The 71,118-nt window shown below is 48.1% G+C and overlaps 4 protein-coding genes across 7 annotated transcripts in view; all 4 read left to right on the top strand.

Annotated features, from left to right (window-relative positions):
- The first annotated feature begins 7,179 nt into the window (after positions 1-7,179).
- On the top strand, positions 7,180-28,499 carry clasrp (CLK4-associating serine/arginine rich protein). Of its 4 annotated transcripts, none has more exons than XM_084445996.1 (21): positions 7,180-7,281; positions 8,472-8,611; positions 8,745-8,842; positions 8,937-9,038; positions 11,637-11,716; positions 11,901-11,985; positions 15,904-16,043; positions 16,157-16,253; positions 18,848-18,926; positions 19,019-19,092; positions 19,452-19,493; positions 19,647-19,844; positions 20,549-20,923; positions 21,061-21,249; positions 21,657-21,696; positions 24,524-24,584; positions 26,194-26,252; positions 26,420-26,466; positions 26,546-26,631; positions 26,914-26,938; positions 27,735-28,499. In XM_084445996.1, exons 2-21 carry the CDS (start codon positions 8,513-8,515, stop codon positions 27,775-27,777), a joined length of 2,019 nt encoding a protein of 672 aa, XP_084302122.1. In that variant the 5' UTR covers positions 7,180-7,281; positions 8,472-8,512; the 3' UTR covers positions 27,778-28,499. The 4 variants fall into 4 exon arrangements, 3 of the variants coding, with proteins under 3 accessions (XP_084302122.1, XP_084302124.1, XP_084302123.1); XM_084445998.1 differs by having other exon boundaries at positions 20,552-20,923; XM_084445997.1 differs by lacking the exon at positions 7,180-7,281 and adding an exon at positions 7,501-7,623.
- Positions 28,500-29,553: 1,054 nt separating this feature from the next.
- Positions 29,554-37,574, top strand: znf296 (zinc finger protein 296; the record flags this gene model as incomplete). Its single annotated transcript, XM_084446846.1, has 3 exons — positions 29,554-29,605; positions 31,215-31,565; positions 35,782-37,574. The coding sequence occupies 3 exons, from the start codon at positions 29,554-29,556 to the stop codon at positions 37,572-37,574; spliced, it is 2,196 nt and encodes a 731-aa protein (XP_084302972.1).
- Positions 37,575-46,379: 8,805 nt separating this feature from the next.
- On the top strand, positions 46,380-59,942 carry capn12 (calpain 12; the record flags this gene model as incomplete). Its single annotated transcript, XM_084446968.1, has 22 exons — positions 46,380-46,577; positions 47,024-47,093; positions 48,196-48,314; positions 52,531-52,664; positions 52,821-52,992; positions 53,079-53,162; positions 53,862-53,947; positions 54,210-54,287; positions 54,678-54,835; positions 54,949-55,184; positions 55,299-55,310; positions 55,398-55,477; positions 55,745-55,867; positions 56,091-56,127; positions 56,266-56,340; positions 56,494-56,539; positions 56,810-56,871; positions 58,874-58,942; positions 59,072-59,150; positions 59,307-59,423; positions 59,556-59,608; positions 59,916-59,942. 22 exons carry the CDS (start codon positions 46,380-46,382, stop codon positions 59,940-59,942), a joined length of 2,115 nt encoding a protein of 704 aa, XP_084303094.1.
- An 11,062-nt stretch (positions 59,943-71,004) lies between these two features.
- fosb (FBJ murine osteosarcoma viral oncogene homolog B) overlaps positions 71,005-71,118 on the top strand; it is a gene marked incomplete at its 3' end in the record, with an annotated part of 3,478 nt that continues 3,364 nt past the window's right edge. The window contains exon 1 of the mRNA XM_084445901.1: positions 71,005-71,118. This exon is cut by the window's right edge and continues 27 nt beyond it. Within this exon, the coding sequence (XP_084302027.1) occupies positions 71,020-71,118 (99 nt within the window). The 5' untranslated portion in view covers positions 71,005-71,019.

Here is a 71,118-nt window from a genome sequence, read left to right on the forward strand (position 1 = left end):
GATAAAAAAAAAAGAATGAATTTGATGTTTCATCACTCCACAGTTACCATCTTCTGTCCTCTGACTTCTCGCTCCCCCGCTCCAGGTGGATCTGTGCAATCCCAACCCGTGCCAGCTGGGGGCGCTGTGTCGCCGCACCGAGGCGGGGCACATGTGTGCCTGCCCGGAGGGCTACTACGGTAACGAATGTATAAGCCTCAAGGATCCCTGCCATGGCCAGCATTGCCCAGGTAAGTCTGACGTGTAGCATGTCTTTATAAATACTGTATATTAAAGGAGTAGTAAAGGGAAAAATCATGTTTAGCCCTGTTTTAAGGTTACTTATGATCATATACAATGGTTCGAATCAAAAAGTTGACAAAACTAGCACTTTTGAGAAAGTTGATAATTGCTCTATACCGTTTAGGTCATACAATGGATGTGGGTGGGCACCTTGAATAATCATTCAAAAACATGTTAAACTCTCGATTTCAAAGACAAGAAGCTCACCGAGGGGGTAATTGGTGTCCGTTGGTGTTCTGACATCAAATTCGCCGCAAGTATCCTTATGAATCCTGTAGGGTTTTATTGATCATTTTATGAAATCCATTGACTTGTATTGACGCGACCGTTGTAGATGTGCAGATCAATCCGCAGAGGGGATTCAGGAAGTGGAACTACTTACGGTAGCTATTGTTATTGTTTATGTTGCTAGGCTACCTAGTTTGCGGAAGTTTACATACATATGTGCTGCGACTAAATAGTTCTATGCTAAATATTTAAAAAAGCCTTTCCAGATGAACTAGAATCTTACTTCATGGCGAATTATATGTCAGAACGCCAACTAACACCTCGGTGAGTTTCTTGTCTTTGAAATTGAGAGTTTAACATGTTTTTTGAATGATTTTTCACGGTGCACATCCACATCCATTGTATGACCAAAACGGTGGTAGAGCTATTATCAGACTTTCTCAAAAGTCCTAGTTTTGTCAACGTTTTGATCTAAACCATTGTATATGATCATAATTAACCTTAAAACAGGGCTAAACATGATTTTTCCCTTTACTACTCCTTTAAGAAACACAACGCACAATGCTGTACACACTACAATTGATACAGCATACTTTTCTACAGTATTCCTCTCTCCTTCTCTCCCATACACACACACACACACGCACACACACACGCACACACACACACACCACACACACACACACACAGGTGCCATGTCAGACCCCGCTCATGGAGGTTTCAGCCTCTACATGGCGTTGGTGGGCGTGTCGGCGCTGGTGACGGCGTGCGGCTGCGCGGCCTGCGCCCTCTTCCTCTCCCGTGTCCACCGGCGCCGGAAGAAGCAGCAAGACGGACCCCAGGAGGGGGGCATCAACAACCAGAGAGAGTTTGTCACTCTCATCCGAAACCTGGACCGCCCCGTACCCCCCCTCCTGCACCCTGTCGCCCCCACGCCGCGCCCTCACTGTGAGGAGATCGAGCTCACCCTGCCCCCGTCGCCGGCCCCCTCGCACTCCTCCCCGGCCCTCAAGCCTGCCCACGCCACCAAACTGGACATATCCAACCGTGAGAGAGAAAAACTCAACCGCTTCCACTACGCAGACAACCAGGAACTGGAGGTGTGACCTTTGAACCCCACAACTCCCCAGCAGACCCCTGAGGCGTTCTTTTGTTGCACACCCGCCTCTCTCGTAAGAAGGGGGTCGGGGCGGGCACAGACCTCGGCCCCCAGCGCCGTGCCATCGCTGCATCACCTTCTGCGGGGGTGACGTGACCCTACTCTGACCTCTCCCTGTGTTGACCCTTGACCCTTTGTGAGCTGAGATTGTCATTGGCTGACCCACTGCCAGGCAAGATTGTCATTGGCTGACCCTCTATGAGCGAAGCAGGATATAGGTCCTTGCTCTGTTGTTGGACTTGGACCTCTTTGGAACTAAACTGTGACCCCTAACCTCATCAGTAGTCTGGTGTGTGGAGGGCCTCAGTCTGGCCTGTATACGACCTGGCTCTGGCCTGTATACGACCTGGCTCTGTGCTCCCTGGGCTGGCCCTCAGTCTGGCCTGTATACGACCTGGCTCTGGCCTGTATACGACCTGGCTCTGTGCTCCCTGGGCTGGCCCTCAGTCTGGCCTGTATATGGCCTGGGGCTGGCCCTCAGTCTGGCCTGTATCAGCCTGGGGCTGGCCCTCGGTCTGATCTGTATACGGCCTGGGGCTGGCCCTCGGTCTGATCTGTATACGGCCTGGGGCTGGCCATCGGTCTGATCTGTATACGGCCTGGCTGTGTGCTCCCTGGGCTGGCCCTCAGTCTGGCCTGTATACGGCCTGGCTCTGTGCTCCCTGGGAATCCCTGACTCCTGGGAGAGAGCTCTTGGGAGCACCAGAATCCAATCCCTGATGTGGGTGGACCACTGTGGGCCACAGAGTCCTGGTGGTCCATACGGTCTGGACTGTGTCTGCACTCAGGGGGAGCAACAGAGGGAGGGAGGTGGGGGGGTGACGTTGTTCCACATCTGATTGAAGGATAAACTCACTGGCTTAAATGTAAGTGTGTGTGTGTGTGTGTGTGTGTGTGTAAGTAAGACCTTCATGCCTGTCACCAGGGGGGAGAGAGAAATTGGGGGAACTTGGGATAAAAGTATCACAACATTTACCTACTCAATAAATTAATCACGGTGCCCTTTATAAAAAAACTAAAAGAGAACAAAATTCAAAAAAGGGCCTGACCAGAATGCATTCAAACCATGAGAGTGAACTTAATTAACACTGTTGCCTGTGTGGTCTCTGTAACTGCAATTGTCAAAGATGTATGATTTTTTTTATACCTTTATGTAAATTAGCTATGTTGTATATGTTGTACATATTGATATTGCTCTTCTCTGTACTGTGGTTTGCCCTCAAAATGTTTTACTTTGTGCTGTTTGTCCTCTCTCCCATTCCATATTTCTGGAGCTGCCAGATGATGTGGATTGTAATTAAAGTTCATTTACCAACCAAACCTGCGTGTGTCCTACAGCACATGCTATATGTGTGTGTGTGTGTACAGTTGTATGTCCAGTACACCATTCCCATTGCTCAGCCTGGAGAGGCTCCTGTCAGGATATCCATCATGGAGAGCATGGCTATCAGCCACTGTGGCTGCGTTCCGAATCGCATACTTCTACTTCTTACTACCAGTACCTACTACAGCTGCCCTTAGAAAGTACGTACTTTGCAAGCAGTAGGCATCCAATTGGGACATACTACCTTGTCATAACATTGCGCCTTGAAATTAGCCCACATCCGTCGCTGTCCATAACGCGACATTCGTCTACAGCTGTCAACTCGCGCATGTGACGCACATTACCGCTGCGCAAAGGATTGTGGGTCAGAATAGCCAGAAAAGCCTGCTGGCGTGCATACTGCAAAATACGACCGGATGTAGTAGGTCATCCTGGTACTTTTGCCATACTGCATGTGGCATACTATGTATTGGGACATACTACATTCTGTTTTGGCATACTATATAGTAGGGTAGTAGGCGATTCGGAACGCAGCCTGAGTCTGTCAATCGTCAGTGTGCTCACATACCCAACACTCCAGCAATCATTCAAATCAAACAACCTCTCGCTTTCTCTCTCTCTCTCTATACCTGTCTCTCTCTCTATACAATACCTCTATCTCTCTCTCAAACACACATACACACACAAATCTGGACTGTGCCAGGAAAAATGGGAAAACCGCCTGACTGGCCTCGATGTTCCAAATGCTGTAAGTTCCTGTGAGGTATTCTGTATTGCTGGTGTGTGTTTGTGCATATGTGTGTGTTGCTGTGATGTGTGTGAGACGGGGAAAGTGAGTGAGAGGTCACGGCAGTGAGAGTGAGCGGGGCCCATGGCGATGACCAATGTGACCGGTGACCTGCTCAGACAGGGTAGAAGCTGGAAATGACCATGGACTTCCCGTCCCCGCCCTGGCCAGGAGGAAATGTAGGAAATAGAGTGCTCTAACCAACTCTCTCACACACAAACACTGTATTGTAGAAGCCCCTCCACACCTGCTGTGCACCTCAGGAAGTAGGACCACAACCCACCCACTGTTTACATCCAGCAGGGTACTCCCTTAGTCTTGAATTTGCTCACAATTTATATCAAACATCAATTTGGGCATCACTCCACTTGCATCTTTGGCCCTGTACTCTTCCATTTTATAATTGAAATTCAAGTGAAGTGCAAACTGACATTTTTGCCATCAATATTCGGTGATGTTACAGCCATTTTTGTACATAGTCCATCCATTTTAGGGTGTCTTCATCTGTTTTTATTTATTATTTTCAATAGTAATTTTTATTATATATTATTATATTAATATACATTATTTTATTATACTTCAGACTCTGAAGTTCAGAGGCTACACAACAAGACACAAACCACTTGTAAGACCCTAGAACAGAATTGCCTTTGTAAAGTTGACTAAAATGTACTTACAGTAAAAGAGCCTGCTGACTATGGAGAGTGTATAGGAGACAAAATAAACCTGTAATAGAGTGATAGAAAATCTGGATGTGCCCATGATCTGAAGCATACCTCGTCATCTATGAAACATGGTAGGTTGGTGTTATCGTTTGGTATGGTTGCCAGTGGATCTCTTGTCTTCAGAGATGATATAATTGATGATAGCTGCAGAGCAAACACTTTTGACACCCATAAATGGGGGGACTATGTACAAAAAGGGCTATAATGTCTCCGTTCACCCTACAATACCCTCAAATTAAAGCTGACAGCCTGCAATTAACCCCATAATCATTGTTTTATATTAAACGCAAAGTGGAGTATAGAGCAAAAATAATGGTTTACTGTATTTTGTATCACTGTTTAAAATGTTAGAAATTCTGTTTCTGGTTCAATATGTTTTATGATAGTTTTTGGAAACAGCTTTTGTCAAGGAAAGTTACTGTAGGCTTTCAGAAGAAAACTGATGAAGCCCACACATTTGATCTTATCTTATACTGCACCTCAAATCCATCACATGCCTACCAAGCCAAAAGGTCAGTGGATGACGCGGTAAACATACACTGCATTCTCCAGCACCTGGACTCTGCAGGTTCCTACACCAGGATCCTGTTTGTGGGCTTCAGCTCTGCTTTCAACACCATCCTCCCACCCACCTTGGAGGGCATGCTCTCCCAGCTGTGTGTGCCTGACTCCACCTGCAGGTGGATCACATATTTCCTGTTTGACAGGAAGCAGCACGTGAAGCTGGGCAAGCATGTCTCTGACTCCAGGGCCATCAACACAGGTTCCCCCCAAGGCTGCGTCCTTTCCCCTCTACTCTTCTCCCTGTACACAAACAGCTGCTCCTCCAGCCACCAGTCTGTCAAGCTCCTGAAGTTTGTGGATGACGCCACCCTCATCGGATTCATCTCTGAGGGAGACGAGTCCACCTACAGGTGGGAGATTGACCAGCTGCTGTCCTGGTGCGGCCTAAACAACCTGGAACTCAATGTTCTCAAGACAGTGGAGATGGTTGTAGACTTCAGAAAGAACCCAGCCCCCCGCCCCATCACTCTGAATGACTCCTCAGTGGACTCTGTTGACTCCTTCCGCTTCCTGGGCACCATCATCTCCAGGGACCTCAAGTGGAAACTAAACATCAGCTCCCTCACCAAAAAGGCACAGCAGAGGATATACTTCCTGAGGCAGCTGAGGGAATTCAACCTGCCAAAGTCAATGATGGTACACTTCTACACCTCCATCATCGAGTCCATCCTCACCTCCTCACCACCTGCTTCTCTGCTGCCACAGAGAAAGACAAGGCCAGACTGCAGCGCATCATCCGCTCCGCTGAGAGGGTGCTCGGTTGTAAGCTGCCATCCCTCCAGGACCTGCACACATCCAGGGCCCTGAAACGGGCCAGAAAGATTGTGGCCGACCCCTCCCACCCCAGTCACAATCTCTTTGAATCACTGCGCCTCGTGCCTATGACTGCAGCACAACCCGTGGTATATTGGCCATATACCACAACCCTCGAGTGAGTTATTGCTTTTATACAACGGATACATAATTGGGAAACATTTATGGGATTAATACCGACTATTCAGTGTCTTAATATCTATTTTACTGAACTCCGCCAAGAAAGGTAGTTCATAAAACTATCATGTTGCTATGGAGTTTCAAAGCGACGAACAATGAGCCCTAGAAACTAAACTAATACTCCTGACCTACCTAGCTAGCCATGAACAAAGTGTAGCCTTCCTTTGCTGTGTAACTGTGTTGCAAAAGTTGATCCAAAAGTCCATCCGTTTTGAATTCAAACCATCGTGTAATCCGTTCTGGTTTGGGGACCTATATTTCTGTCGCACTTTGTTGACATTGACATGACATTGCGCTGACATTAGCTGTGTTCGGAATCGCTCCCTTGTTCCCTCACTCCGTATTCCCAATATAGGGTTCACCATGTAGTGAACTACCTAGGGAACGGAGAAAATGTAGGGTACATGCACTGTTCCCTGCAAATCAAGGTGAATTGTGGGTAATAAATAGTGGACTATATAGGGAACGAAAATTCCGTGGAGAATTCAGACACTACAAACAAAATGGCTGACGCCCTATATAGTGCATTTTATAGTGAATAGGGAGCGATTCCGAACACAGCTATTGACATGACATTGCGCTGGCTCCAGGCTGGCTCTAGACTGATCGAACTTAGTGTAAGTCTGCCTGCCGACTCACAAACAGATAAGTTCCACCAACCAGAATGGATTACACGATAGTTTGAATTCAAAACGGATGGTAAATAGACACAAAAGAATCCCCGAGAGACTTTACTCATATTTAATTTGTTTTTGGGTGTGCTTTGGGTGTTTTGGGGTGTTTTTTGGATAGGCTAACATGACTTCATTGTGTTGCACTAGCATTAGCCACCAGTGAAAATTGTAACACCCAAAACTATCTACAGCATGGAATTAACTGAAAAGTATCTCTGTCAGTCAAAAACATCATAGGTAAGTCGAAAATGAGGCCCTAGTTCAAAAATTCCAGAATATCCCTTTAAGATGCAACACAGTAGTCTACAACAAATCACTGGACTGGGAAATATTGATTACACATTTGAGAAAATGAAAAAAGACATGCCATCTACTGCCATCTCATGGAATTTTAGAGGCAGTGCAGGAAACTTCCGAGAATAAACGTGGAGAACTTCCGCCGAGACGGAACAGGAGGTGTGACTCGACTCGGCTGGCAGTGCCAACGCTGAGCCGAATAACCTGGATCAAAAACCCAAGTGTGTGTTGGTGGTTCACATAAACAGGTATTCGACTCATTACAACGCCGTGTAAAGTATATTTGTTCGTGCATTCAAACATAGAATATAGCTAGCTAGATACATGCGCAGTTTTCACCGACCTACTGTAGCTCGCTAGCTATGGCGGCCTGGCGCGGAGCGGCATATCCCCTTCGCTAACGTGATCTCGCTAGCTAGCATTAGCTAGTAGTGCCAGCTTCATTTGTATCCCAGCCCAAGCAAGACCTGCAGCATTGCAGGTTGTTCCTACTATTGTTAGCCAACTAGTTTTAGCTAAGTGACCAGATAATAGACTTTCAACATTTCTAATCTCAGGTCAGAGTATTGCACATTCAATACGACGGAGAGGTGCGTGTCCCCTTACCACTCAGAAACAGCTGTCTGGCTTTTGCTAGCGAAGTTTGCTAGCTACCATGTTATGCTAGTTTGCTAGCTACCATGTTGTTATGCTAGCTCAGTTAACCTGCCAGTTTGCTATTATTAACGCTAGCTAGCTAACGTTAGCACACAAGCAACTTTGACTAAACCGGTCAGAGGCTAACGTTAGCGTCAAACTGAGGCAATGGGTTAAAAACCTTTGACTGAACCAATAGGATTGATTGATTGGTTTTATTTCCGTGTCACGCACCAATTGGCGCCCAGCCCGTATGGGCTTATGAGGCACGCCTGTACTGGCAAACCAAAATAGTTTAACATTAAACATAATTTTCGATGCATTTAACAATTATTAACATCATCACCAGACACTGCACAAACACACTTGCTCTTCTCCCCCATGCTTTGAATATAAATTGGGCGTTATACAAAACTCCTTTTTTATAGAATAAACATAGAAATAAGCTATATCAGTGTTAAACTGAGTGACATGATCCTGATGGACCGGTAAGAGTGCATTCATGAGATTCTATGAAATGTCAGTGGTGCAGCATGCATCATGAGGGAAATGAAGCTTGTGCAGCTGTTAGAAACTCATTCTCTGTAAGTCTTGATTACATTCTCCCTATACACACACCAACGGGTTATATTGAACGCTTGGAAACTCAAAAAGATCCGGATTGTAGAACAGAGCCCTCACTTCAGATTAGCATGTAGCCTTACAAGGCTTTCTCTAATTTCCCTCCTCCTGTTTTTTGCATCCCAAACCCTCTCCATCCTTCCTGCCTCTCTCTCCGCCTGCCCCTCTCAACCCCCCACAGCAACCGTGCCACGCCGCGCCCCCACCCCGAGCGGTGCCGTCATGTGGCAAGAGGCCCGCAAGCATGAGCGGAAGCTACGCGGCATGATGGTGGACTACAAACGCCGCGGCGAGCGCAGGCGGGAGTACTACGAGAAGATCGTAAGAGCCCCTCTATCCATGGCTACCCAAAGCCTTTCAGTTATGTTTTACCTTCCCAAGGGAGTGCGGCGTATAGATTAGCAGATTACATGACTGTTCATGATGGTCCCTCCCCCTTTCCTCTCCACTGTAGAAAAAGGATCCGGCCCAGTTCCTCCAGGTTCACGGCCGGGCCTACAAGATCCATCTAGACTCCGCTGTCGCGCTCGCCGCAGAGAGCCCCATCAACATGTGAGGAGAGGAAACACACACACACGCACGCAGCACCACACCACTCACCCTGTCCTTCACCCGGGACGTATGTCTCCTGTGTCTCTGTCTCTAGGATGCCCTGGCTGGGAGATGCCAACAATATGATTGACAGGTTTGACGTGAGAGCTCACTTGGACTACATACCCACCTACACGCCTCCGCTACTCAGCACAGTGTAAGTCTTCCTCAGGTCTCTCCCCATGGCATATCGTCTCATAGAATAGGCCTAGTGAGATTTTGTTTGTGTATGTTTTTTAAAGAACGCTGGCTCTTACAATGAGGATGTAGATGGATATCAGCTTTATTTATTTGCTGTTTAAGCAAACAATATTGGCCAGGTTTCCCGATAAAGAACCTTCTTAAGGAACCCTTAAGCAACCCTTTGTATGGGAGTTAAGAAGTACTTTGGAGTTAAAGGAGTAGTAAAGGGAAAATGCATGTTTAGCCCTGTTTTAAGGTTACTTATGATCATATACAATGGTTCAGATCAAAACGTTGACAAAGCTAGCATTTTCGAGAAAGTTGTTAATTGCTCTACCACCGTTTTGGTCATACAATGGATGTGGATGGGCATCTTGAAAAATCATTCAAAAACATGTTAAACTCTCGATTTCAAAGACAAGAAGCTCACCGAGGGTGTAATTGGGTGTCCGTTGGTGTTCTGACATAAAATTTGCCGCAAAGTATGAATCCTGTAGGGTTTTATAGATCATTTTATGAAATCCATTGACTTGTATTGAAGCGACCGTTGTAGATGTGTAGATCAATCCGCAGAGGGGATTCAGGAAGCGGAACTACTTACGGTAGCTATTGTTATTGCTTATGTTGCTAGGCTACCTAGTTTGCGGAAGTTTACACACGTATGTGCTGCGACTAAATAGTTCTATGCTAAATATTTAAAAAAGCCTTTCCAGATGAACTATAATCTTACTTTATGGTGAATTATATGTCAGAACGCCAACTAACACCTAGGTTCAGCATTTGGAAAAATTACATTTTCTTAGCCTGGATCCTGTGGTATTACAATATTTTTTTTAAAGCCTCTGGAAACTTGGCTTGAAATAGTAAAAATACATATATGATATAAAATGTTAGTGTCTCTTTAAGCATCCACAAAAATCTCAGTTAAAATAAACGTTCCGAAAAAAGTGTTCAAAAATGTCTCATTTTGCTCTCTGGACCATTTCTCAGGAATGTGTGGGCGCGTCAGATTAGGATTTGATTGACATTTTGATCCGCCAATGACAAACAATCTCATCAAAACTAGCAACGCACTATGCACAGCAACTAAAAGTCCAGCCGTATATGTTTGAGCCGTCAGATACTCAATTCTCAGAGGATGCAGAAATACAGTAGAAGCCCTGCCATCTCCAAATAATTCATTTTAATCAATCACTGAATGGTGAGTTATAAAATGCTTTTCTATCCATTAGTAGAATTAGTTAGCCACAGCTAGTTCTAACCATACTAGCTAGCGCTAACATTATTAGGCTGCTAAGCAGCTACAAAGCACTGAGATGGCAAGCTAACAATGTTAGATTTCTTTAGAAAAAGGTGAGGTTAACAATAAACGTGGAACATTTACTTAAACTTTATCATTAGCAAGTAACTTACATAATCGATCTCTAGGCTCTGGGCATCGGGGAGAGGCTGAAGTGGAGGGAGAGAGGGTACTGCTCCAGCTACCAGACATAGCCGTTGTGCAAAACCCATTGCTTTCTGGCAGAATTTAATGAATGAGCGCAGCATATGAAGGTATGTTTCTGGACTGCTCCACCACGGCTCACCAAAAACGCGGTCCACTGTTTCTCTAAATCCAACACAGTTGGAAAACTAAAGAATGACTTGTCATCTCACCGATGAGCACCCAGGGACAGCACAAACAATCATGATGGTGTACAGGGTGGGGAGATAGAGGATAGATAAAAATAGATACCGGAAGATGGATAGATAAAAATAGACAAAGATACTAGGCTGGATCAAATATGTTAGCTAACTGCAAATTTGCTGTTGACGAGGCAGATTTAGCGGGAAAGTAGGACTTACTAACGTGCATTTTTTAATGATTGGATCTCGGATATAATGACGTCACATTAAACGAATTAAACAACGCCCATTTCAAACCCACTGTCAAGAATGTTACAAAAACTTAAATGAGAATATTTCACATTTTGATAGAAAGTAATTGCTAATACTTTTACATGTTGTTTATTATGTACATAATACACTAAATTACATAGTTAGAAGACTTTTGTGGATTTGAGTTTCCAGAGGCTTTAAGATTGTTGGCTCCTCATTACAATGAGTCAAGTCATTTTTATATAGATAGATATCAACTTTATTTATTTACTGTTTAAGCAAACAATATTAACTTATCTTTCTATGCATTTAAATCAAAATAGTATCTGATTCTCATTCAATATTTGGAAAAATTACATTTTCTTTGCCTGGATCCTGTGGTAAGCTATTACATTTAAACTGAGGTGTGACTTAAACCATTTCAACTGAGTTATACCAAGAAAATGCATTAATGCGCGGAGGCCTGTGCTCTCTGAGGACCCTTTCTAGTTTTTCTTGTGGTTCATGCATGTGGCCATGTGCCCGAAAAAAGTCACTGACTGAAACGTATACCATTAAACAGATTCCATTGAGCAAGTAAAGACAGTGGCGGGTGCTTCTGTTTCCTTTATAATGCATGTGGCCAATTTTTGGACTATGTATGTGAACCCAATTTCATTTCATATAGTGATTGGTTTTTCGGTGTTGGTTACAGCACCCCAGAACAGGAATCAGAGGAGAGGAAATGCAACTATGAGCGTTACAGAGGCCTGGTACAGAATGACTTTGCCAGCAGTGAGTATCCTCTGTCCCACCTTCCTTTCTCCATCCCACACCCACAGCTCCTTCTGTCCCTGCTCAGACGCTGCGCGTTTGGTAGACAGTTAGTAATGGTCTATCTCCTGTGCCTTGCACCCTGTGGGTATATTTTTGTTGCTGTTCTGTCCTCGGTCTCTAAAGCCCCTCTGTCCTTCTACAGTCTCCGAGGAGCAGTGTTTGTACCAGATCTACATGGACGAGCTCTACGGTGGCCTGCAGAGACCAAACGAGGACGAGAAGAAAAAGTAAGACACGCTTGTAATCTTTCTGCTGCAACATGGCAATTCCCCCTCGGGGATCAATTGAGTACCTACCTACAGTACCTACCTAGCTATGTACCTACTTACAGTACCTACCTACCTATCTACTGTACCTACCTACCTATCTACTTCCCTACCTACAGTACCTACCTACCTATCTACTGTACCTACCTACCTATCTACTTCCCTACCTACAGTACCTACCTACCTATCTACTCTATCTACCTCCCTACCTACCTCCCTACCTACAGTACCTACCTAGCTATGTACCTACTTACAGTACCTACCTACCTATCTACTCTACCTACCTACCTATCTACCTCCCTACCTACCTCCCTACCTACAGTACCTACCTACCTACATACCTATCTACTCTACATACCTATCTACCTCCCTACCTATAGTACCTACCTACCTGTCTACTCTACCTACCTATCTATCTACCTCCCTACCTACAGTACCTACCTACCTACAGTACCTACATACCTATCTACTTACAGTACCTATCTACCTCCCTACCTACCTACCTACCTATCTACTCTACCTACCTATCTACCTCCCTACCTACAGTACCTACCTACCTACAGTACCTACCTATCTACCTACCTACCTACCTACCTACCTACCTATCTACCTACCTATCTACCTACCTACCTACCTACCTACCTATCTACCTACCTACCTACCTACCTACCTACAGTACCTACCTATCTACCTACCTATCTACAGTACCTACCTATCTACCTACCTACCTGCAGTACCTACCTACCTACAGTACCTACCTACCTATCTACTGTTCCTACCTATCTACTGTACCAACCTACCTACCAACCAACCAACCAACCAACCAGAGTTGGGTGTAACGCGCTACAAAAGTAGCCCTTTACAGTAACATATTGCTTTTGGCAGTAACTATGTAATATAACGCAATACCGATAGGATTTCGACAATGTTATTACAGTTACTATGTCACATAAAGTCATGCGTTACTACATTACCGAAACACAGACCGCCACGCTGTGGCTTGAAGCACGGGGAGAAGAAAGCTTGTGTGTTGATTGCTGGCATCTGGTACTGCGGGGGAGGGGGAGGGGGAGGATGACGGTTGGTAAAGAGGTTCAGAGGGGGTGGGGACAGGGCAGTAGAGGCTCAGAGGGGGTGGGGACAGGGCAGTAGAGGCTCAGAGGGGGTGGGGACAGGGCAGTAGAGGCTCAGAGGGGGTGGGGACAGGGCAGTAGAGGCTCAGAGGGGGTGGGGACAGGGCAGTAGAGGCTCAGAGGGGGTGGGGACAGGGCAGTAGAGGCTCAGAGGGGGTGGGGACAGGGCAGTAGAGGCTCAGAGGGGGTGGGGACAGGGCAGTAGAGGCTCAGAGGGGGTGGGGACAGGGCAGTAGAGGCTCAGAGGGGGTGGGGACAGGGCAGTAGAGGCTCAGAGGGGGTGGGGACAGGGCAGTAGAGGCTCAGAGGGGGTGGGGACAGGGCAGTAGAGGCTCAGAGGGGGTGGGGACAGGGCAGTAGAGGCTCAGAGGGGGTGGGGACAGGGCAGTAGAGGCTCAGAGGGGGTGGGGACAGGGCAGTAGAGGTTCAGAGGGGGTGGGGACAGGGCAGTAGAGGCTCAGAGGGGGTGGGGACAGGGCAGTAGAGGCTCAGAGGGGGTGGGGACAGGGCAGTAGAGGCTCAGAGGGGGTGGGGACAGGGCAGTAGAGGCTCAGAGGGGGTGGGGACAGGGCAGTAGAGGCTGAGGGGGTGGGGACAGGGCAGTAGAGGCTCAGAGGGGGTGGGGACAGGGCAGTAGAGGTTCAGAGGGGGTGGGGACAGGGCAGTAGAGGCTGCGCCTTTGGCCTGTGACCATAGCTCACCTGGGATCTGTTAGTTTAACTATACCGCAACACACATCCTGCGAAGAGAACATTACAATGGCAACAGGCGCTACATTTTTGGAATGGATAGCCTACTCCCATTGCTTTGAGTTGATCAAAGAAAAGGGCAACAACGTCATAGTGAAGTGCAATCTGTATAGGGCAGACGAGGGAACTGTCTACAGCGAAAAAGCAACAGATTGGCTATTGGATTTCGCTGGATCTCCATATACCGGGTTTGAACCCCGAGACATAAGATTTGTGGCAGAGCATGTTGTTGAAGATATCTGACCTCTGTCAATAGTAGAATCACCAACTTTTCAAGCTTGAAAAGAATCAAGCTTGTCGCTTTTTTCCTTGCAAAACCAACAAGTAAGCTAGCTACTAACGTCTCCAATATATGAATGGGGGTCTTTCAAACCCCAGCAACCAAATCAAACCAAATGCTTGTTTCAGTTGATATTATTTGGATTAAATGCTTAAAGGGGTAGTGTGCTATTTTGGACATTGAGCCCTATTTGTGGTCTGTCTACCATGAACGTGAAACATAGAGACCATAATTTCACTGATCATTCCAGTATTGAGCTAGCTGCAGTTTTTATGCAGGCTCTCACTGGGTTACAATGGAAGTCAATTGGGCATATGTAAATGCATTGGAAAAACTATGATAAATGTGCTTTTCCGAGATGGGAAGCACAGGGTGTCATCTTACCAGTCTCAGTATGCTCTCCTGTGGAATGTATCGCAATTCAAATATTTTCAGGTGTTTGGCATGACTTGCATATAGTCCTCCATGGGAGCAGTGAAAACAAGCGCCCGGGGAATGCTTATGTCCAAGTCATGCCAAGCACATAAAAATATTTGGATTGCGATACATTTCACAGGAGAGCATACTGAGACTGGTAAGATTATTATATGAGATCTATGTTTCAGGTTCATGGTAGACAGACCACAAATAGGGCTAAATGTCCAATAGCACACTACCCCTTTAAATTCTGTGTGTAGGCCTTTTGACGTCACAGGACAAGTTTGCCTTTTGTAATTTTGCCACCGTTTTGCATGTTATCTGCATACTGTAAAGCCCTGGGAGAATGTTGAATGGCCTGTTGACTCCACTTAACTTGAATTAACTGGAATTACAAACACAGGATTACTGTACCAGATTTGAACACTACAGCGGTTAAAAACAATCTAAGCCTGGTAATCGTGTTTGTAATTCCGAAGGTGTAGTCCTATTCTGGCCTGTTATTCTGACACTTTTTGGCTCTTGAAGGAAAACGACTACAATGACGGCGATTTTAAAAAAGGCCTACACACAGAATTTAAGCATTAATTTTGTGTCAATACTGAATCGATTTGATGCTGCTTTGAAGGCACAAAAATGGCATTGAATTAATGACAGGCAAGAAAACCTGTTTGTCTGCCTAGCCTACTGTACACTGATATAGGCTGGGCAGAAATTAGGTTCAACCATGGATTGGTTGAATTCAGTTTAACGGTTTGTTTTTAAATGTAAAAGATTGATGTAAGCTGATGTAGGCCTAGCTCGTCAAATTTTGGATGCTGTGTGTATACTTTTATTTTCATTGTCACATACTGTATGTCTAAGATTGTTCTTCTATTAATAGAAATGGCATAGAAAATTGCCTTGATTTTGTGACCTGTCATATCATATGCTACATGGGTCTAGGCCTTGTGTTGTACACTCTTCCAGTTTATAATGCCTATGCTTGTACTTCTGTGGTGATTTTGGTGAAAGTAACTCAAATAAGTAACAAGTTACTCTACAAAGACAGTAATATTGTAATAGTAGCATGTTACACTCAAATGAACCCAACTAGTAATGTGCAACAAGTTACATTTTGAAAGTAACTTACCCAACACTGCTGCCTAGCTACCTACCTACCTACCTACCTACCTACTTGCCTATCTGACCTTTGAAATCCATGCATTCTCCACTCCATACAATCATGTTTTATTGCACTTGTAGAAAAGATGCCCTGGTTAGTAAGCCCTTATTTAAGCCCCTCTCCCCCCTTGTGCAGGTTGGCTGAGAAGAAGGCTACCATTGGCTACACTTACGAGGACAGCACTGTGACAGAGCCCGACCCCCAATCAGACAAGGGAGAAGAGGAGGACTCGGAGAACAGCGAATCTGAGGAGGACGAGGGCATCCCCGATATCGGTAAGTAATCGGAAGCGAGTTGTTAGCTTGAATCCAACCCGTACGCCCACCAGGATCTTGCCGCATGTCTATTTTTTTCTTTTTTCAAACTGTGGCTGTCTTGCGCGTTTCAGATGTGGAGGTGGACGTTGATGAATTGAACCAGGAGCAGGTGTTGGACCTCAACAAGATTGCCACTCCATACGGGATGACCGAGGGAGACTTTGTCAGGTTAGACCGTCATCCTCGCCTTATAGCTGCACTTCAGACCATTGCCTCGTGAAGGGCATAAAACTGAAACCAAAAGGGAAATGGCGTCATCACGTTGTTGTGCTGAATGGCACTGTAGCTGGCGACTGTGTTTGAATGACGTGCGTGCAAGAAGGCGCCTGTGTTGGCAAGCCGTCCGCCTCGGCTGCTCAGCATACTGTTTGCTGTTGCTCTATTTCTCTGTGTTCGTTGCTGTCGGACTGTCTCTGCTCTCCTATTTTATGATCGCCAAGCTCTCCTAAACATCAGAGCTGCTGGTGAGACGTTGTTGCTATCAAAGCACTGTTTGGGTGAACCTGCAAGTCTCCCTCCAGTGCTTTCGGACGTCCCCGCACACCCGCGGCGCGTCCCCTGCGCTTTTTCCCGGAAAAAACGCTTTAGAAGACGGGGAAAGCGGGGTGGCGTGCTTGTAAGGGTCAAGGCTGACCTGCAGGCTTCCTCGTGCGTGGATGATCGTGGCCTCCTCTGTGAGGGACGCTACTTCCCAGTCCGACGCTCATTGTGCTCCAGCGGGCCGATCCTATCAACCCCGAGCCGCTGCCGCAGGTGACGGGGTCGGCTCTTCCTGTTACCGGCCAGCTGTCACCGTCCTGCCTGTGTTCCGCAGCGCTGATGGTTCCCACTACTCCCTCACCTCTCCTCCCGGCCCGAGGACAGCGTCTGATCTGCCTGCGACAGACGCGCCACCGCACCTCACTTCACCTGCCCTCCCGGGCCTGGTGACGGGGCTCTGGCACCGACGCTGCCTGCTGCCGGCCCGCAGAGACTGTGCTGGACATGCCTTCCTTCGGCCGCTGAGACACGCCGTCACTGGCAAACAAAACATTATTGCTCAATGACTTTTTCACCTTTCGTGAACTGGATATTTCGCTTCTGAAGGAGACGGGCTGGTGATTCGGGCTGGTGAGTGTGCACCGTTTTCCGAACCTCTTCCTCCTGACTTCGTTCTTCAGCTCCCCTCGGACCACTGGCAGAGGTGGGGGTATAGCCTCTGTGTTCAAATCTACCTTCCAGTGCATTTGAGCTTTGAGCTGCAACTGTTTGAACTGAACCTGTCCTCTCCTGTCCTTTTTGCGGTTGTATATCGTCCTCCGAAAATTAATAGTGTGTTCCCGCTGCTTTTAAACACGGCGTACTGCAGCTGCAATCATTTCTTGTTGCCCATGGTATTCATGAAATGTTCCAGTCTGGTTTTAGACAACGCCACGGCACTGAAACAGCCCTTTTGAAAGTGTACAATGATCTCATGTTAACTGTTGATTCAGGTAACTGTGCTGTTCTGGTGCTCCTTGACCTAACTGCTGCTTTCTATGCTGTGGACCACAGAATTTTATTATCACGTCTAGAACCCTGTGTAGGCATCTCAGGTACCGCCCTTTTATGGTTCCAGTCCTACAGTACCTGACGGAGCTTCTCTGTCCACCTGGGAGAGTTCTCCTCATCCACAGCTCCTCTCACCTCCGGCGTCCCTCAAGACTCCATTCTGGGCCCTACCCTTTTTTTGATTTACATGCTGCCGCTGGGGTCAATTCTTAGGAAACACAACAACTCTTTCCACTGCTTTGCGGATGATGTGCAGATCTATCTGCCCCTGAAATCAAAAGGCAAGGACTACGTACAACCACTGTCTATGAGATGTCAAATCCTGGATGGATGTGAACTTTTTAAATCTTAATGAAAATAAGACTGAGATCATCATGTTTGGTCATGACCCCTCAGACTGTACCACTGGTTTGTTGGGCCCCTTCTCCCCAAATATCCGTTCCTCAGTCAAAAATCTCGGGGTGACCTTTGACAGTTCTTTTAAATTTGACAAACAGGTCAGCTCTGTCATAAGAACCAGCTTTTCCCAACTCAGGCTTCTTGCCAAGGTAAAGGGCTTTCTCTCCCCCAAAGACTTAGAGAGAGTAATACATGCTTTCATCAACACTCGCCTTGATTATTGTAATTCTTTGTATGTCGGCATTGCCCAGTCACTGATGCGTCGCCTGCAGCTTGTGCAGAATGCAGCAGCTCATCTCCTTACTGGCAAGCGAAAACGCGACCACATCACCCAGTGCATTTTAGAATTGATTTCAATATTTTTATGTTTGTTTTTAAAGTTCTTAACGGACTGACTGGCACCTCAGTATCTTGCCGATCTCCTGCACTTTCATGCCCCAGCTAGAGAACTAAGATCCTCTAATCAGCTGCTGCCGGCTGTCCCAAAGACTCGTCTGAAGACCAGAGGTGACCGAGCCTTTGGGGCGGCGGCCCCCAGGCTCTGGAACAGTCTGCCCTGGCACATTAGGTCTGCCCAGACCATAGAGATTTTTAAGTCTTCTTTAAAGACTCACCTGTTCTCCCAGGCCTTCAACTCAGGTTAAGCGTGACACCCGATGGCCCCTGTATTATTGTACTGTATTTTATATTGCTTATTGTGTATGACGTATTGTAGTGTTCTGTTGCGTGCTGTGTGTTTTGCTGGTCTGGAGCTGTACAGCGCTTTGGTCAACCTTGGTTGTTTTAAATGTGCTTTATAAATAAAATCCACTAACGTCTGGACTGGTTGCTAGGATGCTGAGGAAGGACAAGGAGGAGGTGGAGGCCATCAAGCACGCAAAAGCCCTGGAGGCAGAGAAGGCCATGTACTCGGTAAGACCGGATCCTCTGGTTTGTGTGGGTGCGTCTGTCTGTCTGTCTGTGTACTGATGTCTCATTCACCATCGCTGTTGTCTGAATCTCAGGGCCGCCGCTCTCGCAGACAGAGGAGGGAGTTCAGGGAGAAGAGACTGAAGGGAAGACAGATCAGCCCGCCTAGGTAACGACCACAGCACACACCGACGGCAGGGAGGAGCATCTCGTATACGTTTATCCGCCGGCACTCTCACCTCTACTTCTGTTTTTCTTCTTATTTCTTATTCACATTTTTATTCACATTTTCAGAAGATCAGTATCTTCATTATTTTTTTTGTGATGTGTATGTCAAGTATGTGCTCCGATCACTCCCATCGCAGAAAAATAAGAGTTGTAGATTGGAAACTGAAAGACTGCCATGACATACATGTTTTTTTACAAGTGTATGTAAACCTTTGACTGCAACTGTATGTCACTAACTAATGCCGTGAATGATCGACAGGGCCGCAACTCACAATTTTATGTCTATAATCTCTGTTCCAGCTACGCCAGGAGAGACAGCCCAACATACGACCCCTACAAAAGGTGAGTGGGACAGCTGTAGCCAAGCCCTAGCTCAGACTGATCAAGTACCAAAGGTTTAGTTGAAGCTCAGCCCTTTGATCAACATTATTCTAACTAAAAAAAAAGACCAGTGCGAGACAGCAGCCAACATAGGTGATGACTGTGTCTCTACAGGCCAGAGTCCGAGTCCAGCTCTGAGTCGCGATCTCGCTCCCGTACGCCGGGCCCAGAGAAGATCACCTTCATCACCAGCTTCGGAGGCAGCGATGAGGAGGCCGCCGCAGCCGCCGCCGCCGCCAACCAAGCTCCTCCCCCTGTCCACGCCCCCGCCAACTCGCAGCACCACCCCGCAGGTCATAGCAGGGGCTCCCGGTCGGTAACTTTCCCCTTCCTGGCTTCTCATTGGTTGTGTTCTCCTGTCAGTCATTTTGTTGTCCGATCAAATGACCACTGTAGGGGTAGAGAGTTCGGAGCGGGTTATTCTGGTAGGTGGGCTGGAGCTCAGATTGTGAGGACGGTTTGTTGGACCATCCTAGAAAGTGTAACGATTGCAGAGAAACGTCGGCCTTTGTGCTACGCATGCCACTACCAGCAGCAAGCCGGACCCAGTCAATGACCTGTGTGTTGGGGAGAGGGAAAGAGTGCTTGAAGTCATTTTATTGATCGTCTTACACCGAGAACACACACACACACACACACACATGCAGTAGTGGTCACCGTGTGTGTGTGTGCGTACGTACGCGTGTGTGTGTGTTGCTGTATCTATCCACAGTGTCACACATACAACATTGACAGGCTTTCTGCATGACATTTGTTGTTCTGTGTTGTTTGCTAAACCTCTGGGATCACTTCTCCCAATGTTAATGATCAGCCAGCGTCAGCAGCGATGAATGTAACTTGTGTGTGTGCATCTATACAACACTAGCAGCTCAAAGTTCTGGGGACAATAGAAGGGAATGATAAGAATAATAACTAAGCAAGAAGGCCAAACTCCAGCGTCAGAACATCAGACAGGCAGGGGCCGGTCAGCCCGCGGGGCCCGACGCTGACGCCTGCGCGTCTCTCTCTCTCTCCAGCAGACGAAGGTCCTCCTCCAGCCGCTCCTCGTCCTCCTCCAGCTCCCGCTCGTCCTCTCGCCGCTCGTCCTCGCGCTCGTCCTCGCGCTCGCGCAGGGGCCGGCGGGGCCGCGGAGGCCGGGACGCCGGGCGCCGCTCGCGCTCCCGATCGAGAAGGCGCTCGGACTCGCGCTGCCGGGGGCGAGGCGGCAGCGGAGGGGGCGCGTCGTCCCGGCGGAGGTACGACCGGACGCTGTCCCGCTCCAACGACCGCGAGAGAGACCGGGAGAGAGACCGGGACCGCGAGAGGGACAAGGACAGGGAGAGGGACCGCGATCGCAACAGGGACCGGGAGCGAGACAGGGGACGACGGCACGCGGCGCGCAGACGCACGCGGTCAGACACGCCGGAAACATCCCGCATTGCATTCGATTCTGTTATTCATGTCTCTTATCAAGATCTCTCATCTTTTGCGCAAAACGCCGGGACCCACCAAAGTGACCTGAACCCTCTCTCTCACCCCGCCCCTCCAGGTCTCGGTCCGGCTCTCGACAGGGGGTCGGCGCCAGGCGGGGGGGGGTTGGAAGTTCCGGAGGCCAGAGGAGGGGGGGCAGCAGCAGCCCCAGCCCCTCCCAGTCCCCCAGTCACCCCAGCCACAGCCCCTCCCCCTCGCACCGAGGGGGCCTGCTCTCCGCCACCGCCCTCTGTGACAAGCTGAGAAAGTGAGTGACAGGGACACGCAGGGGCCGCGTAGACGCGCGGAACCCGACACTCCGCGCCCTCCGCCGGCACGCACACACGGCCGTAGTCCTGGCCGCACGTCAACATCCTGGACTCGAAGCGGCCGACTGTCCTGTAGGAGGAGCCGTTCGCTGAGAAAGCTGATAACGTTCTGCCCTTCGCTTCTGTTTCTCTCTCCCTCCCTCTCTCTCTCTCTCTCTCTCTCCCTCTCTCCCTCTCTCCCTCCCTCTCTCTCTCTCTCCCTCCCTCCCTCTCTCCCTCTCTCCCTCCCTCCCTCTCTCCCTCTCTCCCTCTCTCCCTCTCTCCCTCTCTCTACCTCTCTCTCCCTCTCTCCCTCCCTCTCTCCCTCCCTCTCTCCCTCTCTCCCTCTCTCTCTCTCTCTCTCCAGGCCTGATACTCCGGGTGGTAAAGAGACGGGAGCTGCCAAAGTCAGTAAGAATTTGAGCTCGCTGGGTTTGTTGCTAAAGTCTACGTCTCCCCCGCCCCTGACAGGCTGTCCTGATTGTCCATCGGGCAGTCACCCCCCCCCCCCCTCCCAGGCCACTGTCGCATACAGGGAATGAAATCCCCCTGAGATGTCTTTGACTGCCTCCTGTCTGTCTCTCTGGAGATGTTCTCTATTCACAGCTCCTAGCCTGTAGCCTCGCGGCGCGCTAGCGGTAGCTCCTCTCCCCTCGCTGTTGTTTACTGAGTCAGTGGATGCTGACAGTGACCTGCGGGGGATAGCAGCAGCAGTCCTGACCTCGCCTCTATATCTCTGTATGGACTGGCGTTTAGGCCGCCGTCACTGGCCTACGCTGATGTGACAGGTTTTTTGGGCCGCTTGATGTGAGTGAGTTGGTGAGTGGGTGGGTGCGTGAGTGAGTTTGTCTGCTCCAACTGACCCAGTGTTCACTGTTGTGTTTTTTAGATGTATCATTTTGCTGCGCATATACATGCTCAGCTCAGCTAGTAGAGTTAGTCTCTAGTCATCACAGCTAGTAGAGCTACTCTAGTCATTACAGCCAGTAGAGTTAGTTTTTAGTAAGCACAGCCAGTAGAGTTAGTCCCTAGTAAGCACAGCCAGTAGAGTTAGCCTCTAGTCATCACAGCCAGTAGAGTTAGTCCCTAGTAAGCACAGCCAGTAGAGTTGGTCTCTAGTAAGCACAGCCAGTAGAGTTAGTCCCTAGTAAGCACAGCTAGTAGAGTTAGTCTCTAGTAAGCACAGGCAGTAGAGTTAGTCCCTAGTAAGCACAGCCAGTAGAGTTGGTCTCTAGTAAGCACAGCCAGTAGAGTTAGTCCCTAGTAAGCACAGCCAGTAGAGTTAGTCCCTAGTAAGCACAGCCAGTAGAGTTAGTCCCTAGTAAGCACAGCTAGTAGAGTTAGTCCCTAGTAAGCACAGCTAGTAGAGTTAGTCCCTAGTAAGCACAGCCAGTAGAGTTAGTCCCTAGTAAGCACAGCCAGTAGAGTTAGTCCCTAGTAAGCACAGCCAGTAGAGTTAGTCCCTAGTAAGCACAGCTAGTAGAGGTTCCTAGTAAGCACAGCCAGAGATATTACCCAGTCTAAAGGGAAAGCACTGATGTTGTCAGAGGCTCTTAATGGCTTCCTTTTCCTGCCTCGTTTGTGATCTGTTAGTCTGGGTAAGTGACAGTTGAACGGTCAAAGGAAGCCATCAAAGAGCGCAGGGGCAACATTTTGTCTTTTGTTGTTTTTCTTTTTCTTTTTTTCCTTTCAGATGAAGCATTTGCGTAGCTTGCCTGTAGTGTCAGGTGGGTGGGGTAGGAACTATTGTGACTAGACCATTGGTTCCATTAGCCAGCCAAAGTCAATCAAGCACAAATAAGTATTTAAAATGATTTCAAATAGGCTTCTAATTCGACCCAGGCCTGTGAACAGGTAGGCTGTAAGCATACATCCATGGGTCCATCTCAATAGCTAGTAACATTTTTTCTTATTCATGTATCATATACATAGGGTATTCATGTATCATTAAGTCCTCGATGTGTTGAGCCAGTGGTTGCTAGAGCCCTAAACTGCCCTACCCGACCTCGTGGGTCCCCAGCAGGAGAGGAGTACAAACTCCATGGTGTAGACTACAGAGATCTATCTGTAGACCCACTGCAGCCTGAATCGTTATGTAGGGCCGCCGGTCAGATTCTCCGTAACCTTCCTCCTCCTGAGAAATTGCTTCTCTGAAATGGCTCGGGGTGAAACCAGCAGTGTAGAAAAGGACACGGTCACCAATCCAGGTTGGATCAGACTTGACCTCCAGGAGGGGAAGGGGGACAGCTGCGTTCCTCCAGACCACTGGAAGCGGGCCGTGGACTAGCAGCAGCAGCCTGTGTTCTCAGACAGGGCCTCTAGCGCTGAGAGCCGGTCTGGACAGCAGCAGCAGCAGGCAAGCCCCAGCAGGCAGACAAGCCTTCACCACGCCTCACCTCCCCTACTAGGAACAGCAACAGGGGCCCGCATCCAGGGAGCTCAAACCAGTTTAGAGGGGATCTCACCTGGACACATCTGTGGGCGGATCACTCGAGATTCGGTTTTGACATTGTTCTGCCGATAAGAGGGCTGATGTTTGGACTGTATGTGTACAAGTACCGCTGTTGAGTCAGATCCCTCGGGTCATTTCTTGAGAATCTAGGTGTCTGGCTCTCAGTGGTGGGTGGGTGGGACAGGACAACTTTGGAGCTACTCTGGCAGGGGCAGGCTGGAACCGGAGTTTGTCGGAAGCTGTTTTGACCTGTAGTTCTTGCATGACCAGCTGAATTCCTACCTGGCCAGGCATACCTGAGAAGGGCGTGGCGGCGGGGGAACGCCACGGACGACTCCTCCTGACTGAAGTCAGTGGGACCTCAAGTTGTCGTGCCCCTGTTCAACCTCCTCCCACCCCCATGCTGCCCGCACATACATTCAACATACCTTGTATACATATATATACAAATACATTGGACCCATATTGAGAGGCAGGTTCAGTGTAACCTGAACTGTCCTGCGAACCTCGGAGCAGCTGCAGGCTGTGGTCACAGAGTTCGCCTCTCCTCACGCCCCCCCCCCCCTCCCTCCGCCAGGTCCAGCAGAGAACATGACAGCACATGACAAACCGTACATTTGATTTATGTTTAGTGTATATGTACGCATGTGTACCCACAGCTAACCACCTGCCACTGTATATGTGAAACGTGGTAGAGGCCCTGTCCAAGTCTCACACACACACACACACACACCCTGTACCCCTGCCGTGAGCATGTTCTAATGTGAACGTGTCTGTTACAGCCCAAGATGACCCCTCAGGAAAAGCTGAAGCTCCGCATGCAGAAGGCCCTCAACAAGCAATGTGAGTGACCCAGGTTTGGCTGCAATACCGTCACACACACACACACACACATATATGCGTACACACACTGTTGAAATGAATGAATTATTGGTGTAGAGAGACGGAAGGATGGTCCGAGGGGAAATTGATTGCTGGAATCTTAATTGAAGATTTGATTGAGTATTTACGAGTAAACCGTGTACAGGGTCCAGGGTCAGCCTCACAGAGCACTGTGGCATACACAGCGTCCAGTGAGTCAGACACCTTAGTGGCTGGTCAGGCACGAGGGTTAGGGTTATACGAGGTCAACACACCCTAAATATAACGGTACACTAAATTCCGGCCTGATACAGAGCAAGTCCTGTACATTGCAGAGCAGGTATTGTATAACAAAGTGGTGAATTCTGGCCCTGTGAGGCAGAGGTCCTGGACAGTAGAGAACAGATGGTCAGCAGGAAGGTCAGGGGTAACTGACCACTGCTCTAATAATACATGATCCTGTTCTGGAGGCCTGTGCAGACCTGACTCCAGACCATATACAGAAAAATACATCCTTACACACGCACATCCTTACACATGCACAGAAACACCTCTACCTTGGCTCTGTGTTACGAGAGGCACCCCCCCCCTCTTTACTCACATGTAGAAGTAATAAGGATATCTACTATATAGTAATAATAGTATTTACTTTTTTATTTACTATTTTAGGGGGGCGATAAAACAATTAGGCATATGTGTGATGTTAGAATAAAGAAATGCAAGACAAAGTGGTTAGAACTATCAAAAGAACAGCGGTATGTACGCCCATCAGCCATAAGCCAGTCTGGGCCTGGCATGGTTTTTACTCAACCTGCTTCGGTGGAAAGACGGTTATATATCACTGCAATGTACACATTATCCATCTGGAAGCTTTTCTTTTACTCAACTTGCTTCGGTGGAAAGACACAGTAGCCTACATCACCGCAATATGTGCACACAACTTCATTTCCCCCCCCCCCCCACCCCCCCCCCCCCAAACTTCCATCTGGAAGCTTTTTCAAACAAAATCTGTTCAGCATACCGGGGGATGTCTCCTAAGTCATCGTGTTCTCTCAGCGAGTGTTTTAAGTTTCCAGGCGTTAATGTGTTAACGTTGACAGCCCTAATGTAATTACATACATGGGGAGTAAACGTAATCGTGTGATATGATGATTGATGTCTGGTATAGAAGTATCAATCGCCGGAAAGAAAAGTAGTATGCCGAAGCTGAATTGTAGATCAGATGCAATATGTATTTAATAAAACAGCATACAGATATCTGGGTCAGTCACAATGAAACGCTATATTCACGGAACGCATACAGCGTTCCCTGCTCCGACAACTAGGCCTTCAGTCTGACACCCCTTTATAGTTGGTAGCCCTTATCTATACATAGAATCAGTCCAATGGCTAGAGTCCTAGAGGACTATGACCTCAGTGGTCAGCAGGCTTCTTATAGCTGTACACTTGATCTTCACTGGACACTGGCCAGTCCCCTGACCAGCTGAGGCATGTGTATGGTCTTGTTCTAGGAATAGTAGGGGCACTCCTGACAGAAAAAAAAACTCATCGCTGTGGATACATATTGTATGTATTCTGATTTGTTCCTCAGCCAAGGCGGATAAGAGAGCAGCCCAAGTGAAGATTCAGCAACAGGAAAACAAGCGACAGGTGCGTGTGTATGTGTGTCCTCAGTGTGTGTGTGTGTGTGTGTGTGTGTGTCCACCTAACTGTATCCACCGTACACGGTGACCATTCCATCAAGAACCTGACAAAATGTGGTCATCACACATCTCTTGTGTGCCATAAGCCCTTAAACCTGTGCGTTTGGCTTACAGGAGCGAGAGGGAGAGCTTCGAGCCATGGCACGCAAGATCCGCATGAAGTAAGATCGTGCGTGCATGCATGCGTGTGTAAAAGGTGTTCTGTCGTGGTCTCTGATTAAACCTCTACTTCCTGTCCAGGGAGCGTGAGCGTCGGGAGAAAGAGCGGGATGAGTGGGAAAGACAGTACGGACGACAAAGCCACTCGCCTTCTCCATCCAAATACAGTGAGTAATGTGCTTTAAGGAGTAACATGGTGGCCGTTCACACGTTCTAGCCTTTTATATGCTATTTTCACAAGAGGGCTTTGAAGAAACACACAAAAATATTCAATATGTCCATTCTTTAGTTGTGGAGATGTAGGCGATGCAGCAAGTCTTGCGTTGAGGTCGATGCTTCTAATGCTGTGTTCCAATGCTGCTTCTGACTGCTTTGTAGTTATTGAATTTTCTGGCAGGCTGCGGTGTTAATTGTGACTCACGATTATGCATCTTCCCTCTGTCCCCCAGCTCGTGACTACAGCTCATCCAGAAGGTATGTGAAGAAACCACAAGAATCTCCCTCTCTCTGTCTGAGTACTGCACCACAATGAACCTGCACATTTAAAGACATGTCAAACCATGAAAGTGGTGTCAGGACGAGAAACTACTTTAGTCCTGATTGCATCTACATCACATTTACATATTAGACACTGTACAATGAGCTAGTGTTGGGTTATGTGCCTTGCTCACGGGCACAATGGTGGGCACAAGTCACTTGTCAGGTGGCCTGGCCCCACTGCATGTACTTACCACTGAGCTACCTACCTCCCAGTCTAGATTAAATATGGACATGCCAGTATCTGGCCCATACTTGGCTGTGTGTTACATGACACATCTAATCCTCTCTCTCTCTCTCTCTTTCTCATCTGTCTCTCTCTCTCGTCTGTCTCTCTCCCTCACCCCCCCCCCTATCTCTCTCTCTCTTGTCTGTCTCTCTCTCTCTCTCTCTCATCTGTCTCTCTCTCTCTCATCTGTCTCTCTCTCTCTCTCTCTCTCTCTCTTTCTCATCTGTCTCTCTCTCGTCTGTCTCTCTCCCTCACCCCCCCTCTCTCTCTCTTGTCTGTCTCTCTCTCTCTCTCATCTGTCTCTCTCTCTCTCTCTCATCTGTCTCTCTCTCTCTCTCTCTCGTCTGTCTCTCTCTCTCTCTCTCTCATCTGTCTCTCTCCCTCACCCCCCCCCCTCTCTCTCTCTCTCTCTCTTGTCTGTCTCTCTCTCTCTCTTGTCTGTCTCTCTCTCTCTCTCTCTCTCTCATCTGTCTCTCTCTCTCTCTCTCTCGTGTCCATCTCCAGGAGGTCTCGTTCCCGATCAAGGAGCCCATACTACCGCTACTAAGACATGACACCCTACTGCCTCAGCCCCCAGTCCCCAATCAGGGGACAAGATGTATACAACTCTGACCCGAAGGAAGGAGAGACACCGGGGATATAAAAAGGAGAGGGCTAATAAAAGATCTCAAGTGAAGGCCGAAGTTGAAGATAGTTTTGCATTTTGTTCTAATATCAAAGGTTATTTAATCTGTTGCAAAGCTCTCCGTGTACCAACGGAGTGCTCAGAATATTTTAATCTGTAACTATACCAGTTATGAATGCTCATCACAGCTGTGCATCTGGTCACATGGTGCAGTACCCCGAATGCATGATCTCTTGGGCTTGCCTTTGCCGACCCAATGTCCCCCTACATCCCCCAACCAACTCCCTTCCTCCCCTTCTCACTCTTTCTCACTGACTCACTTCTCTTTGTGTTTTACTGGTAAAGACAAAGGAATCAATCAGAAACGCTTGTATTTGTATGTTTTCCTCTGTTTAAATGAGCAATGGTTGATGAAATCCCGGGAAGGAAACTATCATTGTGTGTGAATATGAAAAACATTGATTTATCGCTTCTTATCTCATTTTGTATGCCATGTGTAGCATGCCCCAACACCTACCCCCACCTATTCAGACCACTCTACATCAAAATGTTATTGAGCTGTTCTGGGTTCTTTTTTTGATTTATTCCGAATGATGTCAAATCACAGATGGAGAATTTTAAATAAAATAGACCCAAACATCAGATATTTGTGTTGAAGCTTCATTCCTTTAACAGCACTTATTGCATGCACAAGAGCAGAACTTCGCGAACACTGTCGGAGATCTATAAAGATATGGCTTTTCGTCACCAGATGGCGCCAAACATGTTCATTACACAATCTTTACCAATTATCTGCTTGGTTATAAATGAGCGTTTAGATTACTGGCGAAAGACAATCTGTCCAGGTTGCACCTGACATGAGTGGCCTACTGGGGCTTGTTGGCTCAAAAAATGCGTAGCCTAATATTTCTGGAATTTATTGATAGGCCTATGTCCCATACTGATTTTGTGTGTTTTATTTCATTATTCCTCTATATTTCAACAATAGTCTTTAGGGAAGGTTCTCCATCGTCTGTGAATTTTGCAGCCTAACGTCTGAGGGTGAGTAGAAAAGGAGAAACGAACATAACAGTTTACTTTGGTTTCGAAATCAACCGGACAAACACCTGTCTTCAGCGACCTCGTTAAAGCCACTTCCTCCTCCCCCACATCCTCAGTAACTATAGGCTAGGCAAGAGTGAAGATAACAGTGGAGCTTTGTTCGGTTATTTAAATGGTGTAGTCTATAACGGTTTAGATAATAAACTAATAATCATTCAATGGTTCTAGATTATACGGGGATTTAGCTGTGTGTGTGTGTGTGTGTGTGTGCGCGTGCGTGTATGTGAGAGAGAGTGTTTGCGCGCGTGCGCGTCTTATAAAATGTAGGTTGTGTGTGTGTGTGTGTGCGTGCGTGCGTGCGTGTGGAGGGCGGGGTTGGGGTCGGAGGAGCATTGGCAGGCGGTGCTAGAACACGTTGCCCCTGCCCCTTCTTTCCTCCGCTGCGGGGCTGGTAGCTTGAACTTGAACACTGGCTGATAGACTTCACAGTGCGAGTCACAACAACGTCCCGTAACCTACACGCACCGCAGAGTCGGGCAGTCAGTCAGTCATTCGTCCCAGGCTGTTTTTGATAACTTTATATTACAAGTTACAGATCTCGATCAACCCCGGAGTGTGGATACACCGACCGAACCTTGCCAGGTTTGAAAAACCAGAATGTCCAGACGCAAACTTGGAAGTCGACCGCAACACCTGAGTGCAATTCAAGGTAAGCCAACGCTAAACTCTGGACATATTTATAGAACAAGTAAATTGGTCTATGGATTGTTGGTTATGCCCAATTTTCCTAACTGAAAACACAATTGTAAATGTAAAATCTCGTGTGCTCACCTTTATAGTGACGTTGATAAATTAAGCGCTAGGCTATTCAGGTTGGTTTGAAGATGGTAGGCTATCAATTGTATTCATATTTTCCACATGCTAATAAAGACATGGCTATCCACATATCTATATGGGTCATGGTTTATTTTGGGTTAAGACGGGGAGGGAGGGAGGCTGGGCTGATGGCAGGGCAACTATAGGCGACTGTTCATTTCCTTATTGCATCTTGAGCAGGGAAACCTCGTCGTTTCTGTCCTGTCTATGGTGACTTATGTCTGAGGTAGGCTAGCTGGTTCTTCAGAATTCACTCTTTTGACATGAACACTTCTTCGGAACGATGGACGGCCCGCGTGCTAAACCTACTCCCGTGTGTCTAGGCGAGAATGGGGCTCATTGACCTCCTTGACTTTCAGTTCTTTGAATTCTTTCTGATCTCCTTGACTTTAAATTATGAACAATTTATGACTAGGAGGCCTGTTCCCCATTCAGTTACTACGTGTAGCCTATTGTCCATTCTCACAAGACATGAGGACAAAGTTTACGATCCGTTACCCTCTCAGAACTGGGTCGTTATAAACTGCCAAGAAACAACAAAATCTCCCTGTTCCCCAATGGAGACCAGTAGAGCGTGTCTTTGACCACAAGCCCCGACACTTCGTGCTCTGTGCTCAACCGCGCCTTGTCTGCACAAACAGCGAGCACATCAGCACCGAAACAGGAAAGGTGACATTTTTAAGTAACCACCGGTGAGATCCTCCTCGACTGTACTGCCTGTACCTGTGCAGAGGTAGGCTACTCAGCCCAGCGGGCAGGTGGATCCGGTCCTGGCTTCAAGGTGTGTCCGTGACCACAGAGTGACTCACTCCTGCCTGCCTGACTGACCTGTACATATTCAGTCTTTGATTAACTGTTCTCAGAAACTGATTATTTGTAGCTGGTGGTTACATTTATAACTAGTAGGCTAGTTGCATTTACACAACAGAGGTAGCCATTGTTTGAATGTTTTGGCAATGGTCATGATCTTCCCCCCATCAACTTATATATTTTCCTTTCACAGTCTATAGATGATTGGTTTTGATGGCATCGGGTCACTCTCCTTTGGGAGAGCTGTGAGCTGAGCTGGTTGAACTGGAGGAAGTGGTCATTATCGGCTGACCCTGTCTCAACCAGCTCTCTGGTGGGGGTGGAGAGGCCTCTCGAAACTAGCACTTTAAAAAAAAAAAAAAAAAAAAAAAACAGGACAGTTTGTTTTCTCTGAAGAGCCACCCTAGATCTGTGGCTGCCTGCCTGCAGTAGCCCGTGTCTGATCGTTCACTTCAATCACACAAGATTATATCTATGAGTACATAATGAACTCAGTTTGAAACTTGTTTTTTTTTACGGTTTGATTTCATACCTCTGATTTTGCAATGTCCCTCTGCCTTTCATTCAACTACCCCGTCCCCTGATTCAATCATCTTCTATTCCCTTCTCTCCAATCTGTCATCTCCTCCCAGATGCCCCAGAGCCTTCGGACCCTGCGGCCACCTCATTGGAGGAGAGGCCCTCTCAGCCTGAGGTCAGCCTGTGCGATGAGGGTCGTGACCTCCTGACCTGTGGGCAGTGTGGCCAGGCCTTCCCCCTAGCCCACATCCTGGCATTTATCCAGCACAAACAGGGGGGCTGCCACTCCCGGAACCACACCCCCGACGCCAACACTCCTCCCTCCCCAGCCAATCGGACACAGCAACGCGGCACCAGCACTTGCGCAGGGGCAGGACATGTAGGCCTGAGCAGAGTAACAGACAGGCATGGATCCTGGGGGGAGGAGCCAAACAGGAAAGTGAAGGCGGAGCCTAACAGAACAGGTGAGTGCATGCAGGTTGCTAATTAGTGACTCTGTTGTTTCCCCTCCATTCCCCCGCCCCCCCACCCAAGTCCAGCTCATTAGCTAGCTGTTGCCATTAGCTAGGCCTGTGTGAGTTAGCGACGCGGAGGCTAATTGTGTGGAAAGGAGAGGCAGCAGTGGGGTTCTGAGGCCCTGGGGGCTCCTGAGGGCTGCAGAGCACCTGAGCTCCCCTCCATGTCCCTGACTGAGTCAGTCTCACAGGTGAGGTGGCCAGGTAAACACCACACACAAACACATGCTCTCTGGCCACACAACAACAACATGGCCCCTCAGATGAGCACAATCTGTGCTGAGCTGTGCTTAGAGTAGAGGAAGAGTGTGTGTGTATCTGCGTATGCTACAGTATCTGGCCACCGCACACGTGTGCGCGCGCACACACACACACACACACACACACACACACACACAATTATACTATACTACACCCTATATTGACAGAGACGAAAGACCTAAATTATGTGATAAAGTGGAACTGAGATGTTCCTTGTAACCCCCTCTTCAATAATACTTCAGCGAATCACATTGACTCATACACACAAATCTGCTACCTCCTGCCACCCTCTGGCCTGTCCTGAGCGACAGACGAATGGCTCTCGTCTTTATAGTCCTGGTGATGTCCTCAGTAGACAGTAAAACAGTGTTGAAGCTATTCGTGCCATGAGGTGTTGTAAGTGCCCGCTAGGCTCTGTCTCATTGTGTCATAGCGCAGGAGAATGTTCCAGGTTCTCAAGTCTTCCTGCTTTCCTGGCAGGTTCCCTCATGAGTGAAGCATGGGTTTTTGGCTCCACACCTCCACCTGTCTCCGGGTTATGATTGACGTAGGGCCTCTGCTTGGCTTCACTCCCTTTTAACTGGATTGAGAATACAAGCCTGGCGAAACAAATATGGAGGGAGTTACAGTACCTGGAACTGACTGGAAACAGTTGCGGCCCCGCGAGACTACTGAGATAACAGCCATGGTTCCCTTGTACCTTTCTTCTTCTTCTTCAACGTGTGCGTGGACAGTAAATGGGGAATGAACGCTGGAGTGTGAAGGTCACACATGAGGAGGGGAAAAGAGAGCAAGCACAAACATGCTCATCATGTCCAACCGGTTGGGATCGGACAGGATTTTCATGCATGCATAATGTTCGGTACAACCAAAACCTTTTACCAGCTTTACACACATCTTTCTCAGCACACACACACATGCACGGGGAAGCACACGCGCACACGCACGCACGCGCAAACACACACACACACATGTTTGCACTTCCTTCCTTTGTGCAACGCTCAGGGGACTGCCGCATGCTCTGTTTCCGTCTGTCCACATCTCTTGTTTTTCTCATTCCGTCTTTATCGCTGCCTTTTATGTCTTTATCCCTCTCTTGCCGTCTCCCTCTCTCTTTCTCTCTCTCTCTTTCTCTCTCTCTCTTTCTCTCTCTCTCCCTCTCTCTTGTGCTCCCTCTCTCCGGACACATGTGAGTTAAGTGACGCGATGCCCACAGGCTTTTACCCAGCAGCCCTACCACATGCACGACCCAAGAGCAGTTCAGCATCTGAATAATGCAAAACAAGAGAACTTTTTAATTAAAGTTTTAATAACAAATGTAGCCGCTCGTGCATGATCACATACCCCATATCAGACATGGCAGATAGATTAAAGGCAAAGCGCCTCGTTCTGTTTGGAGATGAACGTATTGGGGTGTACGTAGTATCCAGCATGTGGATACATGGTTGATAAGTGTCGAATGCGGTTAAGCGGTCGCACAATAACGTGACTTTGAGACTGGCGTTTGTGGTGTGCATCTGTTGACGGGGATATCAAACTGTTGTGTAGAGAGATGTACGGTGCGCGCGGTCGTTCAGGGCGAATACGGTGTTTGTGCGCACGTTGCGTGACACGGCTCTGCCGGGCTGTGGGTGGGGGACTCTACGTCTGCTTGAATCTTCATAAGATGACTCAAAGTGAAAGAGCAGTTATCCCCCAACGAATAGACGGCCTCTCGTGTGCGTATGTGTGTGTGCGTGCGTGCGTGCGTGTGTGTGCGTGCGTCTGTGTTTGCGTGTGTGTGTGCGTGCATGTGTGTGTGCGTGCTTGCGTGAGAGAGAGAGAGAGAGTTTGATGGATTACTAGGCCGTGTGCATCCGTCTCATTTTCTTTTTATTTATTCTCCTTGTTTGTTTTTTTCTCATCTCCAATATTACCCCCCCTCCACCCCCATCTTCAACACACTATCACTTTGCCCTCTTTCACTCCCCCCCCCCCCCCCCCCTCCCTCACTCCTTTCTCCTCCCACTGTCTCCCCAGGGAGAAGAGATTCTGCCTGCTGCTCGTTAGAGCTCCCAGCCAATCTGCATTTTTAATTAGTAGTTATTGCTTCTGCTTAATATTCAAGTGCTACCCCGGGCCAAATGGGAATCCTTACAAAAAAAGGAGAGAGAGAGAGCGTTAGGCGGAGGGAGAGAGGGAAAGAAAGAGAAAAAGAGAGACCGGCTGGGTATTGTGTTTCACTCCAGGACCCCGAGACAAAAGCCCCCCCTCGGGGAGAGATTTGGAGGCGCTGGAGAGTTTGGGGGGTGGAGGAGTGTAGGAGGAGGAGGATGGGTGTGAAGTACAATCCGAGGGGTGACATATTTTGCGGCGCTTCTCGACCTGGCCGTGCCGTGACATATTCCCATCTATCTCCGTCTCTCTGCGCTCCCTCCATCTTTTCCTCTTCATCCGCTTTTTAAAAACATATCAACTTATCCCCTAGTGCCCTTGTAAACCCCCCCCCCTCCCCCCCGTACATGCTGGGTTAAAGGACAAGTCCACCACATCTTCTCTCCTCTTCAGGCAGAGAGAGAGAGAGAGAGACGGGGGTGGCAGGGGGAAGAAAGAAACAGTTGCCTTCGTTTTCATCTTTTCTCCTCCCCCCTCCAGTAAAATACAGAAGGATTTGACTTCAGGAAACATGAAAGAAGCTTATACCAGAGTTGGCTTTGAACCTCTCCAGAAAAAAAGAACTGTTTTCCCCCTCAATTTGGGGATCTTCTTTCCAATTTTGATTTATGCAGAGAGGCCTCATTTGTCAAGCAGGCTGAGTCAGTCCCTGATTTGCATAAAGCCTTCGTTCTCTCCGTTCCGCTAATTAGCAATTTGCAGCTTAATTGGCGAGTGGCTCTGGGTTAGGGGACAAAGCTAACCACATATAAAAATATCTCCAGATGTACTCGAATACTCATCTATACTTCTCTGGTATCTCTGTCTCCCCCTCTCTCCTCTGCTTGCGGCCCGGTCAGTTTGCCCTCTTTCTGTTGTCCCTCATTTTGCTCTGCTCCCCCTGCCTGTCCTCTGTCTCTCTCTCCCCTCCTCTCTCCTCTGTGTCTCTCTCTCTCCTCTGTCTCTCTCTCCTCTGTCTCTCTCTCCCCTCCTCTCTCCTCTGTGTCTCTCTCTCCTCTGTCTCTCTCCTCTGTCTCTCTCTCCTCTGTCTCTCTCTCCCCTCCTCTCCTCTGTGTCTCTCTCTCCTCTGTCTCTCTCTCCCCTCCTCTCTCCTCTGTGTCTCTCTCCCCTCCTCTCTCCTCTGTGTCTCTCTCTCCTCTGTCTCTCTCTCCCCTCCTCTCTCCTCTGTGTCTCTCTCTCCTCTGTCTCTCTCTCCCCTCCTCTCTCCTCTGTCTCTCTCTCCTCTGTCTCTCTCTCCCCTCCTCTCTCCTCTGTCTCTCTCTCCCCTCCTCTCTCCTCTGTCTCTCTCTCCTCTGTCTCTCTCTCCCCTCCTCTCTCCTCTGTGTCTTTCTCCTCTGTCTCTCTCTCCCCTCCTCTCTCCTCTGTGTCTCTCTCTCTCCTCTGTCTCTCTCTCCCCTCCTCTCTCCTCTGTCTCTCTCTCCCCTCCTCTCTCCTCTGTGTCTCTCTCTCTCCTCTGTCTCTCTCTCCCCTCCTCTCTCTCCTGTGTCTCTCTCTCCTCTGTCTCTCTCTCCCCTCCTCTCTCGTCATCGTCCTTCCATCCGTCGCTCAGCGCTGTCGGTTTGTCGTCGTGTGTCGCGTCCTGTCTTCATCCACGCCGTCGGGCTGTACTCTCTGTCCGGCACGGACGGGGTCCTGTCTGGACCGCGTTCTGATAGGGCCCCGTCCGGGTGGCGGAGGTTAACCAGGACCGCCCCCCCTCTCACCTCGCTGTGATCCCAAACCGTCTGTCCTCTTCTGTGTGTCCCTGCAGCCGAGGAGCCGTCCTGCTTCACCTGCCAGCAGTGCGGGGGCATGTTCCCGTCGGCGTGGGCCCTGCTGCAGCACGCCCAGCACGCGCACCTCTTCAGCATCTACCAGGAGGGGGGCAGGGACAGGGAGACGAGAGGAGGAGGGGGGAGACGAGGGGGTCACCGGAGGTTCAAGCCCGCCGCCACCCTGGACCCGCAGCACCTGAGCCGAGCGCTGGCCTCCGCCTTCCAGCCCTCCGCCCTGCGCTCTCCTTGCCCCTCCCAGGCCGGCTGCCCCGCCCCCTCCCGGGCCGCCGCCGCAGCCGCCGCTAGGGATCAGCAGGCCCTCAACTTCTCCGTGCGCCTGAGGGAGCTGGCCGAGGGGGGCGGCGGCGGCCTGGTCCTCTCGCCGTCCCTCTCCCCGTCGGTGGCCCCGCCCTTCCCCCGGACAGGGCCCCTCCAGCCGGGTTTCCCCTGCGACCTGTGTGGCCAGGCCTTCCGCTCCATGCGCAGCCTGTCCGCCCACCGCCGGACCCACGCCTGCGCCAGGCCCTACCACTGCGGCCTGTGCGACCAGGCCTTCACCCAGAGCGGCCAGCTGGCCCGTCACATGACAATCCACCGCATGGAGGCGGGGCCCGGAGCGGGAGGAGGGGCCTACGAGGGGGCGGGGATGGGGAGGGTGGCAGAAGAGGAGGACGAGGAGGAGGAGGAGGTGGGGGGGAGGCAGGGGACAAGGGGGAGGTTTCTGGAGCAGGGAGTCGGCGCGGAAGAGGGGGCGGTCGGCGGCGGCGGCGGCGACCTCGGGGACGGCGAGCTGGACCTGACGCTGCCCAGGCATCTCTCCACGGGGGTGGGCCTGATACTGCTCACCTCCCAGGCCGGAGGTCCGGACAACGGCCTGATGAGGCTGCTCCAGCCCCTGGAGGAGGGAGGCGAGGCCGGGGAGGAGGAGGAGGAGGAGGAGGGGGGCCGGGGGGAGGCCACGCACGCGTCCCCCTGCGCCAGCCCCTCTGAGGGGTCGCTGGAGAGCGGCGAGACGGGGGGCAGCGGGGAGAGCGGCATCGCCAGCGGCAACTGCACGCCCAAGCGCCCGGAGAGGGCGGGCGGCGCCAGGGAGTGGGAGGGCGAGCGCGACGCCGAGATGGCGGACACGGGGAGGGGGTGGGGCCCAGAGCTGACCGGCGAGGTCGTCCACGAGTGGCAGAGGGACAACGAACTGAGCAGAGGAGGAGGAGGAGGAGGACGCGGAGGACGAGGAGGAGGAAGCGGCAGCAGCCACGGAGGGAACGGCGGCTCGGGGAGGAAGAAGAAAGACGAGGCGTGCGAGTACTGCGGGAAGCAGTTCCGGAACAGCAGCAACCTGACAGTGCACCGGCGCAGCCACACGGGCGAGCGGCCCTACCGCTGCGGCCTCTGCAGCTACGCCTGCGCCCAGAGCTCCAAGCTCACGCGCCACATGAAGACGCACGGGGCCCGCGGCGCCCGCGCTCCCTTCCTGTGCCAGCTGTGCGGCGTGCCCTTCACCGTCTACGCCACGCTGGAGAAGCACCTGAAGAAGGTCCACGGCCTGAGCCACGCCAGCGTGGGCGCCTACGCCCAGGCCAGCGCCGCCAAGGCCGCCGACGAGGAGGCGGCGGTGAAGATGGAGGACGAGGACGAGGTCGGCGGCGAGCGGGCGGCGAACGGCACCGCCTCGGCGGAGAAGGCGGGGACGGAGGAGGAGCAGGAGGCGGAGGGCGGCGTGAGCCCGGCCAGAGCGGATGACAGGCTGGGGGAGATGGCGGATGATGCTGGCGTTGGTGTGATTGTGTAGCAGGCTGCTGGCTCTCCTGTGTGCTCCACACGCTTAGGTAGTCCATCAGAAGCACTGTCTCAGTCTCGCAGTAAAATACCCTCACCAATATATTGATATGGAACTGGTCCAAGAACTAGTGGTCTGTTCACACTGGAATCTCATAGAAAACGCAGGAAATGTGGTCAGCAGTGTCTCCACTTCCCTCTCTGAATGATAATTAGCATATGCAAAGCAAGGGGTAGAAACCAAGTGCCTACTTAGACCACAGAACAAAACTGGGACATGCAACGCAAAGGGGGCGGGACTTGAGATCTCAAAGGGAACAGGAAGTGAACCGCCCCAGTTCACCAGAGCACAGGAAGTTGATCACCTCAGTCCGACACAGAATAAACGAGGTGCAGAAACCGGCAGTCTCTGGAGAGTTCACTCATTTGGCTAACTGGTGACCACTCTAAACTGCCAAATATGACAAAGTGAAAAAGGATGGGATGTTTCCTTTACAGAAAGTGATATTACTGTTTCAATGTTGAGGCGCTTACAGTACATGGAAGTGTCGGTTGAGGCAAAGGAGCAAGGGCGTTCATATCCTGTCCTACTGTAGGGGAGACCAGGCTCCCTCTGTGGTGAACTTTTTAAAGTCCACCACAGAAAAGTTAAAAGTTGTTTTAGACACAGGGGTGAACAAACCCATTGTTTGCCTGTAGTTTCTCTACTGTAGTCATTTTAAAAGGCGCTTTGCTGTGACAACACTTGTCACTTGGATGTAAAGTTTACAGGGCTACTGAGGCCTAGTGAGGTTTTCTTCTTATCTGTGTTCGGACGTTCTCTGCTGTATTTGTTATAAATGTGAACGAGCAGACTTGTGATGTCTCATACTGATGTTTTCCTTGTTTAGCTTCTATGCCTAAAAAAAGACATTTTTTCATGAAATATGAAACGGGTGTGATTATTTTTTTTCATTTTGTACTTGTAATTACGGGGATCTCTCTTTTTCCTTTGTTTACATTAAAATGCTGAACTGCTTGAAGCTTATGCACGTTTCGCTGCCATTTGATGTTAAGTTCTTCTCTTTTGCTTGTGTTTGAATTAGTCCTTATTTATGGGCACTGCATGTTAGTGGTTGTGCAAATGAAAAGTATATCTACTGCCAAACTACAGGGTTGAGAGCTACGGTAATAGCTGGTTGATTGGAGGGAGAATGTTGTGGGAACCACTGAACGAGCACTTGTGTGTGTGTGTGTGTGTGTGCGTGTGCGTGTGTGCGTGTCCGTGCGAGCATATGTGTGTTACCATGTGTGCATACAGGGAATTTCAGTGGTAACACTCTGCATGGACCCTCTGCTGTACTCTCTTGGGGATGCTGTCCGGGCCATGATGAAACAAATCATGAGCATTGTGCTTTATGTCCACTGAGGGTCGACATGTGTCAACAACAGTGACGCAATTGGGAGCAACACAAGCTATGGCTAGCACCCACATCGCCATAGCATTCTAGTGGTGGTATTCCACTGCTCTGCAGAGGGTTTGAGTGAAATGTTACCAGCTCTTTTTGTGATTACTGTGATTCATATTTTTACCGTTTATTTACACTGATGGCAGGGAAGCCCTATTTTTGACACTTTTGGAGAAAAAAAGCAAAATTTTCACTATTACGTTTAGAGTAAGTAATTAGTGATGGGGTAAATGTGAATGATGTGAGTGGAATATGCCTGTTCAGGGACCAATACTATACACTGGCAGTCATTCTTACCGGGTCTGCCATGTTTATCAACTGCTTGTCACTGCTGTATGCCTTGAACTCACTCCCAGCATTCCTGTTTTAGTCGCCGTTTCTCTCATGTATCTTTCTAAGCTGAGATGACTGCTTTGAGGCCAACCTCACCCCTGACTTTGGACACCATCTTGTTTTTGATTTGGTTGTAAAAAAAAAAAAAAAAGTTTATTAAAGAATTGAGGCTAAGCCATAAAAAAAAACCCTGTGATGTTTCAATTTGTGTGCGTGCGTGTGTCTTTTCTAGCAATATCCATTAGGGCCTGTCCACTGTACAGCACATTGAGTACTATGAAAGCATCATAATTAACACCCACACTAGGGTTTGTGTTAGTTTAGGCAGTACGGCTCGTTCCTCTGAGGACGACAGTCAGGCCTGAGTTATTAATGTTTAATGACAGTGCTCTGGGTTAGGGACCCTCCGTGCTTGTTTACATCCTTATGAGGCTGCTGCTTTGAGGACTGGATCCACCGTTCCACTAGTGTGTGTTGTGCACAATCACACACACACGCACACATACAATTAGTTACAAAAAGTATATAGCGTATGTGTAACTTGCTATTTGTGTGTGCGCGTGTATGTGTGTTTTGTTATTGTGCTTTAGGGGGGCAAGGGCTACATGTGTAGAGAGATAGGATGGGAGGGCAGTATGGTATGGTGGGGGTGAGAGGTGTGAAGACATCGTTGGGCTGTTTGTGGGCATGGGGGCATCGCTGGGTGGGGGAGTGTTTGGTGGTTGGATAATTGCTGACTCCATTTTAGGGGGTACAAAAACCCCATACGCCAGCATCTCTGGCCTTAGTCCCGCCCCCTCTAATGAAAACGAAGCCCTATGATCCTTCTAGCTCATTAACAGCAGGCCTTTTTAATGAGCTTTCAACAGGGTGGGGGCAGGGTAGATGGGGGGGGGGGGGGTTATGGCACCAGATGCACACACGCCCCCCACTACCAATTACCATTGTGTAGCAGAGAAGAAGGAGGAAGTGAAGACACAAGCGACGCCATTCACTGGCCCTGAGACCCAGATGATTCTTCCTGTCCTGCTCCCATAAGAGTAGGCGGAGGGGAGGGCCCAGGGCCGGTACAGCTCAGGTGAGCTAGTGTGGGACAGGTGAGCGGTAACCTCCTCCTCCTCTGCTCCCCGTGGAACCTGGGAACGGTACGCTTGCCTGGCGGGCTATCCTGCACCATTTGGTGTCCGTATGGACCCAATTATGTAAGGTAAGGTGATACACGGCGCAGTTAGCCCCTACAGCAAGTGGATATCTTCCCATCCAACTGCCCTTTGTCTCCCTGCCAGCTACATCCAGTCCACACCCTGTGTGCTCCTGTGTCAACGACCAGCCCTGGACCTATGGAAGGAATTCATGCCGGCCAACCAACCAATTGGATCCTGGGTCTTTGTCAGACATGGGTCGCTCTGCCAACAAACTGAGGCAGTCCAGGGTGCGGTTGACATCATCAGCTGATCGTGTGGGTGTGTGCGTGTAAGAGAGAGTGCTAGGCAGAGAGAAAGAGTGTGTGTGTGTGTACGTGTGTGTGTGTGAACACGTGTGTGTGTGCGCGTGTGTCTGTGCGTGCGCATAAGAGAGTGCTAGACGGAGAGAAAGAGTGTGTGCGCGCGTGTGTGTGTGTATGTGTGTGTGTGTGTGTGTGTGTGTGTGTGTATGTGCCTGACCAGCACCTGCCCTGGGGCTGTGGTAGCGTGGACTTTGAGATCTAATGGCTGTTCTCAGCCCCACAGAGAAGGCTTTTGTTGGTCCAGGGAAGGGAGAGTCAGCTGGAAAACACACTCACTGTCAATACATCCCTGTGGTCTCCCCCGGAGTGAATAGTCCTGAGCGTCACTAGCCTTCCAGAGCATCTGTCACTAACCTAAGAGACATAGAACAGCTCAGGTTTAGAGGGGAATCTTATATCCAGTCATTCAGTCCACATGACAAAGGATGGGAAAAGACAGGAGAGGCGTCCAAAGACAGAGAACTAGTGAGACATTCAGTATCTGAGACCCGATAATCGAGCAAACCTATCCTGCCCTGTCTATTTACCATCAAAACATCTCATACTACTCATTACTAATGTAAGCTTTAGTGTTGTTTATAGGCATAATGTCGTTTTGTAGATTAGTACTCTCTGAAGAGGGGAAACAAGGAACATTAAAACTATAAGGACACCATGGGACCTTTGTTTCTGCTGTTGATTGTGGTCAGCAAACCGCTAGGGATGTGCAAGAGCTCTCCTGGTTTCCTCTCATGGATTCTTCTGTGGCTGAACCAATCAAACCCACAACTGAAGTGTGTACTGAACTAGCAGGGCTGGAGTTTGCCAACATGGAGTCATGGTATTCAGAACGTCTTAGACATGGATTCTGATGAAATGTAATCACTAAGGACAGAGGTTTATATACCCTCATTTCGATAATAAGTAAGATCATGATGAACGTTACCAGACCTGAGAGATATCCAATAAGGTGGTTTGCTGTGTCTATAGGGCAAGCCGTCAGCTAATATGAGCTCTCACTTACATATTAGAAGATTATGCCTTATCATGTAGAAAGTCAATTAACTGTGTCTTAATTGCATTTCTTAACGTATGCAATCGTAGCCTCCTCCCCCTACGAACCCCCCCCCCCCCCCCCCCCCCCTCCCGAGGGACTCAACAACGTTGTAAAGAGTGAGAGAGTGTTTGGGAATGACTGGGCACGCCACAGAACTCTGCATCTCTGCTCTTTATCCTCCCTTGCTCCCACATTATCCACCGCCCCCCACCCTCCTTGCCCCCAAAAGATCGCAGACTGAAACCTGAACCCTGGAATTAGCCCTCCTCCCCCTCCTCCCGGGGAGCTCACCCTGGCAGTGAGAGTGTGAGAGGAGGGTGCGAGAGAGGCCACGCGGTCCCGGCCGCCAACCCACTGTCTGCCATTCAACACCTTCCCATAATGAGAGGAGTAGGAGAACAATGCATTCAGATGGTGTCCATTCTTCTGGGGGTTATATAATGACACTGAATCAGTGAGGGCGCTCCGTAGGAGGCGGGCTGTACGTGGCTGGAGAGGCGGATAGTCACAGCTAGGTGGAGACGCTGTCATGCAAGGTTCTGGGATGGAGTAGGAGGAGGGAGGCCTATTGATGTCTGCCATTCAGCCCTCGGCGGGGAGTCTCACAAAGCAAACATAAACACATCATGGCAATGAACACGGACTATCTACCGGATTCCTACTGCACGGAGCCATGCTGAGGTTTTACCAAGGTTTTGTATTGAAATGTGTGCTTGCATACGATAAGAGGAAGGTGTCCTCAGCTGCAGTTGATAGCATACACTAGGAACTCTGCACTATTAAGGCCTACTATGCACTATACTACAATATGCACTATACTTTGCTTTATGCATCAGTTAAATGAAATGCTTGTATTTATATTGCAATTATTGTGAGTCGCTTTGGATAAAAGCATCAGCTAAATGACATGACAATGTAATGAATGTAATGTATTGTATTATCCATTTCCACATAGTTGTGTCCCAACCTGATCCAAACCCTCAAGCACAGCAAATCCAAGCAGGAGAAAACTCCTTTCCTCTCCTCCCCTCTCTTTGACCCTCCATTGACAAACAAGAAAGGCTACAAGACAGAACAAGCAGACGGATCCTGCCAGGGTGCTCGACAGAGCCAGGAGGTCCTTCCTACCAGCCACTACTGTTCAATGCATTCCCTGACTGGCTGGACACTATGGACCAGAGTTGTCTTTTGATGCTTAAACAGTGCAATTTACCAACTGGGATCAATAAAGTACACTACTACTACTACTACTACTACTACTACTACTACTACTACTACTATGACTACTACTACTATTACTACTACTACTACTACTACTACTACTACTACTACTAGGCCTATTACTACTACTACTACTACTACTACTACTACTACTACTACTACTACTACTACTACTAGGCTTATTACTACTACTACTACTACTACTACTACTACTACTACTACTACTACTACTACTACTACTACTACTACTACTTCTACTACTACTTCTACTGCTACTACTACTACTACTACTACTACTACTACTACTTCTACTACTACTACTAATACTACTACAACTACTACTACTACTACTGCTACTACTAGGCCTATTATTACTACTACTAGCCTACTACTACTACGACGACTACGACTACTACAATGTGAGAATACATCTTTTGATTTGGTGTGTGGATTCAATATTAAAGCTGGCCAAAATCATAGTTTCCATTGCGGTCCCCCTTCAAGAGTAGAACTGGCCAGCCCTGTCTGAGGTAGCATGTTGACTGGAGGATGCACCAATGGCGAACCAGAGTGCAGTCAAAGCAGAGAAATGTGAAAGTCGACCGAGGATATTTGTCACAGGACGACCACAGCTCTGGCAGCTCCTTATATCATTCCATACTGCCTCAGAGGGTTAAAACAAACACACTCAATACAGTCCTTAGGCTGTAGGGGATGGTTCTCACTTTATAGGCCTCGGAACAGAGAGCAACGAGCAATGTGATACTCAAACCCGTGATACCTAGCGACCCCATTAATTGAGCCTCCAGTATCACCTCCTCCCACTCCATAACAAGCCTTCTGTTACCCACACTCATACACACATAAACATGTTCCTCTCTGCACCTGGTGACCTTGTTTGTGAACCTGACACACATACACACACACACACACACACACACACACACACACACACACACACACACACACACACACACACACACAAACTAACTACCTCTCTCTCTCTCTGTCAGTTGTTGTGACCCAGGGGCTGGTCACAGGGTCATTACTGCCCCAAAGCGACACACTGACACCAACGAACACACAGACACAGACAGTGAGAGAGAGAGAGAGAGAGAGAGAGAGAGAGAGAGAGAGAGAGAGAGAGAGAGAGAGAGAGAGAGAATAGAGGGAACAGGGGTCAGAGTTGAACTCGGGGTAGACAGGTGAGAAGGCTTTCATGTCTGGTACTGGTAGGTGTAGAAAGGCTGGAGGCTGCTGAACTCCAACCCTCCCAAACAAGAGACCACACTGTTGATTAGCCCTATGAAAGCTTTCTATCTCATGTTTTAAGAGATATATCAACCTCTCTTTTCAAATCGTTGGCTTTTGTTTGAAATGGGAGCTGGTTTTTCTACTTCCCCTGTTTTCAATTTTTAAAACGCGTAATTTTAACAATTTGAAGTGTGAATTATCTGTGCTGGACTGTTTGTCAGACATCTGAGCATCGGGATAGGTCTCAAGAGAGCAGACAGGAGAAGTGCGAGAGAGGACCTCTTTTATAGAGTAAGGAGTTTGAAGACCACTTCCCCCTTGGAAACCTGTCCGCCCTTTGAGGGCCGGGCCGGACCGCCCCTCAGTGTCTGGGTCGTGGGATCAGAGGGGTCGCGGAAGGTGGGAGTGTCGGCACGGTAAGGGCTGCTCGCTGACCTTTGTTATTTTTAGGCTGAAAATAATCCCGGCCTCAAAGACCATAAGGAGATAATATGAGCATTACGTTAAATGGGCACCATTATACAAATCCACTGTTATTCTTGTTGGTGTAGCTCTGGTCATCGCTTTCTTGCCGTCCTTGTTTGTGTAATCAGGCGGTGTGGGGTAGTTTGAATGGGTCTTGAGAGTTCTCTTGGGCACAATGCAAGTGGGATAAACCGCGCAGGACAGATAATACGCCTAGTGCCATGAGAATGTGTGACACAGGAAAACCATGAGAGAACAGAACTCACTTTAGTTATGGCATCAAAAGCGATAAGTGATAGGCCTTGATAGCTCCTGCTTTGAGATCAAAGGAAAAGTAACATTAGCCTACGATTCCTCGCTCATCATGACATTTGAGTAGCCTATCTTCCAATGAGATCCGTTTGTTGTGTTCATGAGATGAGATGAGATGATTCATTCACAGCCCTCAGCGGAGAAAGACTGCCATCCAGTGGTAATTTTTAAAAAGTGCAGTTTGGCATGCGTAAAGGCCAAGTTATAGGTAAAGACGCACATCGTGGATCTTGTGTGTGTGCGTGTGCGTGTGTGTGTGCGTGAGTGTGTGCGTGCGTGCGCGCGCGCGTGTGTCGGTCATGTCACGCACTCTTGACTCAAGATCGCAGTTCGATCGAAAGATCGAGGTTTTTAACTTGTGAACTTTCATAACCTAGATCAATTATAAAATAATCTAACCCCTCTCTCTACGTGTTCTATAAATGTGTTGAAGAATGGCACAGAATGAGTGTGTTGACTGGCTTTATGAAAGTGTCTCCGGATGATTTAATATAATTTCTCCCTATAGCTCTTCTGTGTTCTGTATCTTTACAGGCCTTTTCGCTATGTAGGCTACTGCAGCCCACGTGGACACGAGAAGATATTACTCCAGTGCGTGAGGCATTGTGATGTGTTTTTCACATTTTGTACACAGTAGCCTAAATTCATTTTCTACTGTTGCAGCTGAAGCCTTTTGTATTCATATTTTTGTCAGTGTGCGGGTTTTCTCTTATATTGGAAGTCCTATTATGTTAGTACTATTATGCTACAGCCTCTCGCACCTGACCCACTCATTGGTAAGATATGTAGTCTATGCCAATACTCTAGTCAAATTTCTAGTATGTGTAGACTACATGGCGAATAAACAGACTTTGAATCTTGAATAAGATTAACTTGAATGCGCCTTGAATCAAGAGCGTACACATTTCTACATTTGTAACTTTTAGCACCTGTCATTAATCAATGTCAGATCAAGGTAGGCTATTCCGCCTCACCGACGATGATGGTAATGAATAACATAGATTAAGAAGTCAGCTTTTGGCATCATGTCATTACCCCGACTCCAGCTATGAGCCCCCCGGCACTCTGCGTACCGGGCTGGTCTGTGGAAGAGGCGTTGTCTCCAAGCTGAGTGCGGTGGGTGTGTATTTAAGCATGGGTTCCTCTTCACAGCCCACCACTGATGATCTAGTGATACTTGCATTCCAGCGGAGTCGATATTAAAGTATAGCTTTGAGAAATTCAAGTTAACTGTCCATCAAAATGCCAACGCAGCAGGCAGAACTTGGATCCTTTGAGAACCCGGTCAAATTTCGGGACCAGGACTACTATGCTCTCCTCAATGCATGCCTCAAATCTGCTACGCTGTTCTCAGACTCAGCCTTTCGAGCTGACCAGAAATCCATCGGCATGCCCGTGGACCCCGACCCCCAGAAAGAGATTAAGTGGCTGCGACCCAAGGTAGGATACCGCTACCGTCAATGACATGAAGTCAGTACTGTTTTATATATCTTATATTGACGTTTCCCGCATATTTCCCGTGTATAGGCTGCTATTCAAGAGTTTGTCTGGACAGATGTTGACCCAGGTGTGGTTCAGATCTGGGGCTTTTCTGAGAAATGAGAAGAGATCATACTTTATTAATCCCCAATGAGAGATTGGGTTGTCAACAGCAGCCATATAAATGAGCATCCAGTGTACAAACAGATACTATCCCCCCAGGGAAAGACCCATAACTGGGATCCAGGCAAGCGACTCCAGTTAAGATGAATAAATCATAATAGCCATTAATAGCATTGGCCTTATGCACAAGAAAAGTTGTGACTGACCACTGTGTGTGTGTGTGTGTGTGTGTGCGTGCGTGTGTGTGTGTGTGTGTGTTTTAACCAGTCTCTATATATTTCCAGGAGATCACTGAGAATGCTGTGTTTGTGGAAGGGACCACTGGCACCACGGATATCTGCCAGGGTCAGCTGGGTGAGTGTGTGTGTTTTATGCGCTTACTTCAGGTTTCAAGATTCATCCGTTACACCCCTGTGATCCGACTCCCCTCCTCTTACACAATCCCGTTTTTTGTGTGTTGGCTGTAAGCCGACACACCAAGAAGAGGGAATCCATCTCTATTTATCAGACATTACCGTCCTACCAGTCCCGCACAGAAACAAGCCAGCCAACACACATAAGCCAGGCTTGACCTGGCCTGGTTGGCATCTCTCTTCATGGCCACATCACACAGTGGAGCCTCCATCCCTGTCATATGGAGTGTGTCGCCCAGGGCCTCTCAAACACATGTCCACCCAGCCGGGGGAGAGGGGGCTCCATCCTGTACCCCTCCCCACCTACTCTCCCACCTCCCTGGGACCATCAGAGGGGGTGTGGGGAGAGGACTCTGGGGCTTGGTGGTGCCAATCTGGTTTTCACTGGTGCAAAATAGTGATCTTGCTATGTTTTTCTGGACTGACTGTGGACCTTCTGGGTTTGTGTGTTGGTCAGGTCTGGTCCCCAACGGCAAAAACAGTCTGCCGGGTGCATGAGACAGCTGTTTTCTGTCTGACAGGAATGTGTGTGTGTGTATGGGTGTGTGTGTATGTGTGTGTGTGTTTGTCTGAGCATGTACTTGCTGTTAAAAAATATTATGCAACCTCTGTGTAAAAGCTGCTTCCAGTTGCAAAATTCTGGCCTAGAATTTCCCCTGGCTCCTGGACTACCAGGCTCCTGACCTCATTTGACATTAAAATATGTAGAATAGAATCAAGTTCAACATGTTAATGCTAAGTAAAGTACTAGGTGCATTATGTGTTCCAACAGTTTGGATATCTTATTCTATCCTAAACTGAACTGTTACTGTACATATGGATGTGTATATAGTCCCTGATATCCCTTTTTTATGCTGTATCTAGTGTTTCTCTCTTTCCAACCTTTCTGTAAAAAATGTCTACTGCTGAAATGCCTAATTTCAATAAAGTGTTATCTTATCTTCTCTTAGTTTGTGCTAGAAATATATAAATATATATATATATATATATTAGAAAAAAGTATGATAGTGAAATCTAATCAGTCTGTCTCTTAATCCCACCAGGGAACTGCTGGCTCCTGGCAGCACTGTCCTGTCTCACCATGCACCCCCAGCTCTTTGCCAAGGTGGTACCGCCCGGACAGAGCCTGGCTGAATCCTATGCTGGGATATTCCATTTCAAGGTAAGGACAATGAGTAACAAAAAGTTCACTTTACTTGCCCACAGCATTTCCTTCCATACCTTTAAATAAGCATTTCATTTACATACCTAACAGAAAGTTCAATTTACTTGTATGGTATTTTACTCATATCGATACCTAAGCATTTCCAATGAGACAGTATGAGACAATTGACAGGATAGGGTTGGGAATGTAAAGAGTGGTAGATGGAGGTACCAGCCTTTCCATAGATATGTGGCACAGTCTGAGGGAATAGAAGTGTTTTTGAGATATGTGAGTGTGTGTGTTGGTGTACATGTCAGTGTGTGTGCACCTGCGTATGTACGTGTGAGTGTGTGTGTGTGTGTGTGCAAGCGTGTGTGTGTCCAGGACGCATGTGTGTGTGTGTGTGTGTGTGTGTGTGTCTGGGACGGTGCTGTGGAGATGCCCCAGATTAATGGCCAGTCTGGTTGTACTGAGGTATAATTATCCGGCTAGATTTACGACACTCTCCTCTTGCCCCCCCCTCCCTCTACTTCCCCTCCCTCACTAATGAAGGAGATACCTCATTATCCCCCCCTACCCCCCCCCCCCCGCCCACTCAAACAGCTGGGTCTCATTCCATACATGCCCCCGACTGACATACAATTCACATTTTCACATGACAGAACACACCTACCCTTGCCCCCCTGCTACCCTGCCCCTCTGCCCTCGAACTCCGCCCCCATCACTCACTCAACCTGCTGGTGCAGTACCTAGTACTGTCGCCTCACAGCAAGAAGGTCTCGGCCTTTCTGTGAGGATTTGCATGTTCTTTCTGTGTTTGCAAGGAAAGGCAAGTTTATTTGTATAGCACATTTCAGCAACAAGGCAATTCAAAGTGCTTCACATGAGACATAAAAGCATCAAGACAAAGTGCAAGAAACACATAAAAGGTCATATAAAATAAAATGCAAAAAAGGACATTTAAAACAAAATGCAGGAAAAATAAAATATAGGAATAAAAGTTACAGTGCAGTGTATGAATCAATAATTAATTGATTTTATAAAAAGCAGCAGCAAAAAGAAAAGTATTCAGTCTTGATTTAAAAGAACCGAGAGTTGCAGCAGACCTGCAGTTTTCTAAAAGTTTGTTCCAGATATGTGGAGCATAAAAACTGAACGCTTCTTCTCCATGTTTTGTTTTAGCTCTGGGGACAGAAAGCAGGCCTGTGCCAGACGACCTGAGAGGTCTGGATGATTCATAACGTAGCAGCAGATCAGAAATATATTTTGGCCCTAAACCATTCAGTGCTTTATAAACCCCAGCAGTATTTTAAAGTTAATTCTTTGACAGACAGGAAGCCAGTGTAAAGACCTCAGAACTGGAGTGATGTGATCCACTTTCTTAGTCTTAGTGAGGATCGAGTAGCAGCGTTCTGAATCAGCTGCAGCTGTCTGATCGATTTTTTAGAGAGACCTGTAAACACACCGTTACAGTAGTCGAGTCTACTGAAGATAAATGCATGGACGGAAGTTTTTCTAGATTCTGCTGAGACATAAATCCTTTTATCCTTGATATATTCTTCAGATGATAGTAGACTGATATTCTGGTCTGAGTCCATGACTTCAGCAAGATTTATGGCTTTGTTTGTGGTTTTTAGCATTACTGGTTTGAGCTGAGCACTGACTTTTAATCATTCTTCTTTGGCTCCAAAGACAATTATTTCAGTTTTATTTTTGTTTAGTTGAAGAATGTTCTGGCAGATCCAATCATTGATTTGTTCAATGCACTTATTTAGCGCTTGTCTGGGATTATAGTGGGATTATAGTGATATGGTGATATACATTTGTGTGTCGTTTGTGTAGCTATGGTAACATATTTTGTTGTTATCCATAATTTGAGCTAGTGGGAGCATGTAAATGTTGAACAGAAGAGGTCCCAGAATAGAGCCTTGGGGAACTCCACAGGTCATTTTTGTCCGCTCAGATTTGTAATTGCCTATGGACACAAAGTAGTTCCTGTCCTTCAAGTAGGATTCAAACTAGTCTAGCACTGTGCCATAAATTCCCAGGCAGTTTTCCAGTTGGCCTAGTAATATGTTGTGGTCAACCGTGTGGAATGCAGAGCTGAGATCCAGTAATACTAAGACTGAAATTCTGCCATTGTCTGTGTTTAAATGGATGTCATTGAAGTCGGTGCTGTGGTGTGGTCGAAATCCTGACTGGAAGACATCAAAACAATTATTTAGTGCCAGGAAGTTGTTCAGCTGTTGAAAAACTGCTTTTTCAAAGATTTTTTTTAGTTTGATATGGGCCTATAATTGCTCATTTGTGAGGTGTCTAGATTATTCTTTTTCAAGAGTGGCTTGACGACTGCAGTTTTCAGGGTTTGTGGGAACACACCTGAAAGAAGAGATGTGTTTACAGTTTGTAGTCAATCAGAGGTCCAGCAGTTAGATACATTTTTGAAAAAGCCTGTAGGCAGAATATCAAGGCCACAAGAGGAGGATTTCAGATATTGTATAATGTCCTCCAGGGTTTTATGGTTGAGCGGATAAAATTGTGTCATGGTATTGATTTTAAGTGGACACTGGGACAACACATATCCTCTACCTGATATGGAGGCACTGACTGCTTGTCAAATTTTCTGAGTTTTGTCAGTGAAGAATGAAGCAAATTCTTTGCAGGCTCTGGTGGATAGAAGTAAGGATTTCCTCCCAAAATAGCCCAATACGAAAAACATGTAGAAGAACAGATGCTCTTCAGACCGGTCCCTGACCAAGACCTGGACGGAGCACACACACGCACGCGCACACACACACACACACACACACACACACACACACACACACACACACACACACACACACACACATTCCACTTTATGATTCGACACTCCCTCTTCACTCCTTGTTAATGGACTAATGATAGGCTACACCACTACCTAATGGACCTGTTAATGGACTAATGATAGGCTACACCCAACCAACACCAACAAACACCCAACATTCTAATGTTTGAAGTTTAAAATTCAGATGGAAAATCCATCCAACCAATGCCAACAATCACCAACAAACATGGCAAACCAATCCAACGTTGTTGTTGGTTGGGGTAGTGAACACCAACAGTCACCAGCAAACATAGCACACCAATCCAACGTTGGTGTTGATTGGGGCAGTGTGCAGACACCTTACCCCCGGGCTCTGAAACCGGGATGGGCTCTATTGCTTCAGAACTAGCCGACAGTCTCACGATAGGACTGCATGTCTTTACAGGTATCTGATGAGAGCTCCGAAAGTCATTAGATCATGATAATCCATTCCATGATATTGGAATTTTGTTCTATGGCCAAAACCAACAAACTGTGTTCATATGTTTGTAGGAGCACTTCATCTTAATCTATTCCGTCCTAACCAGTAGAGATGAATAATCAATTTACCTCTGATTAGAGAATTGTTTATTGAAGGGGGTGGTTTGAAGCTCATTATCATTTCACATTGCTGTACCTTCTGGCTCCTGGTATCATATCCAACAGGTAAAGACATGCCCTCTGTGATCACAGTTGGAGGGTCAGACCCAGAGAGAAGCAGACAGATCAGAAAACAGATGCAGTACTTTACTAAAGAGCATCATAAATCTGAGAATGTATTTGAGAACTAAGCGAGTAATTGTTTCTTTATTAAAACATAAATATGTTGGTGAGCAGCCTCGTGGTTTTGTCTCATTGCTGAGGGGTGTGCGACAAGAAAAGCAGCCCTTTGCATCCGTGCCAGAGTCTGCAGTCTGCTTATCCCCTTGCTCGGGGATGTCTCAAGTCGGTTATATTATATTAGGGATGTATGTGTTGTGTGACACATAAGTCAGATGTTGGTGGCCACTGCCCTGAAGGACACACACACACACACGCACACACACACACACACACACACACACACACACACACACACACACACACTCATACACAGGCCTGTACTTGCTCACTGTTGTGCACACAAGTACACACCGCCTCATGAACAGCCACTATCTTTTAGATTACAGCAAATGGATTAAATTGCAGATCTACTTACAGCCTAAAGGCTTCCTCTCCCAGATCTAACATCAATCATCATCATTCTCTCTTTCTCTCTCTCTCTTTGTCTTCCTCCATCTCTCTTTGTCAGTTTCTTTGTTAAAGTATAACAATCCCCTCATCCCTTCCTCCCTCCCCCCCCCCCCCCTCCCCACACACACACACTCCGACTCATCCCTCCCCTTGTAGTTCTGGCAGTATGGCGAGTGGGTGGAGGTGGTGGTGGATGACAGACTGCCAGTGCGCGGAGGCCGTCTGCTTTTCGGCTACTCTTGCACCCGCAACGAGTTCTGGAGCGCCCTGCTGGAGAAGGCCTACGCCAAGTCAGTCCCCAGCATATGTGTGTGCATGTCTCGTCTGATATCACCCGCCTGTGTGGGAATGGGTGAGTGTGGGCGTGCGTGTGTGTCATACTGACTCGTCTCTCTGATGGCAATGTCTTTGTGTGTGTGTGTGTGTGTGTGTGTGTGTGTGCGCAGGCTGATGGGGTCCTACAGCAGTCTGAAGGGAGGGAACATCTCAGAGGGGATGGAGGACTTCACGGGGGGCATAGCCTACTCGCTCCCCGTCTCCTCCCGGACCCCCCCGGTCCTCTGGAGGGTCCTCACTGGCGCCCTGTCCCGCCGCAGCCTGCTCAGCTGCTTCATACACGTAGGTACACACACACACACACACACACACACACACACACACACACACACACACACACGCCTTATCTAACTGTTCTCTGTCCGCAGGCGAGTAGCTGGCGTGAGATTGGAACGGTGACCGGTGAGGGGCTGGTGAAGGGTCATGCCTACGCCATCACAGACACCGACGTGGTCAGTAGGAGGATCTGTTCTGAGCGACGCTAGACTAGGGAACTGTTACAGTGGGTATGGAGGATGGTGGCCCACTAGGGAACTGTTACAGTGGTTATGGAGGATGGTGGCCCACTAGGGCACTGTTACAGTGGGTATGGAGGATAGTGGCCCACTAGGGAACTGTTACAGTGGGTATGGAGGATAGTGGCCCACTAGGGAACTGTTACAGTGGGTATGAAGGATGGTGGCCCACTAGGGCACTGTTACAGTGGGTATGGAGGATGGTGGCCCACTAGGGCACTGTTACAGTGGGTATGGAGGATGGTGGCCCACTAGGGCACTGTTACAGTGGGTATGGAGGATGGTGGCCCACTAGGGCACTGTTACAGTGGGTATGGAGGAGAGTAGCCCACTAGGGCACTGTTACAGTGGGTATGGAGGATGGTGGCCCACTAGGGCACTGTTACAGTGGGTATGGAGGATGGTGGCCCACTAGGGCACTGTTACAGTGGGTATGGAGGATGGTGGCCCACTAGGGAACTGTTACAGTTGGTATGGAGGATAGTGGCCCACTAGGGAACTGTTACAGTGGGTATGGAGGATGGTGGCCCACTAGGGAACTGTTACAGTGGGTATGGAGGATGGTGGCCCACTAGGGAACTGTTACAGTGGGTATGGAGGATGGTGGCCCACCCTGTGGCTCTGTTTGTTGTTCAGGTCAAGAAGGCATCAGGCCAGGTCGCCCTGCTGAGACTGAGGAACCCCTGGGGCTTCGTCGAGTACAGTGGGCCCTGGAGCGACAAGTGAGGATGTCTGTGTGTGTATGTGCGTGTGTGTGTGTGTGTGTGTGTGTGTGTGTGTGTGTGTGTGTGTTTCATTTACTGTAATCATTGACAGACAAATGTAAGGTGTGGTGCCTTGTCCTCATATTTGGTGTGTGTGCATGTGTGTGTGTATGTGTGTATATGTGTGCTTGTGTGTGTGTGTGTGTGTGTGTGTGTGTGTGTGTGTGTGTGTGTGTGTGTGTGTGTGTGTGTGTGTGTGTGTGTGTGTGCGTAATTGCAGATGTGATGACTGGGATGATGTGGACAGTGCAGAGAAGGCCAGGATTGAGCTGAAGAAGACAGAGGATGGAGAATTCTGGTAAGGAGTAAACACAACTATGTAAACATCTTTAAGGAGGATGGACACTGGAGGAGTTTGGTTTTTATTAAAGGGATTTGTGCAGATATATGCTTTTTATTGGTGTGTTTGTTTATAGATGCTTTTAGGAACCTTGCTGTATGTTTTTATTCACTAACGTCTTTGTATGTTTTTTTTGTATGTGGAATCTTTTACGACTGCAGCATGGGTGAAAGAGCCACATTTTCCACTTTGTGGGACAGTAAAGTTCAGGAGTAATTGTATAAATGAATCTTGAATGTTGTGTCAGACTGGGTTCAAACGAACCTGGGTTCAGCGCTAACCCAAGTCTCGTGTGTGTTCTGTGGACGTGTGTGTTCTGTGGACGTGTGTGTCGTGTGCGTCCACCAGGATCAGCGCTGGTGACTTCAGCCGTCTGTTTGACACGGTGGAGCTGTGCAGCACGAACCCCGACGCGGAGGGGGAGGCCTCCTCTGACTGGACCCTCAGCTCCCACAAAGCCTCCTGGGTGCCAGGGAGCACCGCAGGGGGCAGCCGCCGGTTCCGCCGTGAGTGTGTGTGTGTGTGTGTGTGTGACATCTACACTACTGGCACCCTTAGTTTGTATTTATTTCGTTTCATCAGCTCACCCCCCCCCTCTCTCTCTCTCTCTGTCTTCTAGGATCATTCTGGAAGAACCCTCAGTTTCAGCTTGTCCTGTCAGAGCAGGATCAGATGGATGACGATGATGATGATGATGATGATGATGACGATAGCGATGTAGATGAAGGGACGACCCTGAAGGAGAGACAGAAAGTGAAAGCCAAGCGCTGCACTGTGTTGCTGGAGCTACTGCAGAAGAACAGGAGACAGAAGAATAAAGTCAACTTCCTCTACATCGCTTTCCACATCTACAGGGTAAGTGAGAATGAGAGAGACAGACACAGAGAGAGAGAGAGAGAAAGAGAGGATGGTTGTGCTAATCAAATTTATTGATCCTTAGTTAACTTCATGCTTCTTCTCTAATTGCAGGTTCCACCTGAGGTGAGTATTTGAATCAGTACTTCTATCAATACTTTCTCATTCCTGACATCTGACATTTCTCCTTCCCTCCCTCCCTCCCCCTAATAGCTGCAGGGTCTCTGTCTGGACCAGAACTTCTTCTCCGGTCGGAGGCCTGTGGGTCGCTCGGGGAAATACCAGGCCCTCAGGTACTACCTCACAGGGCTCTGTTAGATCACACAGGAAGTGACCTCATTCTGCAAGTGTTGTAACACAAACCACAACTCCTAGTACTAGTAGGATTAGGGCTCCTCTACTAGGACTAGTTACTAGTAGTCACACAGTATGCTACAGTGGCATGCTAAGAGCTTGCTGATTAAACTATAGTGACTATACTATGACACAGTTACAACATATGGTGTGTGTGTGTCACCAAATACTCATCTCATGTGTGTGTGGATCCGGTCCCGTGTTAGGGGTGTGTGGAAGAAGGTGAATTTGGACCCGGGTCACTACGTCATCGTGGCCTCCGCCTACAGACCCAACCAGCCTGGGGAGTTCTTCCTCCGTATCTTCTCCAAGACCGGCAACACCCTGGGGTAGGCAGGGGGGGGGGCGGGTGACAGGGGGAGGAAGGAAGTTGGGGATGATGAGGATGTTTATGATGAGGATGATGATGATGGAATGGAAAGTCATCAGTTGCCCTGTCTGTAGACCTCCGCTTGCTCCAGTACATGTTTTCTATTTAGGTGTGTCCTGTCAAGGTGTATAGTTATCATCATTCTATAATAGAGACTAAAATTGCCGATCTTTGTCTTCCAGGTCCCAGGACTTCACCTGCTCCTCTGAGTTCCTCATGGTGAGCTGAACCCCACAGATCTCACTAAACCCACCAGTCACTCAGCAGGGATCCCATCTTACTGTGTGTGTGTGTGTGTGTGTGACTTTGTGTGTGTGTGTGTGTGTGTGTGTGTGTGTGTCTATGTCCCTCTTGCAGACGGTCTATTCGAAGCCACCCTTGCCAGAGGATCACATTAGAGTGCAGAACATCTTTGATGAGGTGGCTGGGAGTGTAAGGATTCCTTTGGTTACCTTGTGCCAGACACACCAACAGTGTTATATCCTGCCTACAGCTTCACCAGAGTCCTAATATCCAGCTATAGAAAAGTCCTATCTGTCTGAGACAACCTTGACCCCTTGTTCTGTCTGTTTGTCTGTCTGGCAGGATGACAGGCTCAATGCTAAGGAGCTCATGAAGCTGTTGAACTCAGGTAAAAATGCTTCTATAAGTTATGGAGTATTTACAAACCATTATACCATTCTGAAACCTAATGCACCATCATTACCAGGAGGATATTCATACACTGCAGTGCCTGTGGTGGCCACTAGATGGCAATAGCAATGTAGGCGCAAGTGTCCTCTCACTGGTCCACATGGGAGTGGGGCAACAGGTCATTAGTCTAGACAAGATCTCATGGTTTGCACAATACTGGTGTGGATTGGATGAAATAATATTCATATAAAATCCTTCTCTCTTGTAGTTCTGGAGAAGGACTACCAGCTCCCAGTTGAGACATGCAGACAGCTGATCTTTGGAGAGGATGTATCCTTTTGTTTTGTGTTCTGCCATTACATTACATTAGTCATTTAGCTGACATTTTATCCAAAGCGACTAACAATAATTGCATTTAACGTAGGAAAAGCCAATGTACTTCTACTTGCCAGAACTCACAAGTGAATCTCCTTTCTAAAACAAGTGACTAAGAACATAATCTAGTAGCCTGGCGTTGCCAGCCTGATCATGGGAGCTCTCATTCGATTTCACTCTGCAGATCAGTCTGAGATCAGTCTGAGATGACGGAACAGAGGAGAGCAGTAGAGGCATTTTCACTGGTTGTAGGTCTATCCAATTGTGTCAAGAGGCTTTTTGATCTACGCCCGTTGGTAACGCCCCTTGGGAATCGGAAAGCAACTGTGAGTTTCCAGACCCTTCCGCATTTTTGCGAATTGGGTTTGGCGAAGCCAGGCTAATAATCTAGTGCTGAAGGCAAAGTGCAAGAATAGCAAACTAAACACACTTGTTCTCCTCATTGCGCTCACAGTCAGGAGCTCCGCCCCCAAGCTCCTTATTGGCTTATCCAGTCGTAGCTAGCTACGTTGACTAAACAAAGAGACATACATACACGCACCAGCGGCCTATCAGAACAGGTGCCCCACTGTTTAAGGGAACCAAACCCGCTCATCTAGGCTTCTCCTAGAAACCTTCAGCTCGCAACGACTAAAGAAGCAAGGAGAACGAGAAGATTAGCCGGCTGCTCACTGACGAGCCGGCGGAATCCCTCGGGGCTCCCCAGCCAACACTGCCCAGTCTTCCTGAGAAGCTCCGTGGCTGCGGCGACCCCAACAGTGATGTGGGACGTCCCCTCTGCTTCGTCTGTGCGGGTCCGCAGCACGCCAAAAGCCGGTCTGGTGCCGTCTCCTGTCCGCCAGACCTGCGCTCAGCTCGAGCCCATCGAGAGGCTTCGCCGGGCACGCTTCTTCGCCTGCCTGCCTTGAAGACTGTCCCCCACGGAGAGCGGCTCCGAAGAGGGATAAGATGTCAGCGTTCCGGTCCAGCGGCCAGAGCAGCTGCTGTCTCTCCCCGCGTCTGACGAAGAAGAAGAAGGAGGTTCTGAGACCGACGGCGACCTCACCTCCGACGTTCCTGATGCAAGTCTCCTCCGTCTCCGGCGAGTCCGGGGCCGGTTGGTTCAACCCGCGGCCTCCCTGGGCTGCTAGCGAGAGCAGCCTCACCTGCACAACGTTCCCCTCCCGGAGGTAGAGGCTGAAGTGGAACTTCTTTCGTGTGACATCAGAGATCTGACTCGGTGTCGTGCAGTCTTGCCCTCGTCTCTGGTCCTACTTCGAAAAGGCTGGCTTCCGAGGGTGGTCTGTATCGGGGGCAGGTGGTAACTATGTGTTCGGCAGTCTGCTCCGGCTCGCCACACTCGCATGCAGCGTCGTCCGCCAGGCCCAGCTTCCACTCCATGCATCCATGTAGCTCCGCTTACGCCAATGAAGAGCTTGCTCTGTGGGGCGGAGCTCCGCGAAATCGAACGATGTTTAGGTATTGTAACCCCGGTTCTATGAGTGGAGCGAAGCCCCACAGGGCACCGATGTTGCTAAACCCCAGTCTGCTTGCTGAAAGTTTCAACTTAGAAGAAGATGAGCGCGTTTGGTTCTGATGGGGGTCACAGGTGCATGTATGCTCTTCTTTTTTTTACCGTCGCTAGCTACGATTGGATAAGCCAATAAGGAGCTTTTCCTGTGAGTGGGGCTTCGCACCGCTCGTAGAACTGGGGTTACAATACGTGATCATCGTTTCCTTCCATTCTCACACTTTCTTTCTCTCTCTCTCTCTCCCTGACCCTCCCTGGTTTAGGGGAGGGATTGGGGGAGGAGGGTTCTGAGGATTTATAGAGGTATTTTTGAATTTGCGTTTTGGTTTGAATGTGAGGATGTCTCAGAGCCTCAGTCCCAGGTCTCTCCCAGGTCTCTTCCTGTCTCTCCCTGTCTCTCCCTGTCTCTCCCTGTCTCTGAGGAGTATCCCTAAACCCTTCTGTCAGACACGGGGGCGTGGCAGTCTCAGCCGCGAGCAGACGAAATCTCTGGTGACCTCACTGCGCAGTTTGCAGGTAGGGCTGCGTGCGTGTGCATGCGTGTGTGTGTGTGTGTGTGCGTGCTTGCGTGTGTGTGTGTGTGTGTGTGTGTGTGCGTGTGTGTGTGATTGAGACTGTTATTACATTTTACCTTCTTCCTCTCAGTCCATCTTTTTCCAGTTCGATGAAGACTCTTCAGGCTCAATGAGCCCTTTTGAGCTCAATCTGGCACTACAGGCTGCTGGTGCGTAATGAACAAACACACACAAACACACACACACACACACACACACACACACACACACACACACAAGCACATTCCTCTTGATGCCAGAATTGATGCCCTCTCCTCCCCTCCTCTCCTCCTCTCCTCCCCTCTCCTCTCCTCCTCTCTCCTCAGGTGCCCAGTGTGACGGCCAGGTAGTCCAGCTGATGTGGGAGAGGTTTGGTTCTGGGGAGCTGCAATTGCCCTTCCATGGCTTTGTGTCCTGTGTCACCAGGCTGCGCAAGCTGTTTGGTAGCTTAGCACACACACACACACACACACACACACACACACACACACACACACACTTGCCCACTGTACCAAATAGTTGAATGAAAGGGTTATTGAATTAAGTGATTGTATTGGCTCTACTCTCCTCCCCAGGCCTGTACGAGTCCGAGAGCAGCCAAGAGGTGAAAGACAGAGGGATCAATACAGTGAGTCCATTCAATATATGACACAGTGATTGTACCCATTGAACCTTATGCACCCTGCCCCTCCAGACAGAATAGAACTGCACGTTGAACCACATGTCTGGGGGTATTGTCAGAGTTTCTGGGGGTATTGTCAGTGTTTCTGGGGGTATTGTCAGCGTTTCTGGGGGTATTGTCAGCGTTTCTGGGGGTATTGTCAGCGTTTCTGGGGGTATTGTCAGCGTTTCTGGGGGTATTGTCAGAGTTGTAGGTTCTACTGTGGTCATCCTCTGACCTCACTAACACTGACTTCTCTCCTGCCGCCCCACAGTGGCTGCTCCAGCTCCTGTCCGTGTGAGCGCTCTCCATGAAACGGGGTCTCCGTGTGAGCACTGCAGGGGCACTGGTCAGGAGCACCAAAGCAACGTCATCATGGCTCTATCTACGCCTTTATCCACACACACACACACACACGCACGCACACACACACACACACACACAGTGACCCGAGGACCCTGTCACTATGATACCTGTTGTCTCAGCCTCTGTCACGCTGGCGGTTTCTCCCGCTCAGAATCACTTCCTCTGAGGATGACCACACAGCACATTGTGACGTCCAGCGTTGCTACTCGGCCTGCCTACATGTGTTATGTTGTTTATGTTTTGTGCCTTGCAAATTATATAATTAGACTAGGTCCATATTGCTTTGTATACATTTCATACATTTATATCATACATATATTTTGAGTCATCCAGGCCGTGCTAAGGGAAAAGGATAAGGTGTTCTTCCCACAAAATCATTTACCTCTTCAAATTTAGTTGGTGTTAGAATCATGAACAAATATAAGTAGTGTAAGGTATCCAAAATAAGAATTGTATCTGAATATGAACCGATTATAATAATAAAGATCTGCATTCAAAGATACAGCCTACTGCAGCCAGCACAGTACACACACACACCTGCTCACAAACATGTGCAAGCACACAAACACAAATGCACACACACACGCACACACCGTGAATATGGCTGGCCCTGGCGAGGGTGTGAGGGTGATGCTCAGTGGTGCCGCACGCACCATCTCTATTCTTATCACACTGACGCCACGCACAGCGTCAACGCGCGCTCACTCCCTCCCTCCACCACGTTCCCTCCTCCCTCCCTCCCTCCATCCATCCACCACGTTCCCTCCTCCCTCCCTCCATCCATCCACCACGTTCCCTCCTCCCTCCCTCCCTCCCTCCCTCCCTCCCTCCCTCCCTCCCTCCCTCCCTCCCTCCACCACGCTCCCTCCTCCCTCCCTCCACCACGTTCCCTCCTCCCTCCACCCCTCCCTCCCTCCATCACGTTCCTTTCTCCCTCCCTCCCTCCCTCCCTCCACCACGTTCCTTTCTCCCTCCCTCCCTCCACCACGTTCCTCCCTCCCTCCCTCCCTCCCTCCACCACGTTTCCTCGTTCCTCGCCAAGCCTTCGCTCACACGCTGCTTCCTGCTCACCGTTAGGTGACTACACACCGGTTGCCCCCGGCAACCGAACGTCCACCTCGCCTGGGACAGAGGGAGTGAGGGCGATGGGGGTGGGGGGGGGGGTGAGGTGTCGCAAACTGACAGGAGACGACAGCCGTGTGGGATTATTCAACATCCCATCTGAACTCACTTTGCTCTCGTTCTGTCGTGATGCGTTTTCTCTCGAGCACATGTGTTTTCTCCCACCGCTGTTTTTTTTTTTTCACTACCCCTTCTCTGCTCTCTCTTTCCTCCCCCCCACCCGTCACTTCCATCAGGTGGTGTCTCTTCCTTCTCTGCTCTCTCCCTCCTTACCACGTTATGCACTCTGCCTGCATGTCTTCCCTTATCTCTCAGTCACTGTCTTTCCTCTACATCCCCCCCCCCCTGCACACACACACACACACACACACACACACACACACACACACACACACACACTCACACACACACACACACACACTCACACATCTTTCCCACGTTTCTCTCTCTCCTAAGGCCTCCTGTGGGATGCTGTGATGCTCTGACAGTCAGACCTGCCGTCTGTTTGTGGAGGTGTGGATATTTTTGGGCTGTAGTGGTGGGGGTGGCAACGAGAATAGCGTCTGTGTGTGTGTGGTGGGGGGGGTACCAGCGAGACATATACAGTCGAGTGTAGGGGGGGGGGGGGTGGACAGTGTAATCTGGCAGCCAAGCTGCAAATTCTACACACACTCAGTCGCTCGCCCATGATATTGAGTAACGAGGAGCTGTCTCGGTCGTCAGAACAGAGGTATTTAAAGATTGTGTGTGCATCTGTCGCCAAGAGCATGGATTACACAAGGTGATGGAGGGATATTTCAAGATGTAGAAAACTGGATTTGCATTTACAGTGCACGCCTCCTCCTCTGTCTCTCATCCAAGCGTCATTGTTCATCTGTCCAGCACCAACTGCCACATACTATGATCATGGCAGCTAGTAATAGACTTAGCAGTAATAGTGAGATGTGTGTCACGGACCCACGTCACAGTCGGTGGGTAAATGTGAAGCGGATATGTCTAAGTCTGAATTCCTCCACTTTTGCCCCCATACAGGTTCAACTTTGCTGTGTAGATGAGTAAACTGTTGACTGAAGTGTGTCATCTCTCTCCGTCTCTCCCTATAAATGACGTACCTACCTTATCGGTCACGTGATCTGGTTTCTCACGTCTAAATCAGTGCTGATTGAGGCAGAGATGAAAGGAGGTGGCAAGCGTACTGCTGCCTGCCTGCAGCGCTGAGGTCATGCGCCTCTGCTTTGAAGTGAAGCGACTGCGCTGTCTTATCAGGTTAGCTCTGCTAGGTCATCTGTGTGCCGTGATATGATTTTCGTGCCCTAGTTCGCATGGATAGGCTGGCCATCAATAGGTTGACACAGGTGGGGGAGTGAAAAGGGTGAGGAGCATGTGGGAGTGTCGGGGTGAGGGACAGAGGAGGTGTGGGGGGTGAGGGTGGCTATGGGTGGAACGGTGGCTTGGTGCGTTACACCGTCGGCTCGCGGCAAGAAGGTCCTGGGTTCAATTCCCGCATGGGCTATCTCGTGCAGAAGAACAGATGCTCTTCAGTCCTGTCCCTGACCCAGAACTTGGACTGAAGAGCAAGCAAGCTGCTTATGGAGGAGGACAGCTTGAATGGGATAAGTGCAGAAGACAAATTCCACCGGCGACCACCTAAGATGTGTGTGCGTATCACTGCTGTGTCGCCGCTCACTCACGCGTGGCTCTGTAATAAAGACCCTCAAGGTCTGGTAATTATTATGAAAAGAGCAGAGGGAGATGTGGAAGAGAGGACGAACGAAGGAGAACGTATTCTTTTGCCAAGTGATGTCACTCGCTACTCGCCATTTATATATCGATAGGTCGGAAGTGCAAACAGCGCTTCAGCGTGGATTTGAAGAAAAAATGCCCGTATGTGTCTCAACGAATAGGTGAAGAGCAGCTGAAGTGGAGAGGTGAGGAGCAGTTGTATGTGGGTGGCCGGAAAGCATAACAAAGGGATGAGGAGAGGTCGCAAGGAGAGGAGAGTGGTGTTTGTGTGTGTAGTCGCAAGGAGCAGCATAAGGGTGATGTGTGTGGGGGTAGTTGGTCAATGACGCCACAGCTCAGGTGATGGGATTGATGGAGGCAGGACTTTTTATCCTGACATGCATTGGCCTCACAGATGCCCCCCCACATTCTTATTTATTAGGGGCGGCAGTAGCTCAGGAGGTAGAGCGAGTAGTCCAATGATCGTAGGGTCAGCGGTTCGAATCCCGGCTCCTGACAACATGTCGAAGTGTCCTTGGGCAAGACACTGAAACCCGAATTGCTCCCAATGAGAAGGCTAGCACCTTGCATGGCAGCTGCCGTCATTGGTGTGTGAATGTATGTGTGAATGAGATGCCCTCATTGTAAAGTCCTTTGGATAAAAGCGCTATATAAGTGCAGTCCATTTACCTTACATTTATTTGATCTCTCTCTCCCTCCTCCCTATCTCATCTCTCCTACTCAATCCTATCTTTTAAAGGAGTAGTAAAGGGAAAATGCATGTTTAGCCCTGTTTTAAGGTTACTTATGATCATATACAATGGTTCAGATCAAAACATTGACAAAACTAGCACTTTTGAGAAAGGCTCTACCACCGTTTTGGTCATACAATGGATGTGGATGTGCACCGTGAAAAATCATTCAAAAAAACATGTTAAACACTCAATTTCAAAGACAAGAAACTCACCGAGGTGTTAGTTGGCGTTCTGACATATAATTCGCCATAAAGTAAGATTCTAGTTCTTCTGTAAAGGCTTTTTTAAATATTTAGCATAGAACTATTTAGTCGCAGCACATACGTGTGTAAACGTCCGCAAACTAGGTAGCCTAGCAACATAAACAATAACAATAGCTACCGTAAGTAGTTCCGCTTCCTGAATCCCCTCTGCGGATTGATCTACACATCTACAACGCTCGCTTCAATACAAGTCAATGGATTTCATAAAATGATCAATAAAACCCTACAGGATTCATACTTTGCGCCGAATTTGATGTCAGAACACCAACGGACACCAATTACCCCCTTGGTGAGCTTCTTGTCTTTGAAATCGAGAGTTTAACATGTTTTTGAAAGATTTTTCAAGGTGCCCACCCACATTCATTGTATGACCAAAACGGTGGTAGAGCAATTATCAGACTTTCTCAAAAGTGATAGTTTTGACAACGTTTTGATCTGAACCATTGTATATGATCATAAGTAACCTTAAAACAGGGCTAAACATGCATTTTCCCTTTACTACTCCTTTAACTAGTCCCAGAGAATAGGACAGCCCTTACATAAAGGGAAGGAGTAGGGAGAGAGGAAGGTGGAACCAAAGACAGCAGGACAAAAGGGCAGAACGCAAAGACAGATAAGAGTGAGTGGGGGGAATAATCCTGCTCTCCTCCTCTCTGGCAATATGCCATCCTGTCTGGCAGTAGGCCTGCTCAAAGTAGTTTTGATGTGCCCCCCTCCCACCCCCATACGGGTCTGAGTCACAGAGAGCTGAACAATACTAAAACCCACTGATTGCATTTAAATTTGGGAATCCAGCTCCCGTGTGTATGATACAATAGAATAGAACAACCCATGCTAATTTCTGCCTCTCGATGCTGACAGCTAGGAGTCATTGATACAAAAGAGAAATAACAGCATGACGCAATTCACCATTATAGACACACACTTTTATTTGAGGGCAATCCACGTCTTTATTTACAGTCCATTCACTTCACACATTTATCTGGACTCTGCACTACTGTACACCTGACAACACTCAAACTTAATTGCCAGTTTTGGGACCTTTAAATGTCTAGCTGAGTACCTAGGACTGGAATGAGGAACTGATTAGTGCTGATAAGATACTTGTAAGGACAAGCTATTACAAGAATTCCACAATTGTTTGTTTATGTTTACCCTTGATTTGCACTGAACACAGCATAATGAGAAAATGTGGATGATTATGACATTACCACACACAGACTGGTTATTGTTCATCATACAAGGTACGTTCATGAAAAGCCAGAGGGGGCAGGCCACATGCTGGTCATATGTATACGCTGATAAATCAAGCTATTAAATAACTAGCCCACATAGATGCAAAAACACACACATCCTCTCCTTGTTCAAAAGAATAGAACCACATTAGAATGTGATACACAACCCAGTTATGTACAGTAGGCCAACATCTTATTTGCAACCCTCGATGTGTAGAGAGAGGTAGTAACCCAACCAAAACTATTCCATCTCTGCAAACATTGGAGCTGACATAACTGAGAACTGATGTGGGTTCCTCATTCCTGAACCACAGAGAGATATACAGCATTCCTATAGGTTTTCTGCTCTCCTCGCCTCCCCAGAGTTAGCCATGTCTGTCTGGACACACTGACCACAGACACAGAAGGGGTGGGAGGTTGACATTGTGGAACACTCAAATAAAAACAACAAAAACTTGTTTTGCAATCCCCCCAGTCTGTGGTCCGAGTGAAAAACAACACAGACTTTGGTTATGTGAGAAAGACATGATCTCACTCGAATTTCAGCCATTCCAGATGCTCTCAGACACAATGAGCAAGTGAGAAGGCGTCAGAGACATGTGACCCTGTGTATATCCACTTTGTAAGAGGGGTCCAACGTGCCTACGTGTATTTGAATATCGTCACTTTCTTAAAATAATGGGCCATGTCATTTTTTGAGAAAAACTTTTTTTTGACCGAGTCATCTCTTCATGATGCTGCCACCTCTGGTAAAATTGACTACATCCTCAATTGAAAAGATCACACTGTTCCTCCCCCGGTAGTATAATGACCTTGGTCAACCTATGCCTACAGTATATGTTGATCCATGGCCCCCTTGAGCCCATTTTGTTTTTTGTGTTTTTTTTTTTAAAAACTTGAAAATATGACTTTGGCAATTATTTTAAGGTGATGATATGGACAGTACACAGTAATTACCTGATGAAGACCTTTTAGGTCGAAATGTCGTACCAATTAATTCCGTGAGAGCATAAATAACAGTGTGCGGATATTCTTTTTCTCCATTTGACTACCTTTTTATCACCTGGTGGAATAACCAGGATGTGCATGCATTCTTGGACTGCATATGCACAATATAAACATTTGTGAAGAGAGAGGGAAAGTCAGAGGTTCAAAAGTTTGAGACTCCTTCAGAGTTCAAAGTACTGTACTTCTAATATTGGCTTTCTATATTTCAGCTAATACAATATACACACGTCATGTTTGCTGAGGCAGGCAGGATAGCCCTTCTGTTATGCCAAAAGATAATTACTGGACTTGACACAGCAGAAAACGAGGAGGGAGGGGATTACAGGGCCAGACATTATCACTACTGTAGTTTATCAGCAGCAGATGTTACAGATCTCGTACAGCTGCGTAGCCAAAAGAGTGAGCCTATAGACGTACAGAAACGGCCCGCCTCAAAGTTATGTTCAGCTGAACCTTTTTTCTCTCTCGCTGGGCGTGACTGCAGCAGACAAAGACTGAGAAGGAAACTGCCAAGAGAGTTTTAGAGACATTGTTGACTGACTATTTCTGTGGTCATGGGGGAGTGTTTCGATGGAGGGAAGAAAAAAAACAGGTCATATTTCACTGGTGAAAAACGGGGGAAGCCTGTGATAAGGGTTATGTAATGTTGTTGGGTTAGTAGCCTGTGAGACGGGTTATGTAATGTTGTTGGATTAGTAGCCAGAAGGGCTGTAAACAATACCACTCTGAAGCGGAACAGGCATGGCTGTTGCCTAGTAACAAATATTTGGGACAGGAAGACCGGGCAAATGTCCCGCCCCCCTCAAGGGAACAGGGGCAGGCCTCTAGCATAGTAGCTTCTCGAAAATACTCTAAGAGGTGGGGACAGGCAAAACAAAGCTCACATGGGTATTAGACAATACTTTGCATATTTCTCGACTGGTCAACAGGAGTCGAGTCCCTGTTCAGTACTGACTTTGCACTACAATGCATAAGATGAATGAACATGTTAATACACATTTAAGCATGTAGAAAATGTCAAATTCAAGCAATAAAGCTTTAATGTATCAACACTAACCATATGGCTCCTGTGAATAGGAATAGACTCATGTACACAGTGCCAAAATTGAATACAATAAAAGTTGAGTATGTTAGTAATGAGAAAGCAGCATGGTTTTCCATATAGCCTAATTAAACATAAGGTTTATGTAAAAATGTAAGGCACAGCCAATGTTACCATAAGGATTATGGCCTTCTTGTCTACAACACCAGCAACCACATAACCAACAACCACATGAGGGAAATGTTTCCTTGGTTGCTGAGACAATTGTGTCATGGATTAAAAAGGGTGATTTGCTTATCAAATCTAATTTATTTCAGATTTTAATTTCAATAGAAGCCACATTCGTCCATAGCTACATAGAATTGCTTAGGGAGTAGCCTAAATGATGCAAGTTACAGATTACTGTTAGGCTACTACTGTGAGTTAGACAAGTCATGCATGTTGATGGATATAGCCATCTTAGGTTAGTTGGTAGGCTTCGTTTTGCAGTCACCTGTTGATCCGTGTGTAGAATGCGAAGTTAAGCAGCACATGGGTCTCTTTAGCCCTTCTCAGTCCTGTTGTCGCATGCTCGCTCATGCCAGACAACAGTCCTTTCACCCTCCATTCACTTCGCCGTCAAAATAAATAGGTGTCGGCCTATTTAGGAGAGGCGCTCATATTTACAAGTGTCAGATAAACATGAAACTTCACTTACCTAAGCAAAAGGGTCTATTTAAACAAATGCTGGGTTTTGAAGCCTCGGCGCTACCATTAAATAACTTATTTAGACGCGTTCTGTACTAGTGAATTTATTTTTCCGAGGTAGTCTTCTTCTGTGGTGGTGGTGGTCTCTTTGAAGCTCTAAGTGAAGTTTCATGTTTATCTGACACTTGTAAATATGAGCGCCTCTCCTAAATAGGCCGACACCTATTTATTTTGACGGCGAAGTGAATGGAGGGTGAAAGGACTGTTGTCTGGCATGAGCGAGCATGCGACAACAGGACTGAGAAGGGCTATTGTTAGCTAAGCGTAGCACCTAACTGGTAGCTATTGCTATACATGTTAGCTAACTAACGTTAGCATACGTAGCTCGGTGTGCTAGGAATTGGCACATGCCAACTAAGCTTTCAGAATAGGAAATGTGCATGCAAAACAAGACTACAACGGACAACGAAATCGTTAGCTAACTAGCTCTAGCTGAATTAGGAACAACAACGTTTTTCTCAGTAGTGTTTGACTAGGAAGCCATATCGTCCACGTCCATCCGTTCTGCCTCTGCCTTCCGCTGTGTTGCTTTGGCTTGTCACTCAGAACTGGTTACCACGGAAACCAGTTGCCAGGCAACAAAAACAAAAAAAGACCACAGTTGTACGTCTTTACGTCAGAAATACGCCGTATCCAGGGCAACATAACGCTGTACAATATACACATGTAGTGGACTCGTGGTGAAGAAAGGAAGCACATGGTCCATCTGAGCGGCTTTGGGTTTGGAGGTTCAGCCTTCTCCTGTACCTGCTGTAGTTCACTACAACTGTTATGTTTTTATGCAAAACTGTAAAAAAAAAAAAAATACAGCAACAACAACGTTTTGCTTAGCCAGGTTATTCATTAGTTAGCTAACTTGCTAGCATCTTAGCCTGCAGCACGAACAATTAGTAACAATAGTGGGTGGGGAACTGAAAGGGGATTGCACGAGTTCTTCGAGAGCGGTATTGCTGGTAATTAATACCCTGTCTGGCAATCTATTTCTGTTATTAATAACTTCCATATTGTATAACTTTCTCATCTTGACTTTGACTGTGATTATTAATGAAGCCGTGGCACTCCACATTTGTAGGCCTACAGGTTGAAAGCTCTCTGTGATCAAATTGTTCCAGTTAATTTGGATGTCCGGATTACTCATCTCGATTGAGGACCGTTCCGTGTCGGTCCTACTCGGTGACGTTGTGACTTATTGTTGTTAACCCCCCTATCATTACGCCTTCATACCAGAGTACCAGCCCATACACTGCATCTCAAATAAATGTATTTGTTATTTTTCATTCATGATTTCCCATCCCATTTATCCCGCGTTCCTCTGTTTTTAGCCCCCTCGCCTCCCACCTGCCACATTCCCATTGGCCTTTGTACGTAGAGATAGGCTATAACAATGATTCATTTTCTGTTCGAATTCGAAGGAGGGTGATGTTTGCAGTGACAGCATTACGGCGACGATTTCCGTCATTGCTGCCCACTGTCGGAATGCTGCCTCAAGCTGTGTACATATTTTTGCTAAAACGTTTTTGGAGGGTGTTGAATTAAGAATAGCTCGTTGTTATTCTTGGAACCTAAGAAAAAAGTGACAACAGCATCATTGATCAGCAACGCCCGCTGAAATACGCCTCCCACACTCATGAATAACATAGACTACCAGTCTATGTTGAACGTTTTTGCCTTGATCGACTCACAGCCAAACGATGAATGGCATGTGGATTTCAGACAGCCTTATGCAATTCAAAAACGTATGATCAAATAAAATGATCACTGACATAATGATGACTTAATGAAGACTTATCAATTAGAAAAAACACTAGTGTAAACTGGCTGGAACGAGCACCATGCGACCTCATCCCATTCTAGAATTAGGAATTCCACGGCCTCTCGGCGAAAGGGAACTCCCGAAGGCGTGTCCGTGAGAAAGTTTACTCGAAAGGATTTCCTCTCTGCCTTTGACGGGATTCCTTCCTTGCACGTTAACTGGGACTGGCCTACAATAGCCAATCGGGTGAAACACACAACTCGTGGCTTAAAGAACTTGTTCATGTCGTTTTATGTCTTTATTCGAACATGGATCTCTTTTTGGACTATTATTGACTTTTCATACTTGAATTATGACAATCATAAGAAAGGGAGTTTTTTGTTCTTTTTACCTATGGGACCGTCTGGGCAGAGTTTTGTTAGCTTCTGAGTGTCAACTCTCCAGTGGTGGAGGAATTTTCAGACTTATGTGTGTGTGGGGTAATAGGCTAAATGCACCGCATGTCAGTTCATGGTGCTGGGGAGTATTGGCAGGTGCCCTTGCCAGACAGCAGACACGCGAAAGTGCAACGATGTTAAGACGGTAGCCTATTATTTTAGAACCCGGTATAGTTTTTTGTCTGTTTAATTTCGCACAAGAATATAATCATATCTTATTTCTTTTAATGTCCTAATTTAAGATATTGATGGTTAGAAATATCCCATGTTTGATAGTAAAATGTATTATTAACCATCCGCGAGCTCTGAGCCATTTCTGTGGGAGGGAGAAGGGAATCCCTTAAACGTCATCACCAAGGATACCAAACAAAAACAGCCCCCGTATATGGGCATGTACGTCAGCGGAATTCCGAGGGGCGGGATTTAGTAGCTCCTTTAGAATGGGTAGCTAGTCCAGAGATTCATTCATAAGACAAACTCGCTACTGTGGACCGTTACTCTATCATCCCCCAGTTTACAAACAGCGGACTTTACATGGATCTATAATCGCACATTTGACAAACGGATAACGATCGTGCTTTGCTGGACAAATTCGTTTGTAACAATCCGGAACGTACGAGCACTTTCCCTAAAGCAGGGAACTGGATTGCCTTCTTCATGCAACTTTTTTGGAAAGAGACTAAGAGCATCTTATCGGACCACACCAACAAGTCCACCAACGGTAAGATATTTTTGAAAAATATTTCCTAATATTATACAATGTACTTTTAAAATGGCTTAGCGGTGCATGCTCACAACATGTCCTTTCAACAAAGCAAAGTTTAATCCCTCTGCTGTGCATTTCCCTGTGTGTGCTCGCTCTGCAGGTGACATCACACTCTTTCCGGGAACTGTAGGTTTCTCGGTCTCTCTCGGCTCCGCCGGGGATATGTTCCAAGGGTTCCCCGGCGACCTCGATACCGGTTCCCGTGGAAGCTCGTCTCCATCTATTGAGTCTCAGTACCTTTCCTCCGTGGACTCCTTTGGG

Source organism: Borostomias antarcticus (assembly GCF_949987555.1).
Source record: "Borostomias antarcticus genome assembly, chromosome: 1".
Lineage (NCBI taxonomy): Eukaryota > Metazoa > Chordata > Actinopteri > Stomiiformes > Stomiidae > Borostomias > Borostomias antarcticus.

What these genes read in the sequence shown, in the direction of transcription:
- clasrp (XM_084445996.1), top strand. Translation starts at nt 8,513, where the DNA reads ATGTGGCAAGAGGCCCGCAAGCATGAGCGGAAGCTACGCGGCATGATG. An exon ending in GCAGAGAGCCCCATCAACAT is followed by an intron (nt 8,843 to 8,936) that starts GTGAGGAGAGGA and finishes CTCTGTCTCTAG; the next exon opens with GATGCCCTGGCTGGGAGATG. An exon ending in CAGAGAAGGCCATGTACTCG is followed by an intron (nt 18,927 to 19,018) that starts GTAAGACCGGAT and finishes TCTGAATCTCAG; the next exon opens with GGCCGCCGCTCTCGCAGACA.